This window comes from Gymnogyps californianus, chromosome 4 (genome assembly GCF_018139145.2).
Source record: "Gymnogyps californianus isolate 813 chromosome 4, ASM1813914v2, whole genome shotgun sequence".
NCBI classification, from domain to species: domain Eukaryota; kingdom Metazoa; phylum Chordata; class Aves; order Accipitriformes; family Cathartidae; genus Gymnogyps; species Gymnogyps californianus.
The window spans coordinates 31,357,960-31,430,048 of record NC_059474.1 but is presented as its reverse complement, the minus strand read 5'-3'; the positions used below and the strand labels follow the sequence as shown (position 1 = coordinate 31,430,048).

The window sequence follows — 72,089 nt, the reverse complement described above, 5'->3', positions numbered from 1 at the left end:
CCTTCGGAGGGCAGCTGCCACTCAGGCTTCGCCCATGGCAATGCTGGCGGGGGCAGGAAGCCCCTTCCCAGGGTGAGCTGTCTTTGGGGAACCTTGTTTAATGTCTTATAATGAACCTTGGACAGCCTCTGGTTAGAAATACAGTCATTTTTCCTGAAGGAAGTGAGAAGAAAGTTGTCTGAGGGGATTTTCTAGACATTTGTCCCTTTCAGATTTCCACTCATGCTTATCCATGCCCTGGTGCTTCAAATAGACCATGATTTAATGATTTTGCAAGGCTTCAATTTGAAAATCCAGGCTTAGGTAGCCTTATACATCCCATGAAAAGCCAGGTTGTTGAATTTTTCCCTGTTCCGTTCTTTGTACGTAAAGGTCTCATGAAGGAATAGTAAGACCTTGAACGTTTTGTGATCTCTTGGCAGTAACAAGACTCGAAATTTGTAGGCTCATGGATCCTTTTCTGTTGTTGTTCCAAAGAAGCTGGGAGTTACCTTGTCAGCCTTAGACTTGAACATTTTAAGACTGATTTTGCAAAATTGTCTCCTTTTCCAGTACAAATCCACCATTCCATGGTGAATTCCTTCATTTTTTGGGATTCTCAAATAGTTTATCTTGCTGAAAGTCATAGATATTTGCATGTCTTTTTGTCACTAGTTTTTCTCATGAGGAGACATTTGCATTTCATGATAACACTCTTTGGCTTTAATCAAATCCCATTGCTACAGTGTCAGACTTTCTTTGTATCCTTGTCTACTTTCACCAACATTTTTCTGCCAATTGAGATTTTCCATTTTTTTCAAGACACACACAAAAAGGAAAGATTTTGACAGTAAGAGCCTTTGTCCTGATTAATTCACCAATTACCTCCTTCCCACCCTACCAAACAAAAAGGCTGCAAAGTTTATCCTTCATCTAATATATCTATATTTGAGTGCTGCTGTCTCCCAAGGCTTAATTTTCTCTTGTCCAAAACTTGATCTTCACTTAATAATAAATGTGAGAAAAGACTGTCATAAATTAAGCATTTGTTTCATTTATATCCCAAGACATATCACTGTATCTGTCCTTTCTCCAACCCGAATCTGAATTTTTGTGAGGTTGTTAATTTTTCAAGTATTGTAAAATAAAGAATTAAGAAGGAAATCTCACAAAGCTGAATTTATTTTTGAAGGAAATCTGTTGGCTTTAAATAAGTTGAAATCAAAGATTCAGTTTAGTTTAATTTTGTTTCTCTGAGATGTTGTCCTACTTGGCCAGTCGCCACAGAAACATAGTTATTCACACTCTTTGCTATATCTTTCTGCTTTTAGCGCTCTTACATTCCCTCCACTTTCTTATTTACAATGTGTCTTTGGCTTCCTCTTCATCATCCTGTGACTATTTCATTCTTTACCACTAGGCATCAGCATTGCTGTCACTATTTTTAGAATATTTCCTAGCTGAGAAATGCTGCTGTTTAACTTCAGCCCCAGCAAGGAAATAATTCACTGGTGGACTCTAAGGCTTCAGTCTGCTTTTCTGTGGCAAATGATCTTGAACACTCTTAGACGAAAGTTTTAAAGAAAATTCACGATGCGTAATTAGCTGGTGTCTACTATATATGTGCATTATATTCATATGATCTCTGTAATGAACATACCAAAGAACAGTTGTACTTGGTGGTTTACAAGGAGCAGCTTCCAAAAGCTCAAAACCCAAATGTAAGCAAATTCAGGTGGAGAGAGGATTTGAACAGAGCAATGAAAATAACAATTAGGAGCCATTCAAGTGCATTTTACAAGATGCCAAACCCACAACCCACTGATCAAAAAAAAAGAGTTCTCTGGAAGTATTGTGGAAGAGCATGAAGTAAGAATTAAGAAACAATCAGAAAAATCGGGGAACATTTCTGGAAAGGCAAAAGGCAAAGGGAACAAATCTGGAAAGACCAGAAGGAGCTCTAGTTACCTGAATTGTCTGACAATGGTACTGGGCCACTTTAGGTGCAATTGGTTGAATACTTAATTTTACTCTGGAAAAGACAGAATTGGTTATTACATACTTCTGTTCTCTTTTGGGGAGGAGTTCAGCTAATGGTGATCATATTCTCTGTGATGATGTAGAAATATTTTTCATTCTTGGAGTAATTAGGAGGAATTTTAGTAAGCATATGGTCTTGTGTCCTCACTTTAGAGGTCTTTGTACACCTAGTGTTGACTGAGCAAATGTTAGAATACCAACCAAGTCTAAAGATGTTGGAAAAAAGCAAAGAGTAACTGAATTGCTTGGTGATTTGGATACAATTTTTTGTATCTTTGTTATAGTTATACAAATGGCTATGGAGAGCAGGTGGGGCATTTTTACAGGTCGTTGCATAGCATCCCAGGAAATAGGAAACCTGGAAGTGCTGCAGCTTTATGATGAAAAGCCAACTGACCATGAAATCCCACTGCAACCTACGGGGCAAACAGCCACAAAAGCTAGTATTAATCTGCAAATGTATAAAAAAGAGGAATATCAAGTAAGACCTGAATTAAAGAATAACATTGACAATTTGGGAAGACTGAAACAGGAGCTGCAGGAATGGTTAAAGAATAGGAAAACCTAGTCTGCCTGCTGTTGTCTGAAATAACGGGAGAGCAGGATTCCCCAGAGACGCGGAAAAAGGAGATGAGCCCTTGAAGCAGTGGTCTGAGCCCGTGGTCTGGCTCAGGCTGGCTTCCTGCAGAGCCAGGTTTGGCCCCTCAGCGTCCATGTCGCAGTTAATCTGCAGCTGGGCAAATCAGTGACAGGCAGGTGTGAGCTGCCCGCATGAAACGTCTCAGCGACCAGAAACTGCAACTGGACAAATTCAAGTAAAAATAAGATGTGTTTCTAAAAAGCAAGTGCTATTAACCATTGAAACTACCTCCCTGAGCTCGCTTCTCTGCCAGTGGAAATACTTGTAGCAGAGGTAGACCTTTCTTCTTCTTAAAGATAAGTGTCGATTGAGGCAGGAATTAATTTATCTTGGTTTCTCTGTGTGGGTGTTTTTCTATTGCAGCTTTGGTTCATTTTGAAAAACAATAAAAGCACTTCAAGTAATTATTTGAACATTTAAAATACTTGCTCTGTAATGCATTTCTAAATGAAAAAGTCTTTGCTTTCAAAAAATTAGTATGATTATTGTTTTACTAGATATAACCAATGAGTACAAAACATAGACAGTTATAGTCTCAACACGATCTCTGTTTATCATTATATTTATTCTACTGTGTTTACGCTAAGATTTTTATATTCATTCCACTGCATTATTTATAGATATCGAAGTGTAAGGCTTCATGTAATAGCATACTTAACAACTTTAAGAAATATTTTACTAAGAAACCAATATCTCATATGATTGTTCTATTCTGTCATGTTTTAGCAATTTAGACAAGATGATTTATCATTTAAAATGATGGAATAACTTTAAGTGTAGAAATGCTTAAAATCCTTGACTGTGCATAGGCAGAAATCTACCTATGCATTAAAACTGACCAAGGCCAAACATCATTCCCTGGTAAATATACAGCCACCGAATACATTTTATCTGGGAAGAACCTCAATACTTGAATGCACTGTGGAGCACTTTGAAGTGTTCATGGTAACCGTATTTATGAAAAAATTGTGACTTGTGGCACGTTTAGCCTTAGTGAATAATGAGCTTGTCTAGAAGAACCGACGTAGGATCTTCTACTGTCAAGCCAACACACCCTCCACGTTGCTCTAACATGTTCTTCCTCTGAAGGATGGTAGCTGTCGGTGATAGCACAGTCCTGGGCTTGAGTGCACATCTCTCTTGCAGGCACAGCCAGCGCTAATGTAGTTACGTGGCTTCTGGACTGCAGTTTGCACGCGGCTGGCTTGAAGCGTGGGCAGAGCAAACACACGGTTGCATCCGTCTGGGTAGATTTGTCCTGTGGTATGGAGAAGGAAGGCACCAGAACAGCCTTCCAGCAGCAGCAGGTGTGGCCAAGCCTCCCCAAACATCTGACTTTGCTCTGATTCATCTGAAACTTGTTGAGCTGATGACTGGAATTATACGATATCGCTTCCTGTTCTTGACAATGGAAGACGTCCCCTATCTTTTGTCCTACAGAATTTGTTCCTATGACTTAACAAAAGTCAATGGGTTCAAAACAGTGAGAAGAAAGCCTTGGTATTTTTGATGGCACCAATGCACATCACAAACTACCTGCTGCATGATCAAACACAGCTTTGAGCATGCTGTTGTCTTGCTGGAAGTTGGGAAGCTCTTTCAGGGTAACCTCACAGTGGCTTATGAAGGAAGTGCAAACCTCCAAATAGATACAATTATGTACCTAATCGAATAACACAGGTGTTATTTCATTTCTGTATTAGAAGAATTCTGACGAAACTGTGGGTAAGTGTGTGTGTGAGTATGTGTGTGAGAAAGAAAATGAATTTTGCAGCAAAGGTATGCCTCGAGCTATTCTTTCACAGCAGGCACTTTAAATTCACCTGGTCCACTTACTACCAAACTGGCCATGAAAGTCAAAACATGAAATTACTTCAGTTCAGAAGTCTTGCAGACGTAGTGGCCTCCTCCAGGGTTGGCTCTGCATCCCATTTCCATGGCCTGCAAAGGGTGCCTCAGATCACCCTCTCTCTGCACGCTATTTGAAAATCCTTCTCCGTTCTTCATGCCAAAGCAAGAAGCTTCCTTGCTGTCCTTGCCCACTCTCCCCTGGATTTTTTCTCGCTTTTGGGAGAAAACTGATTGACTGGAAGGAATGGGAGCTTTTCTTACCCAGCATTTCTGAGCTTCTGATGGTGACACCTCAAAAAAAGTCATAGGCTCACTCCTGTTTCCCTCCAGTTGCCACTGTTACGCCCAGAGTCTCCCTTTGTACCCTATATATGGGGGAGGGTCTGCCATGGCATCAACCTTTGCTGATTCCCTTTTGTTTTAAAGGCCCTTACATACTGCCACAAGGATGAAGTCATTTGTGAGGAATGACGCCAGGAAAATTATCGGATTGAGTTGTCATCCTTTTGCAATGTAATACAGTTTTGTTTAGTTAAGCAGCAGATGTATCATGAAATTAGACTTCATAAAGAATTTAGCAGGTCATTTCTAATGTTATTCCATATTTGTCTGATCTGTACAGGGAGATTTTCTTCCTTTCCCTGGGTCCAATTTAATTTAGAACAAAAATAGTCTGGATTTTGCAGGACAGAAGCCCTAAAAAATTAAATTTTTTATGGCTTCTGGATATTAAAAAAAATTGAATCAGGCACCTTATGAGTACATTGGTCCTTCCTCTGCAGATCTCCTTAAATTTGCCATATGACAGTATAATTTCCAGATACTGCTGCATGGTTGGAAAAGAGTAGATCACGTGGAAAACTGATATAGATATAATTACTAACATACAGAATTTTATTGTGACACCATTATAAAACTTTAATTATATTAAAACGGCTAGGTTTAGCAAATGCAGGCAGTGGAATGTATTATGTTACGCACACAAACTTTCTGCTGTCATCTCCCCTTTTCTCGGCCTCATCTTCCCACTGCCTCCCTCTGTCCTGACACGGCTGGTTTCAGTAGCAAGGGCAACTGCAGGGAGCCATCAGCATGCCGAGCCCTGCGCAGAGAAGAATATGTCAGTGGTGGTTTCTTCCTTCTCACTTTAGGATCTGATTGGCGTCATTTCTCTACGTGCTGTACACCTTGCTTTTTCTTTGTCAGTTCACAAGGCTAATTTGCATCTGAATGAGCTATATACGGTGTGTTTTACGAGTTTGGTGCTTGGCCTCCCGTACCTGCACTCCTCCAGGCTGCATTTTTATCCTACAGTCAGAGACAGGTCGCTCTGCACAGAATAATCTCTTGTTGTCACTGTCTGCTAGTTACAGAAATATGTACGTGTTGCACCACACACTCGTACAAAGCTAAGCAAAAGCTAAAATGAAGTAGGTTATAGCTACCTGGTCATTAGATAATTGCAGCTACAGCTAGACAAGTTAAAATAGAGCCCCAGGCGGGCCAAGACAGAGTCTGGACAAAGCTGGGGGTGGGTCTGGAGGTCTGTGCAAACACCTCTCACATCTCTGAGCAAAAGCTAACTGAAGGTGTGGTGAGAGGCATGGTACTGCCTCTGCATTTCAAGCTCAGTTTTCATTGTCACTTGCTTTATGTATTACAGAAAGATCTGAATATCCAAATTAAAAAGAGTAATTCACTTCTATTTCAGTAAAAATATAATTTCATCCGAATGCTTCGGAGTAGAGTAGGAGGTTTATTAACAAGCATAATTCCCTGTTTCGTTTTTCAACAGGAGATTCGCAGTGCCCTTTTCAGAAAAAAAGAGGCTTTCTTGTTCACTGCTCCCTGTGGAGATATTACAGACTCTTGCTAGTATAATGTAACATAACCAAATATTAAAAAAGAATACTTTTTCTTGAAACAGTAGGAAGAATTTGTTAATAACTGGGTGCAAATGTAGCCATTTCTAATAGCTCAGAAAGTCATTGCTTTGTAGCATTATTACTGTATTTATCTGCCTTGATATGCCACCATTATATTGCTAGCATTTTCCTGGGTTTATACTGCAGGTTCTAGCTTCCCAAGTGCAGTGAAGCTGCTCCTGATTTACACTGCTCCAAGTGACTGGAGAACAGGCTCTTAAAAACTCCACCTATAACTAAAACATGTACCACATGGCTTCTAACACTGCTACACAAGTGAGCAGTGGTATGTATGTTTCTCCTCATGAGGCTTCAAATTTCTCCACGAACTGAAAAATATGTTTAAAAATTTGTTTTCAATTCAGCTTTTTGCAGTTTGCAAAGCACAAATTTCTTCCACTCCTATGGCATGAAATTGCCCTAAGAAAGTCTGGAGATTGCTTTGCTTCCAAGAATTTGTGCTTTTTCTGCTTTCTTTAGGACAGGAACAAGAATTATCCCAGAAATGGGGATAATGGTCACTGTAATATTAGTAAGTATATTGAAGATATACCTGCTTTCCAGAAGGTACATTTAAGCTGTTATAAGGCATGATATTGAGAGTTGCTGTGAGGATGCTAATGAAAAGTCTGACAGCCATGAAACTGAAGAAGATATTATGTGAATGCATCAAGCAGCAGAATAGTTGCATATTTCAAATGACACCACGGTCCTTGTTGGAGAGGACTTTGCCTCTGCTTGGAATGTGGTCATAAAATGCTGTATTCTTGTTCTGGAGTTTGGGCTCTGAACAGGGGCTGCAAGTTGGAGCTTTTCATGTTCTGAATACGAGGCAGGGGGATTTTCAGGGCAACATACTGTCTTGGTAGCAAAGTGGTGCTAAGCACCCGCTTACTTAACGTTTGGGTGCCTTCTGCCAAGCGCAGCCCCAGGGTAGGATCCTGACCCCCTCCACAAACCATCATGTGAATTAAGTACCTAAACATGACTACAGGGCTCTGGACTGAGAACAAGGCAGGAGGGAATGGGGAGAGGAGAAGTGTAGTGAGTTTGCTTCTCACCTTTCAGGCCTGATAATGAATTACCCACTATTTTAAGGCACCACAGACTCAGCAAAGCCTACAGTCACATGTTCTGTTCCTGGGTGGACTTGTTAAGTTTTGGCTTTTGTTCTACAATAGACCTAAAGCTCCTGCAGGTATGAGGAATATTTGTGGTCCATGGTGCGTGTATCCATGCTGATTGGGTATTCCCCTTCCCTCTCTCTCTCCCTCCTCCCCCGCACAATTAACAGTTGCATTGTTGTTATTGTGGGGAACCAAAATCTAGGTGAGCCCTCCAGTCATATAATGTAGACTACCCTATGAACTGTGATTTGGATGCTCTCCTAGACAGTAGGAGATACAGATTCAAAGTTTCTTAGACTGAAAGGATCTTCCCCATTTCCATGTTAGGGCTTTCATATAAAGCAGCCTCTGCATAGCTTTGTGCAGTCGGGATGCAGGTTTTTGCTCATCTGTCCAAAAGCAAAACCACAGGTACTTAGGAGAGTTGTCAGCACATGGCTACATCTTGCTACTTAGACTTGAAGCACTCACTGAAAACTGGAAGTAGATTTAACATCTCAGTAATCAATCATCAGAGGTTTGTTAACTATGAAGAGTCTTTCAAGGCTGGAAAGATGATTGATGTTACCTCAAGAGCCATCTAGGAAGCACTGTAGATTTCTAGAGCCAAGACTTATGGCTAAGATTTCATATTTTGATTAAAGGCTGATTAAAGAGCCCAGAGCATGTGAAAGGGAGAGCATCTTCTACAAACATAAATGTTCTGGGTAATCAGAGCAGCCTCAGAATATGTTGCTGGTATTTGCATGTTAATACTGTAACTAATACTGTACCTTTATTTTCTTCTTCATTTAATTTGTTGAAAAAAAAAATCTATATTCCTTAAAGCAAAACTGTATGGACACCTGCAGTTATCAGGTGAATTCCTGCACCTCACAGAGCAGACTGTCTCATGCAATTTTTTAGAATGGAGACTCAAACACAAATCGGAAAGTTTTGTGGTTTTAAAATTACTGGTGGAGTGCTAGCTTGACCTTTTCTCATGTTGCTGTATAAATACTGATAAAATGCATAATTATAATAAATATGTTTTACTAAGCTTTAGCCTGAAACTAATGTGAGTGGTTTGATTCATTTGGACAGGAAGCTGGTTCGGTCAGGTATTGCTGAAATAATGGCTCTTTATTATGATGATTGCTCCTCATTTGTTTGTTTCTTTATTCCCGTAGTGCTGATGTTGTGTATATGGCCAGATAGTGAAAGTGTCTAAGAATAATATTAATCAAGCAGTACTTAAGCATATTTTACGTTGGTATGGAAGAATTCTAAATATGCTAAAGTTGCTAATAAATCTTTAGCCAAAACTGAGCAAACACAAATCTTTGGAAATGAAAAACTTGACTTCAGAAGTCACACAATTCTTTGGAATTAATCACACTAATTTTTTGCTCAAATGTACTCATCTTATCCTTGTGCTCAAGTTGCAATATTACACCATGTGAAATAAGGACATCATGCCTAATCGAAAAACCCATGCCAGAATTTATTTTATTAGAAGGGAATTAAAAAAGTCAGAGAAAATGAATCATTTCCTAAATTAATTAATGTATCACTTACTAACTGTCATTAAAACCTTGTTAATTTGATCCAGTGACAAAGCTAATTAAGCAGATATATGTGCTTCTCAAGACTAATGAATATTTTAAGCACTTTGTTCCTTTAACATCTTCCTCAATTGGTTTAATAGACAACGGCAGCATCGTGTCATTCTCTGCTGGCCAGAGGAGCCTTCGGTGACCCGGCACGGAGCGGTAATGAGGCGCTGCAGGCAGATCTAATAGCAGGCAGCCCTTCTTGGAAGCGACAGCTCTGTTGGAAAGCTGAAGGGTGAAGGCAGAACTTCTGAGCGAGGGCAGACCTTCCGCACCATCGGCACATGGCTGATGCCAGAGACTAGTAATAAGTCTGCTAACTTAAATGCAATTATGAAAATAGTAAATTATGCAGCCATGGAAATAGTAAAAATCTTGTCTCCCTGCTTACCTATTTAAAATGTTCTTGTTAGAGGATTTGTTCTGTTGCCAGCAACAATTTCAACAGCCATGTTTTCATATGGGAAACAGGTTCCTCTCCTGTGCCCAGCCTTATGCTCTTGGATTACCTTATATAGTATTTCTTTTACCTGTCAAACTGTACAGTCTCTTTTGGGATGTTTTGGCAGCAACGTAGGTGGAGATTTTACTCTGATAGTCTCTCTATGTGATTATTTTCACAAGAACTGAAACTTTTTTATAAACACAAAAATATGTGTGACTAGCAAGATCTCATATCCAGTTTTGTAGTGTAGCCATGTAGAAAAAATGCAACTATTAAACAGACTTCCCTTTTACTACATTTCTACAGTAATTTAAAAGCACATTCCACTGTTATTCCCTTCTTCTCCTTCTTTGCTCACTCTTCCCCCCCCCCCAAAAGTCATGCAACCCCTCTCTCCTCAGTCTTACAGGTATTACTTAGTGCTTCCTGAACCATTTTTAAAAAAGATTGGATATTATTTTGAGCCTGATAGTCAAATTGCAGATGTTCTTCACAATATTTTATGTACCTAGAATAGCTGAGAGGTTATTTCTATACCATATGCCTTCCATCTTGCTGACATCTTCAGACTTTTAGTCCAAATACCTTCATTGACATTGGCTGTAATGCTTTTTAGCTGGTGGAGATCTTATCATAAAATTTGTACGTGTGTGTGAATGTATAGTGAAGTGGACATTTAAGAGAACAGCCTAATACTAAACAGGATAGTATGGGCTGTTCATTATCAAGATAATAATAACAAATTAGTATAACTGTTACACATTGAAAACCAGAAAATCTGGCCATTACCTTATAAAGAAAGTCTTGGAGGAAGAAGGTGAATGGTACAACAGGGAGGAAATCATCATGATATAAGTAAAATGCAATAGTGAATGGGATCTGAAGCCACATCATTGTTTGTGCCATATGACTGGGACATGGAAATGTCTGGCAAATTAAAGTAACTTGACATTTTTCCATGTCTCACCAGATAAACCTACAAGTTACAGTCAGAGATGTAGGTGGTCTCCTTGTGCTCTAAATCAAGAAGTCAAGAAAATGACTTACAAAGCCAAGAGTAACACCCAGTCAGACTTGGATCTGACAGCAATCATACTCCTTCTGTGCTCTCCTGAGAGCCTTCCAGTGCTCTGCACACATGTGGAGGCAGAGACAGATCGTGAGTAACCTTGCACAATTAGGGCTTGAACTGTAGGAGCGTTCGAGGTCTGCTGCTGCTGCACTTTGAACTACAAAGTGGATCACAGGCTATTTCTGTACTTGGTCATTGGTTTCTGAAAGCAGTGGTTTCTACACCACTAACTTTCTGTATTCTACTGCACAGCATTTTATAAGCCTCTAGAATGTTACCAAGATTGCTGTAAGCCAGAATTTGTGGGATTTTTAGGTTGAAAGCAATTTTGTTTTATTGAGGAGTAAAATAATAAAATGCTTTTCCCTGTGAAGCTTGTCAACATGCATTTAGGCAAATTAGTTTGGAAACTTTTTTGCTCATTAATGGAATGGAAAAATTGTTTTTAAGTGCTCAGCTTTTCATTAATCTGAGGAATGTTTTGTTTTCATGTCATCATGACTGCTTTCATGAAAACAAAAACAGGCTTGATGGACAGGATTTTTAGAGATGTTGTCTATGTACAGTCCCCGGTGGCTTTAAATGGAAATCTGGCTGTTTGGTATAGCTGAAACTCTGGCCACTTCATCCTGCTTCAGAGACTAATACTTCTGTGGGAAAGTAAAGAGACGAGACTGGGGTCTTACTATTTACTAGTGAAAACCTGTAGGCTCTTCATAGCGTTCATACACACACACAAGCACACACGCAAATGTGCTCAATGTACAAAGACTGAAGTAAAAGCTAATAATATATTCCTTCTTTTAATAAGTATGAAATAGTGGAGAATGATCACTTTAACTAGAGACAAAAATTGTAAACACAATTAATATTCATTAAATTATTAGCATTGCAGGTATAGAAGTCTAAAAAATAACTCGGTGCCAGGCTTATATTATGTGATTGCCATGTCAACCAGTATTATATCTTAGCTTCCTTGTTCTCCTTGAGTCTTTTTTTGTTTTGTTTTTTTCGCAATTTTTCACTTTCAAAGTGGAAGTGTTTCACTTGCAACAAATCAGCTCTTTCCAACCAAAATAAATATTCCAGACAAAAAAAAAAAGCTTCCTTTCTTATTGTAAACATTTCAACTATGGACCTTGTTTGGTGCTTTTACCAGGTCCTGGACAACTGATCCCTCATCGACAAAAATAATGACAGCGCACTGAGACACTTTCCTAGGTCCTCCTGCATGGGCTGTGGAGTGACTCCTTCAGCTATTCACCATGGCTCCTGCTACCAGTTTTATCAGCAGACGATGCTTCGCGTTGTGTTGTTCAAGATGTGACTGAAAACATTAATATTTTTTACTGATTGTGATTCACAGTCTCTGGCCCCTGGCTGGCGAACACTGCAGACAGCTTGCTTGGGGCCACACAAAATTCAGTAACATTAGCCTTTTTGTCTCACTTAAAGAGGAGATTTCCCTACACTTCTACCCTACAAAGCCATGCTCCTAAAATCTGAAATGTGAGGATGCACCACATGGTAGCCGGAGGTGCAGCGAGCACTGGCACCTTTCCGCATGTGCTGCGCTCACTCCTCCCAAGTGCAGGGTTTCTTAAAGTGTCATGGAGATATTTGAGAAATGCCATGCTACTACATGTGTTAAATCAGATTCTGGTTTTGGAAGACTGACAATCCTCCTCTGCAATTAACTGCAGTTGAAGATACAGCAGCTTCTCTTAAAGCCCGCATAAGTTTGGCTAGCAAAATTGATGTGGCTTGAAATCTGACAGCTCAGGAGAATATATTTAATTTTTCTATCATTTCAAACCAAAGCAATTGCCCTAATCATATCAGCAAAATGTCTGTGCAGAATATGGATGATAATCTCATTTGATTTCACTTTAACCTCTCTCTAAATGCATACTTGTTACTTGCAGATTTCATTAAGCTCAGAATGAACCCATCATTTTCGAGACAGAAGAAAATATTATTCTGAATGGTAGTGTACTTCACCTTTCCTATCTATCTCTTGTCTATAGATGTGTAATGCAAAATTGTTAGTTCTTGCACCTTGTCAATTCTCTGATTGGATTTAATTACAATTCTGGATCTGATATTTCTGGTAAATACAGATCACGTGGTGGTAAATGCACATGCAAATTTGAGCAGTATTTGACATCAACAATGCATGGGAACATCTAGGAAAAGATTTTTGTATTGCTTAGAAACCACTCGGTTTTTGTTTTTGTTTTTTAACTTTTAAGTCTTCCACACATTAGTGAGGCAGCTGAGTGCACTTTTATTCCTAAAAAAAGCATTCCTAGAAAAGCACTATCAAATCCAGATGAGTGGCACTTGCGGTGGTAAACAGCCACCCAACAGAGAGCATGGTTAGTGAAGAGTATGCTAGTCTGAAGGTTGGGAGCATGTTAAAGGCCGAACTCATAATTGAACAGCTAGACAGATGCATGAGGCCTTTTTCACCTCAATTTTCTTTTTGGAAGCCTTGGATGGTGATTACTTACTTGGTGAATAGATGTTTTCACTTTCAGTGAGTGAAAGGGTGATGATGCTCTGGTGTGCACTCATGGGAAATCATTTATTTGTAGATGTACAGGACCATGGAGACACACGATGTGCAGAAGATTCTGCAGATTATAGTCTCACTCCACCAAATACCGTGGAGAAGTTATGGATGGCTGATCCTCAAACATCAGAGCCTGCCTATTCAAGTAAGACCAAATAAATCTGAATTAGTGCTTGCTACTTTTGCTAGATTTAATGCTGAAATCCCACAGATGACTTTATAGGAACTTAGGTTCTTCAGCTTAATTTTTTTTTTCCTAATATTTGTTATTACTAAAATCAAAGTTGTTTTAACTTCATTCATCCTAGCAGAACAACAGCAAAATTAAGACAGTATGGTGCTCAGAAATACCACTTGGGGAAATGTTCCCAACTGTTCATGTGTCTTTACAAGTCATTTATCTGCTTTATGCATGTTCTATACATTTACTGACTCTGCTGATTAATACTTTTGTGAGTCTGATTCTTATTGACCACTTAAACCACTGACATCAAACTTGCATTGCTACATGTCTCAGTTCGATATATCATTATGACAACTTGTGCTAAATTACCAAAATGAAGTTTTGCAAACAATCCAAATGCTCTAATCTAACAAAAATATCATGTCTTTTATTTTTGGTTCTAGCTAACAAATGTGATCAGTATAACTTCCTGGAAAATAAAATAGTCGCAGTATTTTCAACATTCCCACAGTTCAAAAGGCAGGCATTAGCAAATTACCACATGACAATTTGTCATGGTTTAACCCCAGTCAGCAGCCAAGCACCACACAGCCGCTCCCTCACTCCCCGTCCCCCCTGCCCCTGCTCCCAGTGGGATGGGGAGGAGAATCGGGAAAGAAGGCAGAACTCGTGGGTTGAGATAAGAACAGTGTAATAACTAAAGTAAAATATAATCCTAACAATAATAATAATGAAATATAATAATAATAATAATAATAATAGTAATGAAAAGGAATATAACAAAAAAAAGGGGGGGGGGGTGGAACCAGTGATGCACAATGCAATTGCTCACCACCTGCTGACCGATGCCAGAGCCATGATCTGCCCCTCCTGGCCAACTCCCCCCTGTTTATATACTGGGCATGACGTTCCATGGTATGGAATACCCCTTTGGCTAGTTCAGGTCAGCTGCCCCGGCTATGCTCCCTCCCAGCTTCTTGCACACCTGCTTGCTGGCAGAGCATGGGAAACTGAAAAGTCCTTGGCTTAAGATAAGCGCTATTTAGCAACAACTAAAACATCAGCATGTTATCAACATTATTCTCACACTAAATCCAAAACCCAGCACTGTACCAGCTACTAAGAAGAGAGTTAACTCTGTCCCAGCTGAAACCAGGACACAATTTTAAAATACAAGTTTAACAGAAGTTTAAATACAGATTTTGTCTAGAGATTTAGCTGTTAAATTAACAACAAATTATTTATAAATGAAATTATTAATGAATTAGTTCATGTTAATATTATAAAGACTTTATGGACAGTAAAACAAAGGAGAAAGATGATTGACCATGCATGTGCTTCTTACTGTGCTGGTAGCTGTGCATACATGTCACAAGGCAAGAGCAGATCATCTCAGATCCTATTTCTCTGAGCTTGCAGCATGGCAGAAGTATAAGGTAGGGCTTGAACAGGAGGTTTTTTTCTTGAAAAGTCACTTTAATTCTTTTTTTCCATTAAGAATGATTGCATTTACTTGCCTCAGCAGTTCACCCAGGTTGGAAGGTTATCCATCTCACTTGTGGGTTCAAGCCCTGGTGCTTGTGCCCTCCGTGGAAGTTGTAAGGTGTGATGTGTATGTTAAGCAGTGCTGACATCTGCATGGTTAGTATACAGAACATAATTAATTAATGTAGCGTCAGACACAGACTGAACAGCAGAGGGCAAAAGGGTTAATTATCTGGTGGCTGTCATTCTCCAAGACGCAGCGGGTCAGCATGTGCTAGTGGTTCCTAGGGATTCACAACTGGAACAAGTGAAAGGATAAGCAGGAAGCGGATTTCTGAAACCAGCGATTCCCAGCACAATACTACTATGTTAACCCTCCCACCCTTGCAGCTGAACGAGGTTGCAGGGTGGACTAAGAGGTTGCTGGATGGCTGGCCTGGCCTCTTGCTCTCAGTCCATAAGTGTCCAAGTGAGTCTGTCTGGAGGTTCGCACAGCCAAGCAACCACAACCAGGCATGAACCGTGACTTCTGGATTCCTGTTGTACCCAGTCTACATATCTTTATGTACCTTCGAGGTTCCTTTTTCCTCCTCTGCACTGTGGATAAATAACTGCTCGTCCAATTAATGTGGGAAGGGAAATTAGGAACCATCCTACTTCAAAACAACAGTTTCTTTGTTTCCACTCTATCTAGCATTAGCTTAGCCTGCCTCTGCAGGGAGCCATAATACCTTCCGCCATAATACCTTCCTAACCACAACGGTTACTTAAAGTACCTTGCAGTGATGGTTTAACATCTCAGATGTTCCATGTGCAGTTTGAGATTTCTGTAATGCCGTGTGCTGGATTTCTGACTTACTTGCTACTTGGCAGGTAAAAATTATTTTGCAGTTGTATCATGTTTATTATTTTTTATTGTCAGACGTAAAACATCATTTAAGTGTATTGTAGCCTCTGTCTTCACTGACTCTGGCTTCCTCAGACAGTATCCTTAAGTTCACACTCTGTATGCTATGACTTATTTCAAAGCAGTACTGTGGGTGTCTGCTTCAGGCAATTGCTGGGCTATCCTGTCAGAGCAAATTGTCACCGTAATTGGGGGTGAATCTGACTTGCTGAGGTCAGCAACATTTGAAGTGGATCAGCATTTGACCAGAAGTAATTTGCTGAAGTTACTGTAAATGAACCTGTGGAAGCATAGAAATTGTAAACTGTGATGTTTATATATGAACTATGGGAAAAATAGTGGATTTTGTCCAGAATATCTGTGCTATGTGAAAAGACTCATAAAATATCAGTAACTGGAAACAGAAGCAATTTCTTCCAATGTAAGAAGTGAGTATTTCTAAAAAAAAAGACTTGTGTGGTTTTCTGAGAGAACACAAAGAAAACTGAAGAGGCTTGGAGAAGAGTTTGATGTTACTAATACTAGCAGTCCCAATAATAATATGATGAAAATGAAAATCGTAACAAAATATATGTAGAGGTTGCCATTTGTGAGGAAACATTTTTAGAGCTGATGAGCTCTACCAAGCCATCCTGCATCTTGCAGGTCAGGCAGGAGACCTTGCAATATACGATCCAAAATTCTTCTGCGCTTGAGCCTGGGAACAAAGGCAGAACAAGCACATACCCACTCGTGTTTGCACACTGGACTGGACTGTCACAGAGCGACCAAGTGGGACTTGTTAAGGCCTTGTAATAGATGAATGCCAGACTCAGTGGAGAATTGGCCTTTGAGGTGCATGCTTTAGCCATCGTTTTACCTCGAGTACAGACACTGAATTTTCTTGTTCTAAGTGGAAAAGTGCTCTGATTCATTTTGTTTGTGCACCTTGGCAGAATTAAGCACCGGAAACTTCACGTTGAAAGATACGAGAGCTAACCAAGGAGTTTATGCACCACTCTGCAGAGATGCCCTTTTCCTTCTCATATTGAGCCTACGGTCAGCCCACTCCAGCTCTCATCTGTCTTAATACCATGGATTAGGCTTTAAGGATTATCAGGAGTGAAGAAAAAAGGATTTCATAAACTTACAAAGATTTTCAAAACCTTTAGGACAAGGACAGGAATCCTTGTTCTCCACAGTTGTGGCAATCCTCTAATTGGAGGGAATGTTCACTTGTCTCCTGTAAGTCAAGGACCTACAAAATGGAAGTCTGTGAAGGAGGTTCTGGTTCCTACAGGTTGCTTTCCCTCAGGCTGCTCCACGGGATTGATCAGTGTAGAGACAACTGATACATAATTCAAGAAGAGGTCAGAGGCGATTTAAAAAAAAAAAAACGCAACAAAACACCAGCAGTTCCCATATGTCACGTAATTGTCATGTATCCCAAGAGCTGGCCGGTATAATTGGCTTGAAGAATGATATAACAAGACACTGAACAACCATCTTCTGATGGCTACAACACCAGGCTCCTGGCACACTGCACCGAAACCCGACAAAGCCTAGAGCTCCTTGTAGGTAATCCTGGAAACGAAATGCAATCGAGTGGTGTTGGCTCATTTGTGAGCAAAGCCTGGCCCTGCTTTCCCCTTTGTTTGCTGAAATGTGTAACGTGCATGTGGGACTTGTTCTGTATGTTCAAGCAAACGCGTCTTTCCATTGCCTGGTGGCTCCTTGCACTGCATGGACTTGTAGTCCGCAGTCTGTAGGTTAAAGTTGTGTTTGCAAGCTTGGCTTTAAGTAAGGACAATGCATCTTCCAGCTCACGGTGGGAGACGTTTCTGGTCCATCATGGTGAATGTGAGTGCCTACCTTAGATCAGCCATGGAGGAGGGCTGAATCCTTCACCGCAGCTGTCCAAACTCTGCCCCAAGCCATGGTCGATAGAAGTACTGATCTGCTAAAGAATTATATAGCAAGCATAGCTCTCAAAATTGTATTTGTCTTCCAAAAGAGTCTTGGAAAACCTATCTATCTGTTTAATTTGCTGCAAAATATTTTTTGTCTCTCATGATATAGTACTGCAGATGCAAAAAATTAAGGTACTAGATAAATGAAATTGTTTGTCTTCCTGTTCTTGTACTGCCAGTCACAGTTTGAACTAAGTTTTTATTTTGGAGGAAATTTCTGTCCTTATTTACACCTCCATTTCTGCTAAGGCCAGAGGTGCATGTTTTTAAACACATTCTATCTGGGAAGGATGTAATGTAACAGGTTAAATTTGCAGGAGGAGAAAAGAACAAAAGTCAAATGCATGCTCTAGTTGTAAATTGGAAGGACTTGGTAGAGCACTATTTAGTCTCAGGTAGAGATTTCCAGGATGTTATCTTTATTTTAATTATGTTTCAAAGGACAAACAAATATTCTGGGGTTTTTAGATTTGAAGGACATGGGGAAGGTGGAAAAGCAATGAGTCAAAGGTATCCCCTCTTTTTCCAAAGCAGGAAATCAGAGCTTTTTATTAAAATCTGTTGTCATACAAATGAAGTACTACTGTAATTAGAATTTGTTGTATAATCTAGATACATTAGAAATTTGTGCATACTCCTATTTTATTGTCTATTTATGCTATTTTCATGGACTATATATGTTTGTGTGGGTTTTTTGTTCGCTTTACTCTCTTCTTTGAGCAAACCATCTGCAGCTTGTTTTTCCTATTATCAACAGCTTGAATTGGACTATAAAAATTCCCATACTTGGCAGTTGTCTATACATATATATTCAATGCAGTATGTAGATTATGTTTATAGCAAGGTGAAAATATATCCTCATGAATCATCAGCAAAGAAGCTGTGTGGGGTTCTTCTAATATGTTTTGCATAAGATGTTATTTTATAAAATTTGTATGTATGCTTTCTATACACTGCCCAAATACCGTATGCCTTTTTGAAAATAATCTTAATTTTTCAGATCCAGTGAACTTCTGTGGGTGCATGTCTATGAAATACAATTTATGCTAAACCAGGATATAGTAATATAGATGGTTAATAGACCATCATATTTAATTTAAAGCATGTCATGCTTAAACCTGAATAGCCTCTTTTCAGACCTAAAAGCAATAGATTTTTTTTTCAGTTATTAATTTTAAGGCAATACATGATTTGGAAGCATGTGCTGACATAACGTTTGCAGGTTGTATGCACAATCACACCCTTTCTAAAATGCACTCAATAAAAAATGGCCTCAAGTGCTATGGCTTGAGTCTCCAAGGCATGTACAAAAAAATCATTCCTGGGCTAGGAAGGTACACACAACTTCCACTGTTCTAATATCCTCAGAAAGAGTGAGATAAAATGCTACCCCAGAAGTAGGAATCATGTGAAACCAAGGCTTTTTTATGAGAGGCAGGACAGACCCTAGAAAAGAAAAATTCTATTTTCTTCACTGTGAATCAGTTTCTAAAGGCTATTATCCCTTGAGGAAGGTGAGTGTACCTCTTAATGTGTTGCCATTAACAGCTACTTCATTGTCCTCTTTTACATCACGAAATGAGGACTACAGAGGCTGGAAATGCAGATTCCCTTGCCTCGTGATTCCCACTCAAAAAATACTGAGCTGCAGTTTCCGGTTTTTTAGGCAAATCCACTATTAGAGCCAGGGCAAGAGAAAAGTTACATTCAAGATCCATTAATGTGCTCCCAAAGATAATAGTACCACTGAAAAAGAGAGAACTAAATAAAGCCAAATAATTTTTTTTCGATGAGGCCTTTAAAGAGGCACTTGAAGAAATAGACTTAAGGAGTCTAATTCTTTTACAATGTGCCTCTAGAAATAGAAGGTGCCTCTTGAGACTTGTATAATTTAAAAAATTATTCTTACTATTAAAATATTCCACAGGATCATGCCTGGAATAACAATCAGGAGATACTGATTGATCAGTGCTATAGCTACCATACTTGCTATGTATGTGTAATGTGCACAGGTGTGTATAGAGAAGACAACCCTAGAGAAAACTATATTAACATATCCAGCCTGCCTGATGGTTTTGTGATGTATTTGTGTCTTGTGTGCATGTGTGTTTTGGGAAGATATGAGCTGTCTCTTTTGTTAGCGCTGCTGTTGAAGTTGTTTGACTGCCTGCTTCTGTTGCACTACACCCTGCAGTCACCCTCCTGTAGTCCTCCCCTATGTCAGAAGTCCAACCACAATGTACACCAGTGACTTGCCCTCCTGTTCAGCTGGGGACTAGTGCTGCCATACCTAGGGAGATGCAACAGCTGTGATTGTGCTTGCTGCACCGTGGCATACAACAGGAGGAGAATTTGCGTGGGTACCTCCCCATTCTTGCGTCTTTCCGCTTACTTTCTGCACGCTCGGCTCCCGTAACAGGTATGGTTTTCAGGGACATCATACCTGGTTACCTACAACATGTCCTCAGATTGTCCTGTTTGTGCTTTTAATGCAGACCTTTCAGTTAACTGCCTTCAGTGAGGGAGTATTAACAGAAGATGATCTTTAAACAAGATGCAGAGCAAAGTACCGTGAGAGAGGCTTACCTATTACATATAGTACTTGTTACTGTGCTGTAGTTATTGTGCCACCATGGTCGTACGAGGGGAATTATATTTTAAGTTCATGACTTTAGTCCTTCCCAGCTCCCCAAATTAGACATGTACTTCAGCTGTGTCTTGAACCCACAAGGAAAGCTAAACCTGCACCAATCCTTCCTTTCTGCTGCCTGAGAGCTGTGACCTGAGTGAGGCCTGGCCAGAGAGACTGGTGCAGACTCAGGGTCCCATAGCCAGGACCAGGACTCTACTGCTCAGTGGGATAAAGACAGCCTTACACAGTGCAGATGTCAAAATCCCAAGATCTACCTGGGGAGACTCTCCCAACAGCTAGCTGCACCTTTTTACCTAGCCAATGCTAATAAGAGCTCTAGGATTTGACCTTATAATAGTGAATACATAGTAGTTAATTAAAAAAAAGTATTAAAAACCCCTGCTGAAGTAAAGCTAACAGCTCCATGGCCATGCTTGAGTGTGTTCATTACGTGAAACCAATTTTACCCAGGGCCAGAAAGACACTGAGCAGGCAGGCACAGGAGCCATGCTACAGCGAGCTGCCATGATGAGGCTTTCCGAGCTCCAGGGCGAAACTGGAGAAGTGGGGAAGCATTACAGGAACTTCAATTATTTTGCATGTAATGCTGTAGTTAGTATTCACGTAATCAGTAAAAGCTCGTGCCTGCAGAGCTATTGAAGCGTGGGGTGTGATGAGGGGTGGCCAGTGACAAGAGTGACAGAGGTCCCCACGCGAAGACTTTGTGCTGCTGGGGCAGCTGGTCCTGGTTCTGGACTCCTGCCACAAACAACACCATGGGTTGCTCTTCTGGCATCCCTCAGTGGTGCTCCCACCCGACAAAACACTCCCAGTGTGGGCATAGCATAAGGGAAAGCACAGAAGCAGCTCTCCCAGGCTGGGCAAATGGAAAGCCAGCAGTAAAACAGGTCTCCTCTGGGACCTCTGAACAACAGGCAGGCAGCTGGGTGGTACTGAAACACAGACTTTGGGACAAAGCTTTTTGAACTTGAATACTTTACTGCTGGTGTCATGGAGTGTAGATCTTTTATGTTTTACTTGTTTATTGGAGGTAAGTTAATTAGAAGTGACACAGTGTGAACATGGGAGTGCAACAACAACAGTGAAGGAAAAGCTGCAAGGGCAAATAGTTCAGGACAACTTTCATACTCTGGTATGAACGAAACTGTTTTCTCCCTTGACATCTTTCTGATTTTTATTATTCAGCACGCTGAGGGCCATGTTCTGCTCTTAGCTGTAGCAGGAAAAAAAAAAAATCTCCGAACCAAGCGTGGGCTGAACTGAAGACAGGTGATTTGCTTGGGACTGTCCGTGCTGTGGTTAGACTCGGGGTTCAGGTGTAATTCAGCAGAAGTTGGCTCTTGGTATTCTGTCATTCAAGGCACTTCGTTTCACACACAAGGCACTTTTTCAGAGGGAGGCTCTTTTCTTTGATAAAAACGAAAGGAGCACCATTTGTGGCACGTTAACTATATGGGCGCATGTGTGTGGGGACTCCACTCCCAGAAGGATAATCCTAGGACACTCCAGGATTATCCTCCAAGCTGCAGCCCTGGTCAGGTCCTTATATCACTGATTTCTATCCTAATTGTACTACAGCTTTGGCTAAATTCTCCAAATCCAGTTGCTTTTCCAGGGAGCCTGGCCCAGGATCTTTGGGCCCTGAGTGAAAAGCTCTCTAAGAGACAGCAGCCCTACAGACATCTTTAGCAGTGCACCATGAACGGTGATCTCCCCAGTTAACAGGGCTCTTGTGCCCCTAACAGCACATTAGCTGTATGCCATTTCCAATTGCTCTGCCTCAGGAAAGTACTCTGCTCTCTGCCTCCAGGCTCCCAGCAGCTCCTCTCCCTCCCCCAAACATATTTTTTCAGGTTGCCTGGTTATGTACAGGGGCAGTTTCAGGATTTACCATTGCCGTTTTAGGATTACTTTTGCAGTCTGACAGTGACCTCACAACAAAGCCTGAAATTTTAGTGGGAATTAATATCTATTGCAGACTGCCATTGATGAAGTATTAAGTGTAGAGTTGAGGCCTTATAAAACATTTCAGGATGCTCAATGGACAGTTTGCCTCTGAAACACCCTCTGACATAGTATATCGAATTTTCCCTGGGCCTTTAGGGGAATGAGACTTTATTACTCTTTCCTCTCTGTCTAAATCTGGAGTTCATTTCATCATCCATAATTTAGAAGATTCTTATCATCATTAAAAACATGTCTGAATATGGCATAACTTATTTACAAGTTTCAGTGTGGGATTATATTTGTAGGACGGAAAATTCCTTATGTTCCTCTCATAAATTAAGTAGTGCCCAATTTCTATTCCTTTTTAACTGCTTGCCATCTCCAGGGCAAAGGGGAAGAGGTGTGAAAGAGAAGCCCATCAGAATCAGTTGAGGAGCATCACACCTGCAGGTATGCCAGAGCGCTTTGTCGCCTTAGGATCAAACGGCTTGTTGCTGTACCGAGCTGCATAATACTGTGTTTGATTTGTGAGTGAGTGCATTTAATTTGTTCTCTTACTTGGAAAGAGGAGTATGAGGTCAAGTGATACATGCTAGATGATGAGGTACACCAGAGTTGGTCCAAAAAGACTACTTTTTCTAAAGAGATCTGGGGGATACTTAAGGTATTAGTCATCACTTGTAGTGTCACCGCTTCATATATATCATAGTTACACTGCTTGAAGTAATTTATTAGTAAACTCAATCACTTGCACCAGTCAGTTTAGGCAAGGCAAAATTTAAGTACTAGCTAATCTTAAAAACCTGGGTGTGAGATGTTTGTGGCACAGCAAGTTGCAGGAAGATGATTTATAATAATCTAGTTATCTTTGAAGCCAAATTGTACTTAACTAGCTGGGAAAAAACTAATCACAAAGAAAATTTAGAAAATAACAGTTCCTAAGCCAACCTGACATCTGTTGTCCTCCATTTGGGAAAACTATCTGAAATCCACTTGGCCTTTAGAGCTGTATGAAAACCCGCTATTGGAGTAACGTGCAGATGAACTTGTTAGCTGCTGTTCTTGTTAATGATACACAACTGCTACCACCACATACACAGGATAACAAAAAAGCCATCTTAGCCAAGCGAAGAGAAATTAAATTGACCCATTCTATATTCCTTGTCATTATACTGTTAAATATTTAGCAGTTTGGTTAGGTGTCATAAAAAGGGAGAACATCAGTCTGGGGAATCATAATGACAGTTTTGAGCTGTTCTTTAGTGTCCTGCAGTTCCAGCTCCAACAACTTAAATCGTTAAAAATGTAAATGGGTTATTGTTAAAATTTAAATGTGTTGTTGATGTTATGAAATAAAGGAATTCAAAGCAGGCTGAAAATGGTTATTACTTCTATTTAGATCCATTATTAGTACTACTAAATCCTACAAACACCCATATTGACAGTTACTTCAGTGTTTGTGCTGCCATACCTGCTTTGTAAATCTTCTCCTAACCAAGCAGGTAAAGCACATGTACATTTCCTTTCCTTGGAAGTTAACTGAAAGCCAGCATGATGCCTTGTAATGGATAATTCTTGCTTGCAGCATATAGTTTTGTGGCATTGGGTTAGAAAAGAGAAGGAAAGCAAGGTTTGCTGGAGAACAAGGAAAGCTGTCCTAGCAACACAGCGTTACTCACCTTTAAAGTGTCCTTCGTCAGCACAATGTAAGCAGGTAGGGTGATGCTCTTCAGTGTCCTCCATTTACATGCTGATTAACATGAAGTAACTACTGCTGTACCAAGATACCAGAAAAACAGTGCGGTAGCCTAGTCTCTACTGCATAGTCAGAGCTAATGCACGTTGGTCTTGTACTGGTGACCAGTATAAGCATTTCATTTCTTAGCAGAGAGAGGGAGAGGGTCTCACCTTGCAACTTCATCTGCCTCTGTTTTCTTATTCTGAAAGCAGTTCCTGAATGCATGATTTTGAATTCAAATGGTTAACAACAAATTTACTCCTCTAATCGCAGAGATGCTACATCTTTCACTATGTCTAATTTCTACTGCCAACGTAAAAACCAGATCGTGTGTACCTACGCTATTGAGTTCCAGCTTGTTTTATTTGACCTTCTGCAGTCCAGAGCATTGGCCCCTATTGCTGGCATCACACCAGCTGGTGTCCTTGGAAACGATCTGGTGTGAAAGTACAAGATTACAGGGCAATATTAAGCTTCTGCTTTGACAATGAAATACATTTGGATCTGGTATAAAGGTGTAAAAACAAATACTGAGGTATCCATGCTTTCTCCATGCATAAATTTAGACCAATAGCTCAAGTTTTTTCTTATTATAATATTTTTCTTTTCAATAATATTTTTTCTTTTCAATAATAATGCAGCTTCCTTGAAGTCAGAGACTTTCACACCCTGCTGTTGTAAACATTGTTACCTAAAAACTGTTTTCTTAATGTCTTAAACATTTATCAGTTATTTCAACATATGCAACTCCGTAAAGATGGGCAAAGTGCTGAGGTTTTCCAGCATCCACCTGATTTTGGAGGGAGCAGCAGGGAAACCTGTAAAATTAATTAAAGTTTACAAATTTTGCAAAACCCAAAAATGTTTTCCCTCATTTTCTTCCTTCCCAAAAGTGATTCATATTTCTTAAAATTAATTTGCTTTTTAGCAAAAAAAAAAAAAAAAAAAAAAATCTTGTTTTTAAGGTATTACCAATAAAAAAATTCATCGGGCACATTATTTTTTGAAAGCTCACTGAACTGTTTCCTTAGGACCATATCGAGAATATGAAAGAAAACAGCTTTTTGTTTGTAATAGGTGTGTGGGATGATTCTCTAGACTGAAATAAAGAGATCACAGTTCTTTAACACAAGTATCAGTGCGCATCATCATAACCCTGATTTGCAACTTTTTCTCCCCATAGGTATTATTCACATGTCTGAAAATACAACTGAAGTTGAAAAGCTCAATTTAGATCCCTAGTGCACATCACAAGCCTACAGTCCTCGCTTTTGAAACGGTTTGAAAACAACATTATGCTCCGTTTCCTTGGGTTTGGACTGTTACCGTCCCACTGTCTCTTTGATGACACGAGGAGTGTTAAGCAGTGTCCTGCATTCAGAAAGGAGAGCCACAGTGGCAGAGGTTGCAGCCCTTATAAAAGGCATTTCAAAGACTTAGATCTGCCCAGAGAAGGGATGTCAACTCATGCTTGACTTTTAGGATCAGCTGAGTTCAAGGACATTATTTTTTAAACTTTTCTTTTTTTTTTTTTTGTGGGATGGAGATGCTGCACAAGTAACCCAATCACTCCACATGTCTGCAGTAGTAAAAGAAGAAAGATGTGCTTTTAAATTGTTACTGCGAGATCAAGAAATGCTCATGAGCAATTAGAGATGGGGAGAAAGCGATAGACTTGTTAGAAAACCTAACCTAATTTTTCAGATTCTTGAGTACACTTATTTCTAAGACTGTTCTGTTTTTAAACAAAGTTTGTCTTCAGATAGTGAAAATCTTTATGTAATGCCTATTGGAAGATGTATTATAATTTGGGATGAATTAGGATCAGTAAACTGAAACAGATAAAAGGGTTGCACAGATCTCTTAAAGCTGCTACCTACAATGTATGGGAAATGGTTTGCAGCTACAGAAGACTGTAGCTGGGGACATATCAAGCAATCTTACTTAGCTGGGGATATATCAAGGAATCCCCAAGAGACTGCAGAAAGGGATACTGTCAAAACAGGGGAAAAGGTGGGAATAAAAAAAATCTAAGTAAGGAATCTTTATTCTCAAAGAATGAATGTATCATAAAACAGTATTCCTAGTTGTAGGTACTCTACCCATTGCACAGGTATAACACAAATATTGCAGTTGCTTTATGACAGTCATCGATACATAGATTTCAAAAAAGGAAAAAAGAGTAGGAATTTGAGTCATCCACAGTATATGGAATTAAGCCCGTTCGAGCATTAAGATTTTCTAAGTGTCCTTCAGCTAGGAAAGGTTGTAAATCTATCTATCTAACATGCAGAAGCACTTACAATTTTTCAGAACTTTAATCTGGAAATGTGCAATGTGATATAAATCAATTCAAAATTACTGGAGTGTGTCAATTTTTGTGGAAGATAATATCCCAACTGCCACTTCTGAATCAAACTTAAAAAATACAGAAAAAATAGCACTTCAATCCCAAAACAGACCAAAAGATTAAGACTGACAGTCATGAAATCATGCCCTCTGAAAGGGGAAAATTGCAAATGACACTGATTAGTTGTTCTGCAGAAGCAACCAGGGCATATTAATCATTTGATATTATTGGGAGTTTCTCATAAGTGCTGCCTGCCCTTCAAACCCTCTTGGAAACAGCAAAGAGAAGGGTCTGCTCCACTTTCCCACGTAGCAGCCTCCTGGCTGTGTACAGAGCCTTGTACCAGTGGAAGGAAGGAGATTTTCACCCCTTATCTCTTTTTTGCCTGCCTGTTAGCTACAGCGAACTAGGGTAGAGTGTACCATCGTGTTTTGTGTCTTCTCTTTTTACCAGCTGTGGGAAGGGTGTATGCTTGCAAGTTTTGAAACAAGAACCCAAGAATTCAAACCTGACATGGGTCTCCTTGTCGGCCTTTGACAAATAATTTCTAGCTTTGTTTTCTGCATTTGAGAAAAGTAGGTAATATGTATTCTGTTTACCTTCCTTCTTGGGGGAGACCAGGAGTAATTAACCTTTTTAAGTATCTCTTGCTGTAAAAGTACTATGCTGTACAAACATGTTTGTCCATGGGACTGGAAAACACACACAAAGTTTCAGAAGAAGGTAGTCCAGAAAAGGAAGCAGGGCATGGCAACGTGTCCTTACTCTTTTTTTGAGTGTGTTTGGGTTAAAACAGTGCCGCTACTTAAGTAATATATTGTTAATAAAGCTTATAAAACCTCTAAAAGTATACCCATGATTCCTTTATAAAGGGCTGCTCTTAGTCTTCCCTCAAATACACATCATCATCTTCACCTGAAGCCTGTTCCCCATGCTTGGCCGCTCTTTGTAGGCTGATCCCACCTTTCTTCTGTTTTAGGTGGAGTTTAAGGAATTGCATCTCTGTTGGAAAGAGAGAAAGAATTAACCTGCAACTTCCCGCAAAGGCCCACTTGTAGGGTGGAGGAAAAGCAGAGCCTTGCCACCACTTTACAGGTGAGTGGGTAGAAGCTTGCAAATGTTTGAGGCATATGGCCCCATGCTGCACCAGTGCACGGGATGAGCGCACAGGAGACGGAAGACCAGTTGACTTTCTGTTGTGCATCCTCCTTTGGGGCCTGAACACCAGCCTATGGGTAGACAGCCCTGTAAATCTCTCTTGAGCTGCTTCAGCCAGTGCATTAGTATTATTTGAGTCTTAACTGTATTTGTAATCTTTTAATTAAAAGATTAGATTTACAAATGAACAAGAATTTAATGACAACAGATAGTTGCCCAGGCAATTAGACTAGGGAATATTTCCATGCATCTTCTATGGCATTTCACTGACACTTTTGTCAGTGAAAAATAATACTTTTAATTTCAGCTTCACAAGTCTGGGTTGTTATCATGTTATATCGTTCTGCACACGGTGATGACTGCGTAACTAAAGGCTAGTTTCACAATACAGGGCAGTTCACCCTGTAGCTGTCCTTGCCCTCAGCTCTCTGCCCAACACCTTGGTCAGCTTTGAGTCACCTGCTGCAAATTCCAGCCCGAGACATCAGAGCTGGTGCTGGCCACTAAGGAAAGTCAGTGCTGGTGCTCCTTTGCCTTGCTGCATCAGCTCAAAAATTTCTGTGGCTATTGGGGAGGAAGATGGAGAAAAACTCTATATGCAGCATAGAGTATTGTATATGCAATATTCTATGTACAAAATTCTACAAAACCTCTATTGTACAAAAAAATGTACAAAACCTCTTTATGCAGCATAAAATATTGTATATGCATATAGAGAAAAACTCTACATAGATTATTGTATATAGAGCTCAGCCCTGAGCCACCAGGCATTAAGACTGTCTGGAGCAAAACTTCAGCAAGTGTAAATTCTAATAACTCCGCTAACGCTGATACCTCTCCCCGGCATAACTGTGTGGTTCATGCCAACAGAGAACCTGAAAAATTTTTCTCATTTAAATATTTTCAAAAGTCAGAAGCTGTCTCTAGATTCAGAGCGTTCATCACAAGGGACTAACATCAGGAGCTGTCAGGTCATGTATGTCTAGTGAAACATCTAGTGAAATGTTAGCTCTCCAACCCTGACATACACTGAAGCAGTAGCTTTAAAATAAAAATTTCCAGAACAGAATATGTCAACGACTGATTGGGCCTCATCATCTGTTATATCAGTTTAAAGTTAGTGTAGCTCCATTATTTCGCTGCTTCACCTGTGTCAAACCAGAGTAACAGAGCAGTAGATGCTGTTTCACCAGGGACTAACCAACTGATAAACTGGTGCATATATTCTGTGTCTGTCTTCTTAGAAATTCAACTATTCAAGTGGAAATTGTATTTCCATTATAAAGTCTATTACTATATCATAGTGCAATAAATATATTTTCATTAATTGTGATCCTCAGTCTCTTTCTTTCACTCCTATTGCCTTTTCTTTGGTGACATTTTTTCTTGTCATGGAAAGGTCATGACATTTCAAGGTGTTCTCTTCCTGAAGCATGACTCCTTGAAGTAATGAGATTCAGCTGATCTGTCAGTAAAAATCTGCCATGAGTGAAAACAAGCCCAGCAAAAGCAAAGCTCAGAAGCGTTGACTCGTGGTCGCTCCCGATGGGGCTGATGGCTGCCCACGTTCTCCGTGTTATTACAAGATTGCCCAGAAAGGACAAAAGAAACATGATTATATGTCACTGAGTGCTGTTATTATTTGAACCTCTATTTTCAAGCATCCTGTTAATTTACATAGTGATTCAAACTCAGACAAACTTTGCTTTGTTTTAACCTTAAGCAATGTTGCGTAAAAAATTGTTGTAAAGAGATTTTTCATGCCTTAGCGTGTATAAATAGATTTCAGACTGCATATGTTAGTTTGAACTTTCCTGACTGAAATTTTTAGGCTTTTTTATGGGTGGTTGTTACTCAGGAGAGCAATACTGAGGACTTTCATCTCAAAGGTAGGTCCTTTTAATGCTGGTATCTCCAGAATGTAAAACCACGGCACAGTAATTTAAAAGTAGATTTGGGCCTGATTCAAAAAGTTGGTTGTTTTCTGTCTCAATTTTCTTATTGCAGAAAAATTGCATAGGGTTTCCATTTTGATTTAGCAGTGCTTTGCATTCACTTTTCACCTGGGAAAGACTACGTCACATTATTCTGCAAAACCATGCTCAGCCCAGGGCAAGTCTGAAACTGACCTTTACATCTCCCCTTTGTGCCAATGTATGCAGAAGTGGTAAACCATCTTTTGGAGAGAGAAGTGTGCTCTAGCCCTTTTAACCCCTACACAGCCTGCTATCTAGTAATACTTGTTAAATAATCCTTGTTGAGAATTTCATTGTGTCTTCTCAAGAAAAGACACAATTCGACCTAGTATATATTATAGCCTATTATGTAGTATATTATATAGTATTATGTATTGTAGCCTGCTTCCCTTTTAGCTGCTGTGCTTTAGGCTGATAATTTTTCTTTTGATAAGTTTGTCAGTTTGCAGCCCATTCGAAAAGAAATAAAACTGTATTTTTAAGCATGCACTACTTGAATTAATTTGTTATTTTGTCTTGGAGCTCCTAATGTCATACTTTGATTGGAGTCGTTCTGACATCCTTGCTTTCTGCAGTCTTTATTTCTGATATTCGCCAACAGAAACAAATAACAACTTTTAACAAATCTCATGTCACCAGTAAAACTGTTTTTTTACATACATTGTATGTGTATTTGAGGAGTTCTTTTGTCTGAGAAGACAGCGATAGAAAATCAGAAGTCAAAGAATTTAGGAAGGAAAATCTCGTTAGTATAGATTGGATTGATTTTTCCCTGAAGGATATGACACTGTCATGCTCTTCCCGACAGCTAAAACTTTTTTGTCCTAAATTTCTAAGTGTATTTTAAAAAAACAGAAGAAAGCATGCCTTTCTCCCAGCTGTCATTTTTGTAATTTTTAACCTATTAAAATATGTTTATCATCTGATTTATTCTGCTTCATTCCTTAGCTTTGCCAGATAGCAGGACTTGCGTTTTAGGTGATAGCATGGTGCTCCTTATAACCTCAAATCCAGCCCTCTACTTAGGCAGAGCTCCAGCTGGAAGACCGCTGCCTGCAGCCTTGACTAACCTGCCATGAGTCCCTCCTACTGCTTCTGCCCATCCCGGGTTCAGTTTCCAACCAGCAGTAGCTTCTCCCATTTATTTAAATAGAAAAGAGGGGGACTTAAGTACAGAATGTGTGCAACATCCACCGGTGGAGCACAGACAGATGTGATTTTCCTGAGCTGGTTACGCATCTGAGAAGTAAAGCTGATGGCAGACAGCATGTTGCTAAATTGGACTCAGCCTGGCAAACGAATAGAGCTGACTGAAAAAGCTGGAATGTGATGCATTACATCACTCTTACTTGGCTGAACTCACGTTTTCTGATGCTAACTGTTTCACTGTGACACACTTGCGCAGCAACCAGAAGGCATAAATGCAAACTGGATGGTACGTTACTGACACTGTTCCTCTTCTACAGCATGACTCCTGCAAGCATGTGGATGTTCTCTGCCAGGAACGTATGCACAACTCGCATTTTATTTGATGTGATGAAAAGGAAACCATTAAATAATTATAAATTTTTCTACTGCCTTTATAAAATATACTTAAACTGGCTAGGCTGCTGTTAACCTTCTTAAATTAGAAGAAAATAATGGAAGGCATGAGAGTATGAAAGGTCTATTGAAGGATTTATTTCTCTGTGTGTGTGTCTGTGTATTATATACACATACATACAGCTGTATTATGTTCACATAAAACAAACCAGTAAGCCATTTCTTGTACTTTTACTCTCAGCTGTTCATATAAAATGTCTCTAAAAGTCTGAAAATAGATTCTCTCCAAACGATTTTGTCTTTTTCCCTCTGCCTATTACTGATTTTGTTTCATTTTGGCGAGGTATGAAGTTAACAATACCCGCTTTTCTTTGATTTTCTTAGCACTCGTATCAAAATATATTTGTTTCTGTACCAGAATAATCAGTTTTGCCATAGCTTTAAGAATAGAAAGTTTTAACTATTGTTCGAAATCCAGCCTACAGCTTTCACTGCAAGTACGTTCCACTAAAATCTCACTTATTTAAAGTAACGATCTCAATAGTATACCACTTTCTTTAAAAGAAAATTAGTTATCTAGCTACACATTCCTGCAAAAATATAGATCTGTGGTCCAAACTCAAACTGCTTGTAAAATCTTCTAGGCAAGAACTAATCTTTTTTAAGATTTGTATTTGTATGAAAACTGATACCTTTATGTTAGTGTCCTTTTTATAACCCTTACAGGCTCACTTCCATGATAAGAATAATAAATAATGATCCTACTCACTCCAGGGCTGTCACTTGAGATGTAGAGTGCAAGAGTGGTGCAGATGGTTTGGTTTTATTTGCTGTTATGGGGAGAACTGTCACTCGTAGTAGTAGTAATAGCCTGTATTATTCAGCATTTGTAAATGTTTCTGCCTGCTAAATAGCATTTTTCATAAGTAAAGTCACTTTCTGTTTTTCCAGGAGGAACCCGTGTGACTCACCACATACTACAAGCAGACAGATTTTTAACGAGAGGATTTTTAACATGCGGTTCATGTAGCTTTCATTTGGACATTTGCTCTGCAGAGTCATTCTTACTACTCATACACTGTAAGTAGTTACGTATATATCTGCGTGTATATTCATGCAGATGCCGAAGTATCAGCTAATTATATAGAGAAAGTGTCACTTTTGTCTTCCAAAATGTAAGAACTTCTATAAGGAGTTAATCTAGCAGCTTTGCTAGTCCAGCCAGTCACAGTGGTCAGATGCTATTGAGTAGAGCCAGAAATATGGCTACAGCTTTCCAATGTCAACAAGCAGGAGGTGTCTTGAGTTGGTTGGGGTTTTGTTCTCCAATGAATCGATTTAAAGTTTATTACTACACCTTCCCAATCTGTGCCATGTGTAATATATAACCTAAAGAAATACTGAAAATTAATAGTGTGGTACAGTAAATAAAGCAATAACTAAGGATGGGATTGCTACTATGCTGTATGTGACAGACATATATATATATATAATGAAAGAATGATACCTGACCCAAGAATCTTGCCATAAATTAAAGCAGTTCTGAAGTCAAGTGCCTCAAATATCAAGTCCAGGGCACACTGTTAGTGAACAAATCAGCTCAGAGGGCTGCCTCAAACTACTCCATGTAGCTTCTCTTTCTATTCAAAGAGTACTCATAAATTTTGGACTTCTTGTAAATTCATGCCTTCCCAGTGCACCACAGTTCTGGATACCGCTGCGGTCTGAGCACTAAGCTCACAAGGCATTTGACATGGGATTAAGTTCACAAGTCTTGAGTCTTTAAAGACAAGTGTATGTTCCTGGCAGGTGGACACCAGAAACATAGAGGACTGGAAGGAATTGCAGGGATCAGCATGTTCAATTTACAAGCAATCATGAATATGCAGCAGTTTGCAGAATTTAACCAGATCTGAAAGTGAAGGTGGTGACAGCCTGAGGGTCAAAATCTGGAAAGGGCAGGCAAGGGATGCTGAGCTGATCATCAGTGACATATTTGAGCAGTCTGCACAGAAAACTACTCTGGTTTTAAGATAATAAAAAATATGGTGTGTATAAAGGTTTTAGTCATTTCTAAGTTGCAGGTTATTGTAAAGCCATTGAAAAGTTCATGTGGCTGCTCATGCTGTCTGGGATTAGACAGGTAAGACACATTGCAAAACACTCCTTATGATACTTAATTTTCAAGACATTGCCATGTAGGCTTATGACTGCAGTGCACTTGATCTCAAGAGAAGTGAATAGAAGAATTTGCCTTCCGAAATCCAACTTTGCACAGAAAACTGTATTATCTAATAAACTTCAGAGTTAGAGCTAGCAATATCATAGATCCAAAACCCTAAAACTAAGCAAAGAGAAACTTCTTAAGTTTTGAGATTTGGAGGGCAAAGACTCTACTGATGGTTTTTGGCATTCTTCTGCATTCTGTGGTTGGTATAATAAAAAAATAGTTGCAGGCTCTGTCCAGAAATAATATCCTGTCAGGTAAGCTGCCTCGCTGATTAATCCGCAGTAAGAGCAGCTTTGTGGTGCTGGGAGAAAAACGAATGGATTGCTAGAATAGAATAGAATCTATTAATTATTCTTCTGTTGACTGCTCTATTAATAAATATGATTTCTAAGTAAAATGGACAGTACTGAGTGCTCTGATCTTAGGAGGACAGTGAACAGATAAACAGGCCATGCAGCAGACCACTGGGATCCCATTGCTTAACACTTTAGACAGAGAATCTCTGAAAAATTCAGGCTCAAAGAGACTCAGGAGGTTTTAGTCCATTTTTCCAAATTATTTCCTTATGGTCTTTTCCTTCAGACTTCCAAACAAACGCTTGCATGTTACATCTATGCAAAGAAATTTCCTGCAGTCGGCATTAGTTGTACCTCACTAGCAAGGTGGGAGGAAACCTATGGTAAAACATCAAAGTTTAGACAATATATCAAATTCAGCCCTGGATTATTTTTTCTGAAGCCAATGGGAGTTAAAAACTTTTGGCAAAATATATTGGAGTTTTATAAGCAAGATTTTCAGGACGCCTTCCTTCCTGCTGGATTTACGTACATATTGTGAATAAATGAGACTAAATCATTGCAAGGTCACAACATTAGTTTGTCTCTCTTTAAAAGAGAAATGATCCCATTGTTAAACCAACTCATCTCACAGCTGTGTGGAAGGCAGGATGACATTTTCTAAGCGTCACTACTCATCCACCTTCACTTCTTTTCTTGCTTGCTTAAGGTCTTTTTAGTTATAAAACCTGTAGATTCTGAAAGCGATATTGAGGGTTTATTATTTTATTAATTATGTGTGAATAGTTGACAGGGTGCTCAAAATCTTGTTTCCCCAGATAAATCTAATCATCACAGCCATTGATGTGTTTTGGTGCGTACTAGAGAAAAGTGAGATGGAAGTATCTTGAAGATTAGCCTTTTTTCAAACAATTTATGCGCCCATACTTCTTACATAGTAATGATAGTAGATGATTATTGCTTTCCTCTGAACAGAAATTTGTATTTTTTGTATAATCATCAGGACTTCATAAAACAAATAAACCGTTCCGTTTCCAGTCCCATGTTTTGTATAGAATTAAAGAGGAATGCTGGTGGAAAATTTGGAAAATGGTGTGAATGTGGTGGGAAAGATTTATCATCTGTGGCCAGTTCCACTTCTAAAATAAATGCAAGTCCATAAAAATTACACATTTCTGCTGGGTGTATTTCTTATGAAATCTGCTTACTCTGAAGATGGAGATTAAATACCGTTGACTAGGCAAGGGATGTCTAATGGAACACAGAGCTTTTTATTTCCATGGGACTGATTCAGAAACATCTCAGGATAAAATAAACGAGATATGGAGTCAAGGCTTCCAGGTCTTATTGTGAGAATTAGTTAAAAGTCACTCTTCAACTTTTTCACATTGTTCATATCTACATATATGTTTATAGACCTATACTGTATCCTTCTCTAAGTTTCAGCTTTCCATGCTGAAGAGTTCCAGTCTTGTCAAACTTACCTTGCACTGAACTTACCAAAATTCTCTGCGTTTTCACCTAGAAGGAACGATGGGATCATAATTGCAGTAATCCACATGTGGAAGCACTAGGGGCTTGTGCAAAGGCTGAGTAGTGGTTTTTATCTTGAGGTTTTCCTCTTTTTTTTTTTGCCACGTCTTTATAATTATGATAGTAGTAATAGTATTTCTTTCTTAGTGATTCATAACATCCTATTTCACTTTTTTTAACTTCACTGAGAAGTGAGCTGGTGTCCATGTAGAACCATCCATGGTGATTCTGGTATCTCTTTTCTATATGACAGTAGCTAGTATACTGCCTATTGCTGCACAGGTACAATAAGAGTTATTTTTCTCCACATGCATTACTTTTCACATCATAGGAACATGGATCTTTCTGCTGAGACTACAAACAACACAGGGATGAAATTCAGAGGTCTCCTGTTCTGCCTCTAAGGGTTCCTTGCAAGCTAAAGAAATGAGGAATTATGCAGTTTGTGCCCATGCTGTGTGTCTGTGACCAGGAAACTTCAGTCTCACTATACAGAGTGAGCAAAATTCAGCCCTAATTTAAACAAGTACCCATCATGTTGGAAAGATTATTATGTTTTTGCTGAATTTGGTCACTGTTGTCTGTTGAGCAAATTTTCTTTAGTCATTAAAGGGCTCAACCACCTTTCTTTTACGCAAGGACTTTTTATACAAAACATTCTGGGACTTTTGAAGAGAGCCCTGAACATTTGCTGCAATCAGTTCCGTTGCTGTTCCCTAGTGGAGTCTCTCTTAAGCCCAGGGGCTGGGGGTTCTGTGCTTATTTCCAGTAGTTCAGACAAGTTCCCCTCACCAGTTCATTAGAGGCTCCTAAGGTCATTTAAATTTTACTTATTCATAAAGGAAGAGCTGAGGCATTATCTTGGATAAAATAAAAAAAGAATATTCTGAGAAAATATAGGGCCTATCATGCTTTATATGGCTTGGGTTTTGTTGTTTGCTTCCTATTTGTAGGTAGATATCCCTAAAGACTTCTACTGAGTGAGTATCTTTTTGTGTTAAGTCAACACTGTAATAAAAGCCCATTCAGAGATGCTGATTCTCAAACTGAGTCTCCAGTGACTTTTCTTCGTGGATCTTTTTAAGTTCTGATACAAGCTTTCTATGCATTATTAGTCAGTAATATATGGAGAGAATACCTTGAAGAAGTGCAATATCTGAGCAGGCATTAATTAATTATTGAGACTTGCCTCCACAAAGTTTAATTCCCTAGAACATAAACAAGTAAGAACAAAATTTGTGTAACTTGTTCATTGCACAGAAGGAGGAAAGATATGAATGGATCCATCTGAAGTCGTGAGAGACATCAGCATGCTTGCACACACTGACCCATTTCAAGCACTCTCCAGTAAGTTTGGAATATATTGGTGAAGAAAGTGCAGTACGGATAAAAGCCCTCTTAGTGCTTACGTTCAGATGTAGGTGGAATGATATCTCATCATTTTTATTAAAGTCATAGAAAAAACAGTATGTATTGACCTCCTCACAGGCTGTGTGTGCACGTACGCAGCAAATGAGTGGATTCAGTGATGTACCTCCTGACCTTGCCTTCGCTGAAGACAGAGAAGATGATGTTTTCACATACTCAGCTGTTTGATTCCCTTTCCACTAGCCATAATTAACATTTATTCAAGCAACATTAGGAAGAACATAAATATTTCAAAGAAACTAATTACAGCATCCAAAACATCCTCCAAGCTATTCGTTTAATGAGGATGTGCTTTGTTCCTGCAATAGTGTAACATTAATTTCACCAAACAATTAAACAAAACCAAACCAGATACAATAGAGAAAGATGTATTTTTCTCCTGTTTACAAGAATGCTCACTTGCATTTCAGTGAGTTCCTTGCGTAAAGGTGACCATCATAAGCTATGTAAATCTCCTGTAAAGTGAGATTCAAGCTTGGAGAACTTGCTCTGTCAAAATTTGCACAGATTTCAGCAGAAATGTTGTCCTGGTATAAATTTGAGTTTGGGCTTAATGCAAATATACATTTTTGTTAAAAGTTATATTGTTTTTTTTAGTATGTGAATAGGAGGATTACAGTTATGCCCAAATCAGTTTACCTATCTCATATATCAGGAAAGGCAAGACTACACTGATGCTCTTAGTAAAAAGGCATAGTCTAAAATGAAATGCAGTTCGTACTGGGTTGGAAGTACTGGAAGACTGTAGCCTGCTAGGATTCAGATAATGGAACTAACTCATGGCGCAAATAGGACTGCATATGTAACGACTTCTGCTTTTGCCCATTAAAAGGAATCTGCTGAAAACAAGATTCGGGTTTCAGATGAAAGATTATGGAGCAATACAAATCCAAGCATAGAGAGAAGTATTAAATGGTTTTTTTTTTTCTGATAAATGGAAGACCAGAATTTTTCTACCTGGAAATTTTTCTCATCATCTTCAAAATCTCTTTTAATATTTTTTTGTGCAAGCGGACTCAGCACAATTTTTCAGTCTGCACTATTAAAACCCACTGCACAAAAATGCAATTTCTGGGCTAATCAGAACTCTTTCAACTGAAAATAAAGTTTAATTCAAGATGTATCTTTTTTTCGCTATTCTTAAAACACTCTGTACCATTCAATGGGTGCAGAAAGTTTACAGGTATCTCACTTTCAAATTACAAAAGACTAATTTATTTTATTTCACAATCTATTAAATATTTAACAAGAAGGTAATAATTAAAATGCATAACAAATTAAATCATTCCTTAGGCCAAGGCTCAAGACGCTGATTCATGCATTTGAATCAAGATAGATTAGGGAGATACCTTTCAGCGCAGATGACTTCCCATTTATGATAATGTCTTCTAAATAAATGTCTTCTGTTTTTATTAACAGAAACCAGAACCAAATGCAATTCCTTGATTTGGATTGCTTTAAAACAACTCTTTTAATTAGGTAGATATAAATACAGTAATGCATATGAAATACAGGCTTCTTTAATTTATGTACTGGTCTGATTACTGGCTTTCCATTGACACAAGGATTAGCTCTGTCCCCAGTCGTATTCAGGAAAGCTTTGCTACTGAATCTGATAGAGAAGATACTTCTATTCCTAGGAGAATTTTGTAACATCTTGGCATGCTGCTTGGCAAAGCTTTCAAAATTTTGGTGGCCTGTCAAAGTGCTCAGGGTGGCAGAGCGCAATTTGTAGCACATACAACTGATAAGGGTAAAGGCAAAGAGCAGACAGCGATGCTATGGTTATAAATCAAAGTTATCTTTTGTTTCACAGTAACAGTCACCGCTCTTGGCAGGCAGCTTTACTCCACCACCCACCATTCACCCCCCAGTCAAACCCCACTGAAATGGTCAAAAAGAACTGCATGTTGTTTTGGAAAATAACAATCTCTAATATTGTACCATTGTCTCATTGCTCACCCATGATGTAGTATTTCCTTTGAAAGTCAGAAAAAAGCAACCAAGCAAAAAAATAGGAGTGAATTGAAAAAGAAGGGGAAACAAATCATAAAGATAGACTGTAAACTGGGAGATGCTGCCCTGTAACATTCTCTGTAGCATCTCAGCGTTGGAGCAGCACCTCAGCTGGGCAGGATCTTCCTGGAGCAAATGATGAGGGAGCAGAGACAGTCAGACATGCGCCTTTGGAGAAAGCCAGACCCTGCTGCTGGGCTGGGCGTGAGGAGCAGGTCAGCACCAGCCCGAGCATCCTGCTGGGAGTGGGCATGGTCTGTTGACTCGGGCAGCGGGAGGCACTGGCAGACTCGGGTAGCAGGTCTGGTAAGCCAAGGCTTGCTGTGTTCAGGGGTGGCTGGACTAAGCTGCCCAAGTGTCTTTCCAGATTTGGGGTCTGTGTGCTTTTGAATATCTTATAATGTAGTTGCTTTGGCTATCTACAGGCATAAATAACACCTGGGAACAAGGTCTGCAGCTGTATTTTAAGTAAAATGCCTTGCTAAGCACAGTATTAGGATTTTAATTGCCAAATATCACCATATAACTGAGTTGTTTCATGGTGTGGCATTTTGTGTGTATTTAAGGCACAGGGAAAGTCAGGAATCAGTCACACCCCTGCAGCTGGGGGTCCTTCAGAAAACTCAGCGATCAGCGGGTCCCAGGGCAGACGGGTGCACATCCTCAGAGCCCCACATCCCACCCACCGACACCTTCTCCCACATGCAAGCTCAGTAAGTTTTAACTCCCAAGCTCAGCTGGTTGGGGGCAAATCTGTGTGAGATTTCCCCATTTTAAATCATGCCTCTTCTCCCCTCCACAGCGGGCTGGGACAGTGTCTGAACGCTCCCCTTTGCCACCCCCCGTTTCATCCCTCTGAACTGCCGAGCACGGCAAGGGAGAAGCAGCACCTTTTGCGCCAGCCGTCGCGGCTGCTCTCAGGGCTCAGGGTGTTTTACACGTGTTTTTTAAAACATGGATTTTTTCTTAAAGAGGGGGTTTAATAAAGAGCCTGGAGCCTGCCCAGCCCCTCGCCTCGATGCCAAGCAGGGGCACCCACCGCCCCAGTAAGGGTTAGAAGTGGATCTGCCCCCCGGGGTGGGAGTGGGGCTGAGTCACCGAGCTGCCCGGCGGAGGAGGTGACGGGTCTGGCCCCGGGCTGGCCGGTGGGGACCGGGGCAGGGCGGGCAGGGCGGGCAGGGCGGGCAGGGCGGCTGACGCGTCCTCCCCGAGTCAAGCTGATGCTCGCCCACGTGTCAGGGAGATTTAAAAAGTTTGGGCAGGGAGCGGGGACATGCCCAGAAGAGCGGCTGGCAGAGAGGCAGCGCAGGGGACACCGTGGGCATGGGAAACCTCTGCCACCAGCAGCCCCCCGCAGCCACCCCCCAGCGCAGCCTGAGGAAGGCAGGGGACGGCGCGGCGCTGCCGGGGTCCCCGCTGCTCCTCCTCTTCCTCCTCCTCGCCTCCTCGATGTCTGCTTGCAAAGGTGAGGAGCATCCCCTTCGCAACCCCTTCCTGCGCTGCCAGCTCTGCAATATTTTGGGGTGGGGGTGGGGGTGTGTGACCCCAGCGGCCCGCCAGCCTTGCGGGGGGACTGCAAAGCGAGCCGCTGCCTGCGTGCCACTGCCTCGCCGCCGAGCTGGGCTGGGATAAGGTGCGGGGCTGGGAGAGCGGCGGAGATGCGCAGGAGGTTGCAGCTGCTGGGCACGGTTCCGGGGGTTGATTTTGGGGGGCTTCTTCGTGTACCCCGGCAGGATTACCCTGTTCTGGCAAAACTACACTCCAGCAACTTGGGGAAGTGGCTTTTGTTAAAAGCGATTTCATTTTAAATATAGGTTACTCTGATTTAAAAGCTAAGAAAAGAGAAATGAAATGTATCACAGAATGGTAGGAAAATTTAGGACCCTCTGGAAGTCACTCAGTCCAACCTGAAGCAATATTTATTGCATGAGGAATCCCTGGGGGTGGGGTTAAGTGGAAAGGATAGAGCTACTGAGCTGCTTTAGGCATAGAGCTTGATTACCTTGATTTAATTTGAAATGTTGTCTTACACCTGAAAGTTGCTATTTTTGTAGCAGGGAGTGCTTGTGAAACAAGCACACCTAATGGGCTTTTTAACAAAACATACTCTCTTTTCTATTCTATTTTCCCACTCCAGATAGATTAACTACTTATACCTTGTGAAGTAACATTACAAAATAAGCTGCTGTGCAAGGAATATTTCTGTTTTGTTGGTATTATATGTGTGAGTTGCTTTCATCAGGATTTCTTGTTCTGATTTGTTGTGGTTTTTTAATATCAAGAATCAAATAAATCTGAGTACAGTATGCTTAATATTCTGTTAAAAATAAATAAATTCTGGAGATGTGGAAGAGGGGAGGGAAGGAAAAGGAGGGCAAGGAAGGTCAATGGCATACAGTATTTCATCACTGTTCTTTGAGAAATGATTGCCAGGAGCTTGTGTAGGGAGAGCAGTGGAGGGAAGAGAAGATGTAGGAAGTGAATCCCAGGTTGAAAAGTGACTGAAACGGTGCACCTGGCATTCTGCTGCCTTGGAAGAAGTTGAGTTTTCAGAAGTTGGCAGAATTGAAGGATAAGAGAACAAATTCATCATGGACAGTGTCAATTTTGTAGGAGGATTTCCTCCTCCATGTTCCTTTTGAATAGGATTGCTTTCCTCAATAGCACTGTCTCTTTTTTTTTCCCCTCCCCCCCCATGGTTATTTTGTGTGCATTTTGTGTACAACAAAATAACTTATTGTTTCCCTGTGTGTGCTGTTGTGTATGTGTGTAAATGAATGAAGTCCTGGAAGGACTGCAGCACTGTTCTGGATGGGGTGATGGAGGGACGCCACTCAGCACTGGGAGGAATATAGTCCTAGGAGTGAGCATGAAACAGATGGGACTGCACATGAAATAAGAGTTTTGTGAATACGTGGAGAAGGGTTAAGGAAACTTAGGCGCTCGTGAAATAATTGCATCTCCTCTGTCCAAAAGTTTATGCTTCAGAAAAAAAAGAAAAAAAAAAGGAAAAAAAAAGCAAGCTTTTTTGCCTGCTGCCCTAAGCTTTACAGGCTATTGGATTTCTTCTGCTCCCCCTGGAAAGCCTTGGGAACCAGGCAATGGCAGAAGCAGTGTTCAGAAACAGGCAGGCAAAGGTTTAATGGGGAAGGTGTGTTAATTTGAAGTGTTGCCCGGTTCCAGACTTTGCAACCAGGATACCAGTCCCAGGCAATACTCCAATTTGAATATACTAATTTAAGAATAGAAAACAAAGAAAGAGAATTGCAGCACCTTTAATTTATTTGGTGTTTTTCCTTGAGCCAAAACAAACATCCAAAAAGGCAAATTTGTCATTGGAAAGCAGTTTTCTTTTTATGTGAACATCTCAGAGATTTCAAAAATACCCCAATTCTACATGGTGTGAAATTAAGAGCCCCTCTAATTCTTTTTTGGGGAAAACAAGCACCCAGAATAATTAGTCACCTTATGTCTGTGCCAGTACCAAAATGTGGTTTTGAAAATCACCCCTTAATGCCTGGAACTAACTACTGTTGTAATTATTGTTATTAGTGGTACATGTAAAACAAATGGAGATGACGGGCATTCATACCCTGCTCACCTGGCCATTCTAGCTAAGTCTACCGTCACCCCTTTTTTGTTTAATTTGGTTCAATTCTTCGAAAAAAATGTCACCACAGGTAATTGTAGACTGTCTGAGAGGTTATAAAATCTCTACTATGAGGTCTTTAAGAACAGTGTATAAACCGGTTAGGCATGGCTCATGGGCAGCAACTTTGAGCAGGGGGATAAATTAGATGACTTTGTAGGGTTTCGTGCAGTGCTAGGACTGTACAGATAAAGCACTACCCTCTCCAGCACCAATCTCCCTCCCAGGTGAGTTACAACACATCCCCTCACTGACATGCTTGTGTGGTGACTTAGTGTACTCACAATTCAGTGATGCTCATTTCTATTATTTACAGAGACTCTAATAACACATTGCTATTAGAAATATACTGCCAGATAAAATAACAATGTGGAAAGGTGGATATTCTGGGCGCTGAGTTGGGAGGGGTCCAGAGACAGTGACTTCCAGGGCCGCAGCCTGGGTGGGCAGAGATGGAGAAAGGAGCTGCCCCCAAGCCAAGCACGGCATTACTGCAGCATTATGCAATTAATAACACATTTAATCTTCTAAGGGACCGAGCTTTTCCACATCACATATGCCAAACAGAGGAAACAAAGCCAGTTATGAATGTACTGTCTATCACCTTCTCAAAACCACCACGTTCATACCACGGGCATTATTCATACGCAAGTGTACATTACAGAGCACATGTTTAATTCTTTAATTGTAACATACAAGAAAACAAGAGGTAGGATCCAGATTCTCAGCTTGCGATGCATGTGCTGGAGGTGAGCCGAGTTCTCAGAAAGCTCGAGGTTGTAGGCACTGGAATGTGTTTTCTGGGGCAGGTCTTAGCATTCAAAAGCTGCTGTGCAAATTTTCTTGCCTGCTAGTTATCGCTGAGAACAGAGTAACACTAGCCTGACCCTCAGTGAAACCTGAGTAACTTCTACACTATTGCTAAGAGATGTGAGCATCTGTATCTGCTGTGAACTTGTGAAGAAGCCTCCTGGTGTGTTGCTAACATAGAGCAGGCAGAAACTACTGGACAAACCCCGTAACACCCGGGGCAGCAGACTTCCTTGGACTACGCAGTTCTCAGACTTTGCAGTTAGTAAGTGTGCTAGGTATCATATCGTGTTCAGAGTTTTTATTTACATCACTGACACAGGATACTTACACAAATGACCTTTGCTGCACAGCATTGCTAAGCATGGTTTGTGCTTCCAGGTGCACCGATGCCATCCCAAGGACTCGAGGCAGATGAGGATTTGCATCTGTGGAAAGAGGTAAGCATCATCTGCCATATGGTATACTCCCATTTCTTCTGTGCCCGTCCTTGCTACAGTCACACCCCACTCTCCAGTATTTCTCTTGCACGGAGTTCAGGTGCTTCTTCTTCCAGTCCTGCTTCTCCTGTACATCTCCTATCCTGACATCAGTGAAGAGGTGAAATATCTTATTTTCCAGGTTTTCTGAACAGTTGTTCCAGGAGGATGTTGAGGCTGGGTGCTGAGATGTCATTCCGGGAAAAGACTGTCTTGGCTCAATGGAGAGCCACGTTTGATAACAGTTATCATTTAACTGTCAATGACCAGGCAGTCACTGTCCCTGGAAGCAACACAATGTCCCATCTGGTAGTTTTATAGTCCATACACGATACGCAGGAATTGTTTCAACTCATCCAGTCTTACCTCTTGCTTCTTCTGTTCTGCACACAGGGCTGGGACACACTGTATTTAATCCTATCCTAGCCTCTCAATTTACTAGGTGAAGGATAACGTACTGTGTCAATTAGCCCCTGTAACATTTTGCTACTGATCGCTATCATAACTTCCACTCTTATCTTTGAAATGAACATTTGTTTTGACTCCAGGATGTGACACGTGTTAACACGGGCTCTTCCCTGCCCTTTTGGAACCGATGGAGTGGCAGGGCATAACACGCAGTGAGGGTTTAGCCTGCAACTTGCATGCCCTGGCATTGCTGTAACCTTCAAGTATTCTGTTGACATTTAATTTTGTAGCTTCTGATAGCATTAGAAAGCAAGTGACTCACCAGGAGTACAGATGCAGAGAGTAAATTTCTCCCTATTGTGGCCATTACAGGAGACACTTCCCTTACTGTCAGCTCCCCTTAGTTCATACTGGAAGTGTTGACTCAAACACCAATATATTTCTGGACTGGCCCTTGAATGAGCCCTGGTGATATTTATCTCCTGGGGAAAAGTGGTCTTTTGGGAAGTAAAGTCCTGATAGCTTTAATGAGTTCATGAAAATGAGTTATTTACATTCTGGATTGAAAAATGCTGTTTTATACATTTCTACATTTATTGCTAAGATTTGCTAGTTGTAACATAGGATATGTCCCTACGCCAACTGTAGGCAAAGTTTCCATTGATTTCAGTGAACAAAAAAGTATGTATAAGATACTAAATTCCATGTAAAATTATGTAACATAAGCAATATAAAACTTACTGTTATAAGAAGAATAATGCAGGACTGGAGATGGTCTAAGGAAAGAGAATTAGATGCATAGGTATATAACTTAAATCAACCTGATTACAGAATCATACTAGTTCACTAGAGCTTCTCGGAGTGAAAAGAATCAGTTCTTCCCTGTTTGTTACTTTATTAGTGGATCATTCAGGAGAAGCCCTGCCTCTAAATTAACCTAGTATTTTCCAGGAATGATTCTGAGTTTATAAATATGGGAACTTTTTAATCAAGTATTGTGTTCATTTACGTGTCTCTCACATCCTTTTGTTTCTTTATGTTATTTAACCAACCACAAACAACTCACAAGCTCCTACCCTCAGGCCACATTTCTGAGATTGGGGAGAAAATTACTGAGAAGATGCATCAAGGATGATAGGAACTATTAAATTTTTATTTTTATTTTTTAAAAAGCAATTAACAGAAACTGTGGCTTTTCTTCAGTCCTTGCTTTGTCCATGCAGGTTTTAGCTGAGAGATACCTTGCCTTGCATTGTGTCCAACATAAAGCAGTCTCTGGCTTGTCCTGCTACTGAATTATGGTAGTTCTCTAAAAGTCACCTCCAACTACAAAACCAGCAAATTAAAAAAAAAACAACCCACAAACCAACAAAAAAGCCCTCACCAAGAAGAAAAAGAAGAAACAGCAAAGTTTTAATTTAGGCTACCAAAATGACTTCAGCTTATTTTATGTTATTTACTGCTGATTTCTCCCTCTACATTTTCTTACTCTGAAAGCAGTGAAGCTGAAATAATATGCCCAGAGACAAACAACTGCAAGATGAAGGGAAAAGAGAATGGGGAAGATGTATTCCCAACAAAAACTATTTGAAAGGGGAATTCTGGGAGCTATTAGCTTTCCCAATATCTCTGCTAATGCTTTCTCATAGATTGTCTCTAGACAAATGAATTATCTCTTGTCTTGAAGTACTCAGAAATGCATTATTTGTTTATTGCTTTTTTCATTTTATGTTTTCATTGCTAAAGAGTGTTGTTTAGGGCTTTTTACCTATAATAAAATCATAAGACCCATTGCATTGCCTGCTCTTTATTTAAAAAAAACCACATTTTTTTTATGCAGTCTATGAACTAAATGGTTGGCAAAGCTTTTTGGCATCTAGACAAACAGTATCAAATATTCAAGGGAAGAAATGGTGCATCCCAATGCAGGTTGCTATTAATACAATTTTAAAGATATATAATGAAAACTTAAGCCTCTTTTTTCATTATTGTTAAGCTGTGCAGCTTCAGTTGGAGTACTGGAGTTTTTTCTTTTCCTTACAGAATCCTTTGAGCTTTCAGCACTGGTAATATTACTTCCATGAACTCAAATACCCCTTATTCCATTTCTTCTCCCTGATTAATCGCTCCACTAAAAATGATTCAGTATGATGGGATTCTTTCATCCTGGAAAAGAGACAACAGAAGGAGGATGTGGTTAATTGTCTACACAAGGTCATGAACAGTAGGGAGACGATGGGTGGGAATCACTTATTCATTACTTCTTCCAAGACAAGATTGTGATAGCACTGAATGAAGCTAGCTTTGAAAAAACTGATCAAGACAAACAGAAATGGTATTTCACACAGTGTTTAGGAAACCCTTGCCACAGGACATTGTGGATGCTAAAAGTTTACAATGGTTCAGAGAGAGATTGGTCAAATTCACAGCACAGAAATCCACTGTGGTTGGAGACCATGGGTTTTGCTAGACCAGCGGTCTCTTCTTAGGCTCTTCCCTGGGTGCCAATGTATGGCCATTTTTGGAGACAAGATGCAGAGCTAACTGACGTTCATTTGGATCCAGACGAAATGGCTGGTGGGGGTTGGGGCTTCTTGGTGTGGCTTCTGGATTTTTTGTTTGTTTGTTTGTTTTGTGTCTATGTGTGTAACATTCCATTCTGTGCTGACATATTTAAGATCGACAGGAATGACTTCTTCCACAGTGCTCTTTGAGTTTAGATCCCTTGAAATACACTGAATATATCTCTTACTACCACTGTGATTTGGGAACCACCTCCTTTAAACAAAATCTTGTAAGTCTCCTCATTTGCCAAAGAAATCAGTGCAAACCTCGGATATTGGCTGCTTGGTGACTCATACAAATTGACTGGCATGCATAGGAGGTGCTGGCACATATCATTATCACTCAAGAGATGCATGTGTCATACACCTGCAGGGATGCTGGAATCCAATTGGAAGAGTTGTGCGTCAGGACAGCTCATTGAATCACTTGCTTTAGTTTCATCATTTTATTCGCAGTTTTGTATAATCCAAAGATATCACAGAAGAGATTTAAGTTTATAGTCCATACCCCAGATGCTTAAAATCATAATTTAAAATCCGACTTAGTCTGAGAAGGTTACGAATAAGAGGGGCATGAGGCGGGTAAGAGAATAAAGGACACAGATATGTATGTGTTTGTTCAGATCAAGCAAGTATAAATTTTTTTAATATGGTTAAGGGCTTTTTTTCCCCTTGAATGCAAAATATTTCATGAATGTAACTATTAGGATTCCTTACAGTGGATAAGCTTGCCAGGCCTTTAGCTGCACTGAACTGTTTCTGAAAATATACATATTTCACTTGTTTTTATTAATCTGACTTCTTAAAAAAGGACTGTGTGAACTTTTACAGATAGACGATGCATGTTCTGCCTACCTGTCCAGAGATTCTCAGCCTCTGGTGAGTCAGACAGAGGTTACTTTATTATTTTGATATTATTTGTTATATGCAGTAGGATTGGAAGTGTGATACCTGAGTTCACGTTTTCTTTGCATTAGGCATCCAGTGCACTTGAAGAACTTTGTTTTTTGGTCATGGGATTTCTCCAGAAACCACAGGTAACACACACGAAAGACTACTTAGCATTTCTGAAGCCTGATCTCTCAGTGTGCCAGTGTCTACAATGCATTCTGAGGACCCAGTATCTGAAGTATCACTCTGTGCTGGAAATAATACTATCAGTTCTTACTCTGAAATGCTATGTGTCCTAATCCAACACCTATTAAAGATAACGGGGAGACTCCAATGTTTGGAAAAGAATCTCCAGGTTGGATACAAGCTTTCAGGTGTTTTTATTGCTCTAGATTAGAAAAATTATGAGCTCTCAATGGAGAAAGAAATTTACTAAGGAGAGTCTAGTGATATACAAAGGAGCATCTGCTAAACCCATCGACTCTTCTACTGGAGAGTAATCAATGCTCTCTACAGAGTTTGAAAAGAGTAGTTACATTGATAAGCAAAGACATGTAATAGATCTGTCAAGGAAGGATGATATTTTAATCCAGTACTGAAAAGTTTATAAAGTAATCAACATTGCCTGTTGCTCTTTTTTTTTAACAAATAAAAGCTTCTCTGCTGATTATTATTCCTACAGGGTTTAGATGAAAAAGACAACACCAAAAGGGTAAGATTTCTATGTATGTTTTATGATCATGCTAAAATTGTCAAGAAAATCATAGCACCCTTGCCCTGTTTTGTAGTAAAACCCCACTTTTAATTTTTTTGAACAGTTCTTATTTCATTATTCTAAGACTCATGACTCAGGCAACTCAGACATCATGGTAAGTGGCATAGTACCTCCTTGTGAGTACATGTGTGCTTGTATGTAAAAACAAGGTAATGTTCCTTTTTGCAGTAGTCTCTCCAATGGTATAGCAAGCTCAGAACCAGGAGTTTCATGTTTAAGAAATATAATCAGTTTTAATAACATGGGAGAAGATCATCAATACTGTACAGGTGTGAAAAAACCCGACCAAACATTCGTGAAATCCCAACTGCATCTTAATCTTGTAGTTTCAACACTTAAGAATAAGATCAGATGCTTTTTTCTGGTACTGGAACATAACATATGCAGTGGAACAATGCAGATTTATAGAAGCTGAGAACAAGACCATAAATATTAAGAACTCTTAATGAATTTTTATTAATTACTAATTAAATTGTATGTATTTATTTGTGCATGTCATAAATATGTATCAGGCAAAGTAGTATTTAAGTCTCACTTAGACTGAAGTCTCAATCAGACTTTGGATTATATTTTAAATGAAAAATATGATTTTAAAAATAGCCTAGTATTGTTGCTATAAAAATATTCTTATAAACCAACAAATAAACTATGTGTGATCCATTCTTGCTTTTAAAGTGCAAACATAATCTGTTATTTCCGTGCATCTATGTGGTTTTTCTGTGTACCATAGGATTTTGAGAAAGTTAAACATACTCGTGTTTTCTCATTTCTTAACGATCATTCTTACATGTTAATGTCCATTTTTGCCTTGTTCTTTACATTTCTTCAGAAATATGTGGTATATTTCCTAGAAAGTGATATTGCCGATATTGGGGTCAGTGTTTTCATGATAGAGCTGCTCCGGAGGTTTTAACGGTAATCAGGGCACAGTGAAGCGAGCTATTTCTGCTGCTGCTCCTGCTTAAGAGGTTACTGCATTCCCCTTCGTCCCCCTCCTGAATACCTTTGCTCCTGCCTGCCCCCAGAGATTACTGCTTTCTCACTTCTTCTGGTTTAGCTGTTCAGGCGACTATTTTCTAGCCCTGTTCTCAGAGATACTAACTTAGGTGAGATCCATCATTCTTTGGCTTTATTAACCTCTCTCCACTGACTGCAAGACAGAGCCCAAGTGGCCAGCTGGGATGCCCTTTAACTCCTCCGCTACACGTCAGACCTTTACTTTTTTAGCTATTATGATGCCACATTGCCTACCTTAGGCAGACAGTGCAAAATTGGCTGCAAGTAGGCAAGTTCATTTTACCTATTAAATACATCATCACTTTGGTAACTCTAGATATTCCATAAATTATATTTCTCTTCGTCGTATCACTTTTCTAAGAAGTATTGTATAAAAAATGCATTATTTTAAAAAATTATGTTTACATGAGTTGAAGGTTGAAATTGATTGATGGAACATGGGTTTTCTACTTTATTTCTCACTGTGGACCTCTTTCCACAAGCCCACATGGTTGTGTTTTGCCAGGGGAGCACTTACGCTGCACACTATGCCACTGTGCTTAAGCAGGCTGTCTGCAAGCATGAAGTTTTGTTGAACACAAGGAATTTCAGGATTTGAGCTTGTCTTTTAGGTAGAGTGACCAGTGCCACAGTTACAAATTTTACTTGAGAATGGATCCCTCCTGCAAACTGTTTTCTAGTGAAAAAATCATTTTTCTTGCTGCAATTTAAGTTATTTTGAAGTAAAATTAACTTTTCAGTACAACGGAGATAGAAGCTGCTAACTTCCATAGCAGATAATCGTAGAAATGTTAGTAGAGTAGTGTATTTCTCTGTGCCACTCACAGAGGTAGATCGAAGCCTGAATAATTGCAATTGCCTGGACAAGAAGTCTGTGAACAGTTCTGAACCTTCAATGAGTAAAGGCGAGGATGCATAGCTTGTCCCTCCATCACTCTGTGAGTCACATTCATAGTGTAAATATAAATGTTGGTACCCGTTGTCAAGTAAGAATGTTAAAAGAATAAGTTTCTCAATTAACATCTTCAGTCCTTTCTTGGTGCATGTTTGTTCCATAAGCCAATACTGTGGGAAGAGACTTTTTTTGCATCATAAGGTCCAAATTTCATTGTTGCTCATGTGTCTATGTTCGTGTCCTCTCAGTCGTCTGTCCTGCATCCTTTGCTGCAACTCGTTCCCCAGCTTAATGAGAGAAGACTGAAGAGATACAAAGTGGACGTATGTAATCTTAAACTCTGCATGCTTGCATTCTCACACTTTGTGATTCATTAGCTCTTCTAAAAATGTCCTTGTAGATCTTTCTGCTGATAACATTTTTATTTTCATGATTTAATATCACACTAGTGTATTTTCATTAGAAACGTGAGATTTTTCTATTCTTTAATTAGTGAAAAATAATCCTGCTGATATTTAACATTTAAAACCAAAAAACACTGAAGTAAGATACACTTAACATAGAACAGTGGTAGAACACAGAGCCTATGTATCAAAATGGATCTGTTAGTTCTTTTATAAAAAGAAAAATACTTTCAAATTTATCTGTGCCATTATATTTTCTAGGGGGTTCTTTTTCTTCCCGTTTGGAATTCAAACCATATCTACTCCTTAAACATATATTATTTATGACTTATAGCACTAAGAATTTCCAAATAATTTATAGGCAATTTTACTGTTTAACTTAAGGTGCAGATAAGAAAGTTCTCTATGGAACTAATTTTCTATAGAAAAGTAGTGTGTTTTGGAACAAAAGTTTCACATGGAAAGAAATAGTCCCATTGTTTCAAAAATATAATAAAATTTGGGTATATTTGCTGCAAATGCCATTTCAAATTTCAAAAATCAAAAAGCAGATGGCTATTAATGTCCATCTCTTTAATGTAGCTATGGACAGAAGAGAAAAATGCAGTCTGATACGTAAGAATCTTTCTCTATAGGAATACTGAAGATTCCTGTATAATAAAGTATACCAAAATCTAAGACCCAGATTCTTCCTGCTTTACATTGACTTCAGCTTGGTTATTCCTTAGATTCATTGATATGATTCCTTATATTCACTGATACACAAGTTAAATTAGGTGTACAAATGTGATATTTAAAAGTCAGATAGTGGCATCCCCATAAGTAGGACTTTTCCTTTATTAATCCAGATAAAGGCTGTGTTGCTAACTCCCAAATTTTCAAAGAACTCTTAATCCTATGATTATGTATGTCAGCTTTCATCTAGTCATGGTTGTGGTTGGTAATACTATCTACCCCCCTCTTCAGATCACTGCATAATCCCAACTATATGCCCTGAATCATATTTTTCTTATCCAGTGACAGAACCTGGCCACATATAGGAACTTAAAGAGTTGGTACGTCTTCTCATGGACTAAAACTGTTATGAAAATTTTAACCCACTACACATCTGAAAGGAAAATACAGGGCAAAATTTACCTTCTGTGATGACATTGATGTGAACTGTATTTATGCTATGTCGGACTTATAAACTGGCAAAGAATATTCTTGGAATTGATCTTTGTGCTTTTAAATGAATGTACATGTCAAATAAGACAAAGAAGGGGAAGGAAAGCATAAATGCAAGAACACAAAATTGCTGTAAGTGAAAACAAACTGCCTTTTAAATCCAATAACGTCCTTTCGCTAGAATACTTTAATAACCTGAATTTACTTCCATTGAGGTTGATGGCATAATTAATGGAAATAGAATACATTAATTAACAGACAATAACCTAAAATGTGTAGCATATTTGGCATATTCCAACATATTTCAGCCTCTTCATGGCAGTTTTAGTTTTAATGAGCTCAAAAAAGAAACTAAAAGGATATTTTTCCAAGTAATAATACCAAATTCTACGAAGTATATCAGTCTGTTCATGTGTCTTTATATATATTTAGAGAGTCACTATAACAACTATATTTTAGTTGTTTAGAGAGTTTAGTTTAGTTGTTTAGAGAGTCACTATAACAACTCTAAATATATATATATAGAGTCACTTATAACAACTCACAAATTAAATTTAATAAATTGTTTCTGTTTAAGAGCTGTCAAGCCATCATGTGACAAACAATTTAAAGACTTATTTTTTGCATCAAAGAAACATCAAAGTCCATACTTTAAAAAGCCTTAGAAAAAAATTAAAAAGCATACTAGCTATCTGATATAAAGTGTAAACATATACTGATATAAAAAGTCCTTTTTTTAGGATAGTGTTTGGAAATATTTCTTCCAAAGGAAATTAAAAAAACAGAAAAAAGTTTCTTATCGTGTTTGGGAATGAGCCCACATCAGGCAGATATAACTTTGTGGCAGAAGGTAAACATTTTACCAAGCTTCTTTTTGTAAGGCACCTTATTTTCATCAGATTTTTAAAGTAGAAATGAATGAATCATGATGAGTATTATGTGTTTCCTTAGTCATCTTTTCAAGTGGTTAATTTTTAAAAGACCTGTCTCCTGTTACTTGTATTATTGTACTCGTAACTAGTAGTACATGGAAATAGCAACAGTTAGAATTCCAACCATTCTGCACTGTGATAACTAGCAGTCTTTAATTTTCAGTCATGATGTTACAGTTATGCTTACATGTTAACCCAGCTAAACATATAAGCACACGCATAATTAAGGTCATTATTTCAGTGGGACTGTTCACATGGTCAGTGCTAGGCTCTTTGCTACATAAGAATTGTAGTTGAGCTAAAAGTTTGAACGCAGAATTTGTGGCACTTTCAACTCCCATGTTGAGTAACAGTAACCCCTATTTTGTGAACAACAGGTGCAGGGATCTTCTACATTAGTCAGTGCTATCATGGATAATTGGATTAGATTAAAGTAGATGGTGCAATAACTTCATCAATCCTGAAGCAGAATAAGGGTGGTAGTCTAACTAGGATTTGTTTGAAGAGGAATGGAATATAGAACAGTCACAGTCATATCATAGTAACAATTTGTCCTGGTTTCGGCTGGGATAGAGTTAATTTTCTTCCTAGTAGCTGGTATAGTGCTGTGTTTTGGATTTAGTAGGAGAATAATGTTGATAACACACTGATGTTTTCACTTGTTGCTAAGTAGTGTTTATACTAAGTCAAGGATTTTTCAGCTTCTCATGCCCAGCCAGCAAGAAGGCTTGAGGGGCACAAGAAGTTGGGAGGGGACACAGCCAGGACAGCTGACCCAAACTGGCCAAAAGGATATTCCATACCATATGACATCATGCCCAGTATATAAACTGGGGGGAGTTGGCTGGGAGGGGCGGATCACTGCTCAGGCACTAACTGGGCATCAGTCGCCGAGTGGTGAGCAATTGCGTTGTGCATCACTTGTTTTGTATATTCTAATTCTTTTAGTATTATTATTGTAATATTATTATTATCATCATCTTTATCATTATTTTTCCTTCCTTTCTGTCCTATTAAATTGTCTTCATCTCAACCCACGAGGCTTTTTTTTTTCCGATTCTCTCCCCCATCCCACTGGGTGGGGGGGAGTGAGCGAGCGGCTGTGTGGTGCTTAGTTGCCAGCTGGGGTTAAACCACGACATAATTTTTAAGAAAGCAAGCATAATAACAAAAGCCACACTAGTTCAGACTGTATTTTCATCGGTCCAGTATCCTGTGTCTAACAGTGCCTTGCTGTGCATAGACAGGAAAAAGGTGCAAGGACCAGGGGAAGTGTGGAGCCATCAGTCCTCTGGTGTACTCTCCAGCTTCTGGCAGGCACATCCTAGAGACCTTCTGAGCTGAGGGCTTCATCTGGACCATTATGTAAAATAGCCATTAATGGATTTAACCACCTTTGATTTTTCCCTGTATGTTTCAAATGATTATTTATTTTGGAATATTTTATCATTTGGCTTTTAGGCCTACAAAGTGAAGAGCTCATTAAATCCCAAGGAAAATGTGCAATATTAAATATGCACTTGAATAATTTTCTTTTGTAAGGCTAAAGCCAAGAGAAGTAATGACATGGCCAACACTTACAGAATATAGCCATTTTAAAATATACATAAACACAATACAAAATCTAAGGGAACAATGAAAACAGCTCTAAGTTGAATTGCATTTTATAGAAAGCAACTCTTTTGATTTCCTCTTGTCAACTCCTGCTGTGAATACCAGTCACCTAGTTAAAGGTGTTATTTACTGATGTACAGTGCATAAACACCAGACATTTACAAAATGCTAGCATCTTCTGGAATCAATTTCGTCTGCAGACTCTTGGTTTTGGTATTTTTGCATGCATCTTATCTATTTTAATGTCATAATAGATCTTTGAAATTTATCCATATTATGCTTATCATATTTGTTTATATGGCAGATCTCAGTGTATTTTAGTATAAGAGTTTAAAATCCTCTCTGAATGTTGTTGCTGAGGGTCATAGCAGTTTATAAGAAAATCAGGAAAATACTGAAAATACCTCCCACCAATAACAAAAGTAGTGCAAGTATTCCCTGACTGCGAGAAAGGTATAAACCTATCTTTCCCATAGACGTTACTAGACGGGCCGATGAGCAAATGGCGGAGGTAAACTTTAAAGCCAGTAGAGGATCAGAGCAACTCTGCCTGAAGTGTGCAGATCCCCCATGGAGCAGGAAGCCCCCATGTTCCTGCGGGCTGCCCACCCTTGGTTGGACTATCTGACTCTGGTGTCACTGACTGTGCTTCAGGAAGGGTTAGCTTGCTGCTGATTTTTTTTCCTCCTCATACTGGGAAGAAAATCAGAACCTGCTACACATAAACACACCCACGTCTCTCCCCGACCAGACAAGGAATTGAAAAGGTGGATGGGTGAAGGAGGAAACACGCTTTGTTAAATTTATTCTTTCTTCCCAGTTTGAACTGACACCAGATTTTGTCATGAATTTGATTTCTCCTGAGCTCCATCTTGACTGATATAATATGATCTAAGGCAGAAGACATAAAAGCATTTTGTTGGCCAGTCAATCTAAGAGATTGAACAAGATAACTTTTAGAGGGCAGGCATTAAACTCTAAATAAACATACTTCTTCATGAATACGTGTGTTTCTGTATACATACATACATGCAGGTTTGTGAATATACATGCATGTACGCTACAGAACATATTACGGGTTTTTTTGCATCTCCAAACCCTTGGAAGTTATGAGGCAAGTGTTATAATGAAGACAGATTTTAGCTTCAGTTGTTTTCTAATACCAAACTCCTGACATGAAATCAAACCAGGAAACTATGTAATCTTCTTTAAGAGGTGTCTGGTTCTAAGTAGAGAATGACATATTAATATGTTAGAAGTCCATAAAATAAATCATAATTCCATATTAGTAATTGTCCTCTTGACTCCTTTGATGTTCTAGGTCAATTTCGTTAACTTGCAACAGTTGCCTATTTTGTTTCTGTTGTTATGTTTGTTCACACATTGAATAGAAAAAGTAGAAAAATAATGAAATATAAATACCATTAGACATTCCAATGGCAACGTAAAAACTCTACTAAGAGGCAAATTTTTAGCCTTTTCAAATTAAAAAACCCTATACAATTGAATGGATGATAGATCTGAGATGGGTATTTCAAACCCAGGTAATGCTAGAATGAGGCAGACAATAGGAATAAAAATCATACACATTTTACCTACAGCAAAGAAACCGGGTATCATGGTATACCTGATGAACTGAAGTCAAAATTAAAAGCAAGACTCAAAAAATAATGTATAGCTTAAACCCTACTTCATTTGAAAGCTTCCTTGGATTGAAGCTACTCCTGTGTTTGGAAATGATGGGAGCCATCCTGTTTTACACAATTCTTACAGCATTAGAATAGAGCATGGAATGATTGCTTTCTATGACATCTCTGATTATGATCACAGCCCAAGAGATCACATGACCTCAGTTTTTAATTGAGAAATACCATCATTGCTAAATAAATTCCATCTGAATTTTTTGTTCTGCTAAGCACAAGATTTGAACTATTTTTTTTTCTGAATTGGCTTGTCTCTCCACCTGCAGGACAGACACCTCACGCATATATCTGGTATTAACGCAAGCGATGAAAATACTGTCATTAAGTTTCTCTAATCATGAAGGTCTCATTAAAGCAACTGGATACTTCATGCTTTGTACTTTTTACATTTAAATGGAGTTTCTATTTTCTTCATCATTCGTTTTCCCTCCCTTGCTGTATGGATTAGTAGACAGTTGTTTCTCAATGTGTGCAGCACGGACAGGATAAAAGATCATAAGCACTGGTCTTTTCTTTGGGAGTTAATCTGAGAGGGGTGACCATGATACACCTCTGGGAACAGTCTGGGATCTCATTCCTGGGCTGGAGCCCAAGTATTTGTGTTTTTTAAGCTTTGCATTGTCCTTCCGTGAGGTGCAAAGACCAACTCTGCTTTGTCCACAGAGACTCCGCTACCGTGAAGACACTCTGGTTGTGTCTGGGTAATGAAACTTCAGAAGTCGAAGGCAAAGGCTGCTCATCATTACTAGTACCATTCTAAAGCAATCTGAACTGAGCCAAAATTTGAGGTGGAATTTGGCGTTCATTCATGTGTTTTTTGCTATCTCTACATGACAACATGAACTTCTTGTTACTGACATGGAGTATATATAAAGCATGCCTTAAGGGGCAAGACTGTATAGTAGTACTGAAGAAATACTTTTAATATGTACATAAACAACCTCTCTATATGGATTCACTTACGAGAGTAAATATGATTTAAAATACTTTTTTTCAGGAAGAACTTCAAGGACCTGGGGAGATTCAAAGCAGAGGCTACTTTTTCTACAGGGTATGGTTTTTTTGACTCTTTTTCTTTTCATTTCATGATGCGTGTTACAAAACAAAAAGTAGAGAAACCAGTGAATTACAGTAAGAATTACTGTGACTGAGGAAACTTGTTTCAGTAAAAGCATCCCACCCTATAGGACTACTCAAGATCTGCTCCAGACATTTTCTTGGATTAGAATAAAGGCATAGTAGGAAGTTTTTTTACACATCTTAGTGTTTGTGTATGCATGATACCATGCTACGTCTTAATAAGTCATTGGTTATTATGTATATAATTCTCAGAGAAAGGTCTAGAAAATATGCCATCTTGGGCAATCCTTCTGAAGCATTGTTCAATATGGTATGTTTGCATGTGATGTAAATACATGCCATGCTTACACACTGTATCAAAACAGCTACTGAGCCTGACCTTCCCGTTTTCGTTGTTTTGACCAATAAGATTAGAAACTAGATACAGAAATTCTCATGAGAATGAAACTGCTCTGTTCATCTTTGATGCCATAGAGCTTTTTTACTCCATTTTTGCAAAATGGAGCAAGTTAAAGATGGCAAGTCAAACTTAATAATAATTCTCTTGATTTTGGTTAATCTTTTTTTCTATTTAAATAAGAAAGTGGCTAATGAAAAGAAGGCAAGTTTGTATAGTTATATTTCTTATGTATCAGGATTGGATCTTTACAGTTCTTATGACAGGCCAAGGTTATGGGTAATATTAGCATTGATGCATTCATGATGCCAGAGTGAAAAGCGAATTCTTATTAAGCTCAGCAAAAGATTTTTTATCAGCTTTAGCAGACTTTGTATCAAGTTTCTTTGTAGTGCAAAATATTTCTGAAATGACCATGGTGAAAAGGGAGAAACTCTTTGCCTATGTTAAAGAACACAGTCTAAAAATAAAATCATTGAGTGACGTATATTTCTTTGTTAATTACAACAATCACTTATAATGCAATAATATCAACAATCTGGAAGCACATCTTAAGAAAATGCAAAAATAATGAGGGGTAATCGTCTCTTAGAGTGACTTCTTGTGGCTTTCTCCCCCTTATAAAATCACACAAGATGGGCATAATTCATTCTTCTATCTCTTTACAGTAATTTTTATTGTATAATTCTCCTCCAGACGTGGATATACATTAAACAGTAACTGGTCCCAGGTTTATCTTTAATGATGATCATGTTGACAGAACTGAGAAATTTCCCAATTTCTATACATACCAAGTCGGGTGGGGCCTTGTTACTCAAACCAGTCAGTTTTATAGAGCGCTCATCAGATATTTGTCTTTCAGCCACGCAATGGAAAGAGATCAGTGGATTTTCGCTAAGGAGGTATTTATTTAATGCTTTTAATCACAATCGATATTTAAATTAGTTTATTTTTATACAAATTGGGCACAATATTTATGTTGAGGAATAGTCTCAGAAAGCCTTTAACTGTTTTGTCAACTTAAGATTTCTGCAGACAAGCTTCTCCCAGATATGCTAAATTCACACATCTTCAGGTGAAGTGAATAAAAGCTGTAGGTGCTCAGTTCCTAGAACAGAGAACACAGAGTTGTTTCAGGCAGCAAGAAATGCAAAATATCCCAGATCTGTAAACATTTTGGAAAGTTAACAATGATGATAAGTGTATGTCAGGAAGAACTGATTCAACTACCTATCAAATACCTACTGACATCCTCGGGGTAATCCCCCTGTTCTTACACAGAAAAAAACCTCACACTGAAACTAAGTATAGACTTCAGGATTTAATTTCAAATCATTCCATTCTTTGGAGAGATATAAAAATGTTTCCCTCTGCCAATATTATAATGCTCTGTTTTCTAATACATCTTACATTTCTATCATATTTTAAATATTTAGTGTTATATTCTACCAACAGCTGAACCTTTTTCTTATTTTTCAGGATTTTAGATTCCTGACCTAGAACTAATGCTGCAGGAATGCTGAGTACATGGACATACTGTTTTCCTTACAAAAATTATTCATTACTAATGTACAATTAAAAATCACTAGAATGTAAATGTTCTTAAATTCAATTCTGTTAAGGATTCAAATGTTTCTTTACTTTGTTGATTATATTAAAAGCATATTAAAATTATTTGTTTCCTAGTGTTATGATGTTTACAACTGTGTGTAAAAAAGTCACAGTGTGTGCATGCAACAGACATTGCCTCTAACAACATTGTTATGTACATTTATTTTCCCTTATAAATAAAGGCACTCAGTTGTTTTAATGAGAATGTTTGCAATGTAGACTATTGCATTTTTTCAGAATATATTGCAAGCGATTTGTGCAGTCTTTAAAACCGCAGCTTATCTAGGCAGGCCAAACAAAAGGGGTGGTTTGCTTTTCAAGATGATATTCTCTACACTTGTACTTCCTTCACTGTAGCTTGTGGACTTCTGGCAATCTGCGGGGTCAAGATAAGTGCTCTGCAGGTGGTCTACAGAACTATATTGATGATAAAGGAGCTGGCAGTCCTCAATAAGCCTTAAGATTAATAGTGTTTCATTGGCTGAAAAAAAAGAGAATCTCTATTCCCTTAACTAAAGGAAACTGAATAAGTTGCATGTTTTGAAGAAATATCTTTACTTAATTCAACTAAAATACAATTACATCATGTTTTTAGCTATTAAGAACTCAGATGCAGTATGGTTCTCATTCAGAAGACTTAATTGCGTTATTTACATGCTTCCAGAATTAGGATCCATTTGAAAACTCAATTGATTTTGATGTAGAATTAAAGAAATTCCACTCAAAAGAACAAGTTAGCCTCACAGTCTTCCTAGCTTCTCTCTCTGAGTTTGTTTTCACACAAGGGTTGTGTTAAAATATGATGTTGAGGTTGTAATTATGTTGAAACTAACTAATCATTCAGTGTAGAAGCAGATTATTGGTTTTGACACTATATTGGCTGGTCACGGTTTGAACTGACCTCAGCATTACTACTCCTGCTCTGCAAGCTTGGATGAGCAGCTGAACTTCAGAAAGTAGCTGGGAAAACAGATGGCCTTGGAGGTGGAAACCGGCTTAAGAAGTCCTTTTCCTCTTCTTACCCACTTGTTTTCACTCTACAGTTTGCTGTGTCTCCAGTTGAACTGGTGCAACTACTTGTGAACTGAGGATACAGTTTTATATGACCCTTGGTCAGAACTAACATGTGGCCTTCTGCCACGGAACGCTTATTATATTGTATTTTGTTGTATTAAATTAGGTTATTTGTTTAAGTTTTTCCCCCCACTGCCTTACACCGCATGACCGACAGCTTCCACTCAAGCAGGCAGTGGGATGAGCAGGCCATGGCTAAAGGGCAAGGCAGGCAAGCAGGGCTGCCTCCTTCAGTCACACCCAGCACCAAACCACGGCCTTAAGTGGCCCAGACTGAAAGCGCCCTGTGTTTGATGTTTTGTTTGTCTGGATTTTGTTTATTTTTGTTTGTTTTCTGTTTTTTTTTTTGTTCTGAAATGTTTTTAAACGGATCTGTTTTGTCAGCAGTAACCAACGACCGACAGGGCAAACGGCCAGGGCCCCCCGCCGCATCGCTGCCCTCCCGCCTCCCGCCACCACCGTTAGAACCAGTGAGGCGGGGGTGGCCCTGCCCCAACGGCCGCCGCCGTCCTGCCACCATCGGGTCAGACTAGAGGCCTCCGTGAGGAGAGGCAGTGCCCTGGGGGGAGCCATGCAGGTGGGCGCACAGGGTCACCCCAGCCCCGAGCTGTCCAGGTGGGGCAGCCGCTGAGACCGAGGGCGATGAGGGAGTTGGGGCAGGGATGCCAAGGAAATGGGGGAGGCTGCAGGTGGGCAGCGGTTGGAGCTGAGAAAGGTGCTGGGTGCTGGGAGAGCCATGTTGTGCTGCCTGAGGCAACAGCCGCGCCTGCTGGGCAGGGAGAGAAGAAAGACAAGGTGACAGGGAGGTCAGGATCAAAGCCGGCCGCCGGGGAGGGCTCCCTTGGTGCGGCCAAGCCTGCCACAGGGCCCCACAGGGCAGAGAGAGCTGATGTTGCTACCCCAGTCCTGCGTAGCCTTCCCAGCTCCTGCGGGTGTCCCAAGAAATGGCAGATGGGAGAGCCGTTTATGTGGGTTTTCTTGTGAGAATACATCAGGAAACTCTGAGTTTCTAACAGTTAAGAATTAACCGTCATTACTGTCCTGTAAGAATACTAAAATACTACACTTTGATAGCTGGACGATCATAGGTGTAGCATATTTTAAAAACATAATTGAGAATTTGTTTCATGTCATTCTCCAAAAAAAAGAACTGCAAATGAAATCTGTCAGAAGTGTTATTTACACTTAAGGATTGAAGTTATCCAACCTGTGGGTTCCCAAACTTGATATGTGCATCACCCCGGCAAAGCTGGTGGTAACTAACATTACCATTGGCAGCAGTGAGAAGTGTCATGAGAAGTTCTTTTGCTTGGCATTGTAGCCTGCTAGTAGAGTAATACTGCTTCTGTGGCCTGCTAGTAGAGTAATACTGCTTCAGTAGTCTAGCTTCATACTCCGAAACCAATTTACGTTGGATCACTTTTGCCGTTGCTTGGCTCCTTTCCACTCTTACCATCAAATATCTTCTGAAGTTCTTGATGCACATTTTCATTTATTTCATCTGTGCATATTAGTGCAACCTTGAACTAATCACTTAACACCAACTTTTTAAACATTGATTTAACTCAATTTGTTAAAAAATTGTTAAAGGTTTCCTAGCTTCTGATCTTCTCTTCCTTGAGACTGGAGTTCAGGTTGATCAGAGACACCTGTTTCTGTTATGTTTACTGTGATCTAGGACTCTTGATCCAATTTTTTTTTGCGTTTATATTTTGTAGATGTAACGGCATCTAGAAAATGTCCAATGTACAACTGGTTAGACAAACCTATTGAATGTTACAAACATTAAATAGAAATAGTATAAAATACACCATTTAAGTAAAATACTATGGGAAGATTTTATGTAGGACCCAAATTTACAGAAAAACACAAAATGTCAAAATCTTTCCTGGCAGAAACTGGCCAGAGCTTATCTTCTAAGTTACCTGCATTCCAATTCTGTTTCAGTAGTCCTTTTTGGTGCATGGTTTTGAAATTATTTGTCCAGTTATGATGATGATTTTTATTACGTTTTTTAATGCCTCATGATTCTTCATAATCCTTCTACTATGGAGAAGGATTTGCATTCCGTGAAGTGGGGAAATCTGATGCTGACTTAAGTCAGGAAATCATACAGTAAAGCACTTCTGTGGAGGCCAAACCAAAGTGCATGTGTATCACTTGTGTTTCTTTAGCGGTTCCCTTGGAGCAGTAGTCCTCTTACTTCTGTGGATTTTTTGATACCCTGGCTGTACCTAAGTCAAAATTCTGCTTTGGTGAAGGGTTGAAAACTTGCAGTAAGACTGAGTGTAAGACTTTTTTACGTAAGTAAGTAAACCCTGAGGAATTACACTATGGCAAAATCTTCATTTCGTTTTTTCCTATTCCAGACCCATTATTGTCCATCTAATTCATTAGATTATATATGGAGCTTCTCTTTTATTTTTTCCAATGGATTATATCAATTACTTTTCAATCAAAGAAAGAGAAAACATCACTTATTCTTAATTCTTTATCTATGTTTTCATATGTGGATAAAGTTAAAGTAAGTTTGCTAGTATATTTGAAAGACTTGACGATGAAATAACCATGTTCTTAGAGGTAGAATGTTACAGAAAATAACTTTCCAAATATTATAACTATTTACAATAGAGTTGTCATCTCTAGTCCAAAATCTGGATATTGGAGCTTTGCAGAAGGAATCAGTTAAAGTATTCAGGTATGAAATCTCTTCTTTATCTTAGCAATAAGGCACTAGATGTTTGCAAAGCCAGAGTGCTCCACTAGTAGTTAATATTGGTAGCAGCACCCTTGCCTGCAGTCTGCTGAGCCCATGCAATAGGAGCGTTGGAGGACCTGTCATGAACTACTGCCACTTCCTTTCCACTCCAAACCCTGCCAAGCCTCACTTCCTTCCTCATGCCAGAGAAACTGGCAGAGGTAAGAATCTGTACTTAACTTCCTTGTGAGCGATAGCATAATTCTGTTTACTCTCTTTGTGGATTTCCCAAGTATGTTTTCATCTAAAATGCAAAGCAATTCTTTTACCTTTGTGAAATTCCTTGAGGCATGTGTAGCATTTGATCTGCATTAGAATTTGTTTCATCATACTCATGCTAAATTCTGTACAAGAGCCTTGCTGAATAAAAATGAGGCAGCTGGCAGCTGGAAAGGCCAATGTAGTATTCATAGGCATGGTAGTAATCCAATGGAAATCCTGGATGTTTCCTCAGGTAAAATTTTTGTAATGTACTTTTTGTTCATTTGATGCTGCATTATTATGGAATTATGAATATCACTAAATATTTCTGATATACACATATTTATACAGAGATTTCTTTATGGAGGTTTTCAAACAAGTCGTTATTTCAGGGCCAAAAATACCACGCTTTTTGATTAACAACCTGTTTTAAAATCTGCTTTACTACTTCTAATCCTTATTCGAGGCCTCCTAATGTGTTGCTATTCTACCATTCCAACAGCAGTCCAGTTACAATAAACAGATTCTTTTAAGGTGATAATTTCAGTAGAAATGCAGTCTTATAAATAGGATGCAGTTCTTTTATCTTAACCTTTTAATTAAAATTACCACAAATGTAGACTTAACACCTACGGAAGTCCTGTGTTATAAACATAGTGTAGGAAGTAGCTTATGTTGACACATTAATATTAATCATTCATTTAAAATTCAAAGGTCTTTTTCTTCTGATTCTAGGCATGCTTTTACACGTTTATTCACAGTGTCAATACCTTATTCTTAGTAGTAACATAAAAATACTGATACAAAAATCTTGTCTGCATAAAGCTGTATTTCTTTAAGCATGTTTAAGCAAGCAGTGTATAGTTTTAGGTTTCTGAAGTAGGTTTCCATATATCTTTTAGACAATTTTTAGCTGATACGTTGGAGACCGATTGTTTTATCTATGCTTACATTTTGAGTTTTCTTTCTCTCTTATTTTCCTGCTGTTTTCTGTTCAGAAGTGAAAAATGACAAATGCAAATTCATGATAGAGAATGGTCCATGAAGGTATTGCAGCCTCTAAGTAATGGTTTCCTTTTGTTACATCCTTAATATATGCCGAAGTGAAAAAGGGCTGGTTTTGGTTTAAAAAAGGGCACACAAGACTGATTTGTTGATTTAGTTTTGTTTCATAATATTAAAACAGGATCCAAATGAAGATACTGAATGGAATGACATACTGAGACATTTTGGAATTCTTCCTCCAAAAGAAAAACCAAAAGATGAAATTGAAGAAATGGTTTTACGCTTGCAGAAAGAAGCAGAAGGCAAGTAAAAGTAAAAATACATGTCATTAGTATAACAAAATTTGAAAAGTAGAGGTATTTTCAATAATGCTTTTTGTAACTTAAACATTGTACAATAATTATATTTTTACTTTAATTATTTTCACCTGGGTATTTTAAAAAGGATTCTGAATTAAACATACAACACAGTTAGTGACAAACATTATGGCATGTAACATGTACAGATAACTAATTTTCATAATTTCATAAAGGAACCAGTCAGTATAAGCAAGATTCACATTCTGAACAATTGGTAGTAATCCACTCCTGTATGTCTGTATTTTCCTGTACAGTTATAGTTAAATACATTTCTTTTTTTTCTCTCTCTTACCCAGAGTTATGCCAAAGTTGACTAATTTCTGAAATTAGTACATCTTTTTCTTTCGTTAGTTCCATGTCTGTATAATACTTTGCATACATTTAAAATGTTTGCAGACACTTTGGAGAACAAAAGGTGACTAATTTTTTGTTTGTTGTTTCTAGTGAAACCGTATGAAAGAATGAATCTTGAAGAATTGAAGGAAGCTGAAGATGACTTTGATGAGGCTGATAGGAAAGCTATTGAAATGTACAGGTATAGTAAGATATTTCTATTCCGATTAACAGTGCACGTGTCACTACTGTACATGTACATGCTCCTGAAAAAAACCCTCAGAATCTTTTCAACAGTAATGTCTGCTGACACAACTGCCCTTTTCCACCTTTCGCTCCTTTGCCAGCAGATAGACAGCACTCACGTTACTGTCCTACTTCTTCCTGATTACCAGTGGCAGAGAAGCATTTCACACCATATTTTACTTCAACATTTTGTTAGAACAAAATTATTCCCCTTTTAAAGCACTTTAGTCTCGAAGCTGGACATTTAAAAGAAAAAGAATAGAAGGGGCCATAGTGGAAACCACTGTTATACATCCTCAGTTCAGCTGAAGATAAATTGTGCTACTGTATTTTTAGGGGCATTGTATGTCTGAAGTGTTGTATACTCAACATTTATCTAAGTTACACAAGTAGGGTCATTCTCTGTTTGCCTGATTAAACTGCACCCCTCACTCTGCTCTGAAGATACTTTCTGCCAGTCTTTAGGAGTTAGAGCAATGATGATAAATATTCAAAGAAAGGAGAAGTTCTGTATCCTATTTTCTCTCTTCTCTTCTGGATAGCATTTTCTGTGGATATCAGGCCAGGAGGAAATGGACAGTTGGTCGCAGGTATCCCTTTTCTATCATGTTGCAGAAGAACATTAGGAAAAACAGGGTCCCAACATATATGGCCCCAACTTTGTGAAAGATACTGAGTTTGTGCATACGGAGTGCATGCCACCTATATCAGGGTGGCAAGCCATTAAAGAAGAAAACTGTATTTCAGTGCTGGAATCAAAGTGTTTAGTATTTTTAATTGATAATTAAATAATTTATCTGAGTATTATGAGCATAATACATTTCTGCCTTTTGGATAGCACTCATTTCTGGTACAGTAGGCTTTCTAAATATATTATTGAAATAAAAATGCAATGTAAAATTTATTATGAATTACAGTTTCACTATATCACACACTGCGGTTTCTATGCTGGAATGGTGGTAGTTGATAAATCTGTGCGTTTTTGAAAAATGTTTATTAAGTCAAGTCAGTTGTGGACCCTGAATGCACAACTATTGTGTTTGTTTTGCTTCCTATCCAAGATTAATTTTAATGGCTTTTCTCTTTCTTACTTCATGAAAATATTCATTTGAATTTTATGTTGAAGGAAGGCTCAGGGGAGATCTAATCAATGTCTATAAATATCTGAATGAAGGGTGCAAAGAGGACAGAGCCAGGGTGTTTCCAGTGGTGTCCAGTGACAGGACCAGAGGCAGTGGGCACAAACCAAAACACAGGAGGTTCCCTCTGAACATCAGGAAACCCTTTTTTACTGTGAAGGTGACTGAGCACTGGCACAGGTTGCTGAGAGATTTTGTGGAGTCTCCATCCTCAGAGATGTTCAGAAGCTGTCTGGACATGTTCCTGGGCAGCCTGCTCAAGGCTGACCCTGCTTGAGCAGGGGGATTGAATCAGTTGACCTCCAGAGGTCCCTTCCAACCTCAGCCACGCTGCAATTGTGTAATTCTGTGATATACCATATACTGTTCTTAGGCATAACTGTGGCACAACCTTATTCAACTATTTAATAGGAGTACACCAATCATTTTACTTACAATACCATGCAGAGTCAATATGTTTTATGAATTCACGTTCAGAAAACTTTGGCAGCTTGTATGGAGACTTAGTAATTTTAGCTATACTGGACATTCACATGTAATATTTTTGTAGGTATTTTACAAAGTACTCTACTGAGTTCTGCAAAGCTTTATACTGTAAATAAGAAAAATGAGACATGCAGTTTACACAGAATACAAAAGCTAATGTGATCAAAACATTTCCTCTGTCTAGATTCTACGTGTGTTTCCTGCTTTTGCATTGTTAAAATGACTAAAATAATTCTAGTGCTAACACTGTGTATCTAGTGCTGTATTCTCATGGGAAGATAATAATTCACATAATTATGTGGAAGTTGTGAACCTAAATTATCATGCATTGTTGCTAGAGTATAACAACATTGCAGATATATTATTTAATCTTTTTTGGAAAAGCCACTTCTCTAGTGGCTTTCAGTTAGTAAAATTAATAGCTGCTTTTAGTTCAACAAATCTCAGTAAGGCATTTTCCTTTTCTACCTTGCAAGTATTTTTATAGACGAAGACTGCCATCTACTGTTTTTACATTCCAATTTTCAGGAATTATTTTAAAATTGTCTGGTAAATAGTATAAGTACTGGTAGTTCTTCCTCAAACTAATCTCATTTTCAGAATCATAAAAACAATTAGTACCAGCTTTAATTTTTTCTTGCTTTGTCTCAAATAATAAACCCTTGTACAACATGTTTGTTACTCAAATTTCCCAAATCTGATACTGATGAACTAAGAAAATGTATTTTAATGTTATCTTATTGAATAAAAATCAGCACAGAAGCCTTTCCAGCTCTGAAATTACATTAGAAGACCTTGAGCTAAAGGGTTACTTAAAGCATTTGTTTAAGTAATTGAGAGAAATGCATTAGATATTCTTTTAAAATGTATTTAAAATATTCCAAAGAAGATGTTTGTTGTTATTATTACTTTTTAATTAGGCAGCAACGCTTGCAAGAATGGAAATGTCTTCAGAGGAGGCAAAAGTATGGGGAGCTAAGAGAAATTTGTGGAGAGCAGTATGTAAAGGAAGTTACAAATGCTCCAGAGGATGTTTGGGTTATAATTCATCTTTATCGGTCAAGGTAATTACATTCTTGTTTAACATGTTGAATACTTCAATACAGAGAATTGAACTGGTAATTAAAAAGCAATACCAAGAAAAGTGAAATACAATAGACTAATGAAATAGCAATTGTTTGGAGGCAATGTAATCATAGAGCATGGGACCTCCTTGATGTGTTAATTCACTTTGTGAGAGTTAATCACTTCACTTTTGTTCAATTATATGGAAGATTTCTTTTGCTGTATATGCTTCTTACTATGTACTTAACCTCACTGAGATTTCTGAATTTCACTGAGAAAGTGGTGTCCACTGTCTGTGTTAAGGGAAGTTCATTTGCAGATTCTTTTCTCAGCAGGAGCGCCCAGATTATTCTACCTTTATTTCCCCTTTGACTGGAACAAATGAAAAGCCCAATAGGAAAAGTCTCAGTTCTGAAAACTGAGGAAAGCTAGGGAATTTGTTAGTTTATCGGTTCCCCAATAAATTCTCTAATGGTAGCAGAAGTTGTGACAGGATCCAGCAGAAATGTCAAAGGACTCCCATGATTAGTTCAGCATATGTTAGCAACTTTATTAGATGTTCTTCAAAAGCACTGGGAATTAGTATGGAATGTTTAATGCATTTTTTAGCTTCAGACCAGCTTTCTCTTTTCCTTCTTTTTAAGCCTGTTGCGAGGAAGCTTCTTTGATTCTTCTCAATTATCAGGAATTATTTCCAGGAGCAATAGGAATAGGTCAATCAAATGAAATTGTTCAAATTGCAATAATTTAAATTTACAGATCTGAAGAAAGAAAATAGCAGCCTTTCTTGCTTTTCATTGTTTTTGTTTACTGGAGAACCAATTCTATACTTTACCACTGCATAAATACGAGTCTGTGAGAAGGAAACTCATCATTCCTTAGGAATGAATACGAGATCTCCAAAGTCTCTCATGGCTAGTAACAAAACTGCCTCACCTGTCTTTGGCCACGAGAGGGTGCTGCTGGAACTCGTCGAGGGTGCATAGGTTAAATCAGCTTCTTCAACTTCAGTCAGTTACAAAAAAGATCCTAACTTCTACAAGGTTAACGGGCTGCAGGGGAACAAAAAACCAACTCCATTGTTTTTGGAAGGGGTTTTTTTGTGTTTTTTTCTACTGAGGTTTATATAGTGATTGTATTGCAAATAGTAGCTACGAAAGTAATGAGCAGGCCTATGGTGGTAATATGACTATACAAGGGTTTCCCTGACATTACTTAGATTTTACTAAAAGAATGAAGAAGTAATTAATGTTAAACTGAAAGCCAGTTCAAATAAAGTAAAAAATCTCATTTAAACTCTACAATAAATGGACAAAATGAGCTTTAAAATCTTAGTGGAGAACAAAATTGAGGCACAATGCTTGAAGCGTCTGGTAGCTTTACTGACATATTTTACAGAATGCGCCGATTATGTATTTTTACTTGGACAGCTCTTTAAATCACAATGATCTTAGAAGAAGCTAAATAAAATTTGTGGTGCAATTCTTATAACAAATTAAAGTAGAAGCAGACTAAATGAGAAGGTACATTTATTCTTCAAAGGCTTTATTTTTAATAACTTTAGTTATTTTACAAATAATTTACACTGAACGTGTCATCATACTTTATTCTTTTCTAGCATACCAATGTGTTTACTGGTTAATGAACATCTCAGCCTGCTAGCCAGAAAGTTTCCAGAAGTGAAGTTTCTCAAAGCCATTGTAAACAGCTGCATTCAGAATTACCATGACAGATGTTTACCCACAATACTTGTATATAAAACTGGTGAAATAAAAGGCAGGTTCATTGGAGTAGCTGAATGTGGGGGAATATATCTTAAAGTGGAAGGTATGAGAAATATTTTTAAATAATTCAGGGTATAGAAAATTTTAAGTTGTTTGTAATCATTAGATCTAAATATCACTGCTTAAAGGTGGAAAAGGTTTTTGATTATTTTTGTAGAAAAAAAGTCTACAAAAAGCAAAGAATTCATTTATGTAATTCTATGGTAAGAATATTGGATAAGCATGGATATTTTGCAATTCACAGTTATTTTACTGAGATAAAGTTGGGTTGTCATAAGGATGGCTCTATTTTTTGTTGTTGAGATGGATCTTGGTCTTTAATAAAAGTCCTTTTCCTCTTAAGTGAGAATTTCTTGCAATTATCAGAATTGTGATTTGTTTTTACAGAGCTCGAATGGAAACTGGCAGAAGTTGGAGCAATAGAAACCGACTTAGAAGAAAACCCCAAAAAGGACATTATGAATATGATGACACTGTCAGTGCGAAATATTTCTGCTCATGAAGACACCAATACAAAAAGCAGTGATGTGATGAAACCACATATTACTTGAGAAAATACAGTTTTTTACTCCTTTGATAAGCCCGAAACAATAAAAAAACAGCTTTTGTTTTACTTGCATACTTTTTGGTTTTGATTTGTAGAAGAAAATTGATGTAGTAGATGAAAGCCATACTTACCTTTAGATACATATAGATTGCTGTCATTGACACTGAGAGTCTCGATTCTCCATTTCATACAAACTCTGCTTAAATGGAACGGGAAGGGGAGGGCATTAGTCAGTGGGATCTAATCCATACCTTCTTCCTCCTTTTATCCAGCATGGGTGCAAGATACTCCTTTAATTCTCAGTGAAATGACAGTAGTGGAACTCCGCTCTGCTAAGTACCTTCTCAGTTCCCCCCATTGAAAAGGTGACCCAAAGACAATGATGTGTATAGCGATATAAAATCAGGATTTGGCCCTGAATCCATTGACTAACAGTTCCATTTGTTTGACAGGTGTACAAGAATTTTCTCCAGTGTGAAGGATAATCTTCCCACTATTTCAGAATATTGACAGCTGGATCAGTTGTTCCTTCCTAACAGAAGTGAGTATATCCTTAACAAAATAGTTTACAGTACAACTGTAGATAAGCAAATCTACATGAGTGAATGAAGAGACCACGCTCCTGATTCAGCATTTTTATTTGAATAGTGAATCAAATTGTATAGTATTAATGTTATTTTTCCAGTGACTCATCATAAAAAACCCAACCTCTGTGTTAAATGAAGATTTAGTTATATACAGTTGACATGGTTTATAGCATCAGGATGCAGAAATAAAAATGAAACAGAAACAGTTCAATTAACACTTGGCACGTAGATACCTAAGAAGAACAAGAAAATTAACATTAGCCTTTTTTTTTTCACCCAGTAGGATACAGCTGTGCTGTTAGTAGATACCTATTGGCAAATACCACTTCCAGAAACTTCTATTTTGCAGATTCAAAGAGATAACTAGTAGATGCATTTCAGAGATAATGGCTTATCTGCCATTATCTGCCTCTTCAAACTAGAAAGCTAACTAGTAGTTTTAAATGTAAATGGGTGATCAGTGACTTTAGATATGATTCCGCAGTCACGTCAGGTGAGTATTAGCTGCTATAAAAGGAGCATTACCACCCGCTTCCTCTTAGTGGTGAACCTCCCTCCTGCTACTATGGCCGCCGTGAGGTACACAAGCACAACACACATCTGTACAAGTGCTAGTGTTGTCACATTGGAAGTAATAGGAATACATCACTAGATACGACAGAAAAAGGCCAAACCTCCCCTTACTTCATCCAGGTGAAGTGACCATGTGATCATGATTACAGCCATGAGATGTGACAAAGCAGCAGCAAAATCCAAGGGAATCTGCAGGGTAAAAGCATATGTTTCTGGTTCTTGGTCAGTCACACCATTTGTAGGAAAAGGGTCTAGGAATAAATGCTAGTCAACCGTGCTTTACAGGGATTATGTAGATTGTGACAGGCTTTCAAGTCAGCATCTTTGTTAAATCCACTGATTTTAGTATTCTGGAGTGATGTGAAATTTAGTTTCAAAATCAGCTTCCTCAAACAGGTCCTCTTTTGAATATGCCAGCAAGGATCAAAAAGGAACATTCCGAGCAGATGATTGTTCTACGGCTCTGAAGTATATCATGCACAAGATGGCGATGACAGTTCTGTAGGAAACATGGCTATAGGTAATGGAAGTGCACTGGAAATTTCTGCATTTCTGGCCCAATCTAGTCCCATCATTCAATAACTGACAAAAGATTTGCTGCTCATAATTTGGCAATGTCTGAAAATTATGTTGGCTCTCATGTAACCTTTGTGAGTGAAATAAAACTATCATCACACACCAGAGCAAACTCACATTGACAATAAGAACCAGAAAAATAGCATTTCTAGGTGGAGAATAGTTTCATAAAACCACCACACCATTTCTAAGCTTTCTGTCCTGTTCCTTCGGGAGCCTTTAAAATACTTTCAAAAGAGAAGCAGCATTAAAAAAATGACGTTGGTTAGGCCATAACTTTGGCAGAAAATGCAAATGTGTGTCATCTCCACAGCTGTGTTGC

At 38.8% G+C, this 72,089-nt stretch overlaps 2 protein-coding genes across 2 annotated transcripts; both read left to right on the top strand.

Annotated features, from left to right (window-relative positions):
• The first annotated feature begins 39,961 nt into the window (after positions 1-39,961).
• On the top strand, positions 39,962-58,321 carry NMU (neuromedin U). Its single transcript, XM_050896613.1, has 9 exons — positions 39,962-40,103; positions 43,479-43,537; positions 47,380-47,442; positions 47,526-47,585; positions 48,122-48,151; positions 48,258-48,308; positions 50,375-50,449; positions 56,944-56,997; positions 58,286-58,321. Exons 1-9 carry the CDS (start codon positions 39,962-39,964, stop codon positions 58,319-58,321), a joined length of 570 nt encoding a protein of 189 aa, XP_050752570.1.
• Positions 58,322-60,647: 2,326 nt separating this feature from the next.
• PDCL2 (phosducin like 2) lies at positions 60,648-70,035 on the top strand. The gene is made up of 6 exons (XM_050896446.1): positions 60,648-60,685; positions 64,254-64,374; positions 64,876-64,966; positions 67,556-67,699; positions 69,319-69,527; positions 69,872-70,035. The coding sequence occupies exons 1-6, from the start codon at positions 60,680-60,682 to the stop codon at positions 70,033-70,035; spliced, it is 735 nt and encodes a 244-aa protein (XP_050752403.1). The 5' UTR covers positions 60,648-60,679.
• The last annotated feature ends 2,054 nt before the right edge of the window (positions 70,036-72,089 follow it).

Bases quoted from the DNA above. Each gene is read 5' to 3' on its own strand.
- NMU (XM_050896613.1), top strand. From the start codon at position 39,962: ATGGGAAACCTCTGCCACCAGCAGCCCCCCGCAGCCACCCCCCAGCGC. The intron at 43,538-47,379 runs GTAAGCATCATC...GAACTTTTACAG, and splicing joins ATTTGCATCTGTGGAAAGAG to ATAGACGATGCATGTTCTGC. The intron at 47,586-48,121 runs GTAACACACACG...TTATTCCTACAG, and splicing joins GATTTCTCCAGAAACCACAG to GGTTTAGATGAAAAAGACAA.
- PDCL2 (XM_050896446.1), top strand. The intron at 64,375-64,875 runs GCAAGTAAAAGT...TGTTGTTTCTAG, and splicing joins CTTGCAGAAAGAAGCAGAAG to TGAAACCGTATGAAAGAATG. The intron at 67,700-69,318 runs GTAATTACATTC...ATTCTTTTCTAG, and splicing joins ATTCATCTTTATCGGTCAAG to CATACCAATGTGTTTACTGG.